Genomic DNA, 72,089 nt, shown 5'->3' with positions numbered 1-72,089 from the left:
CACTTTGATTGCATTTTGTCTTTGAAATGGAATGGATTCTCTGCTTAAAGTTTCTCTTTACAGATTGTCATCATAGCACTTTTATTCATTAGAGCAGAGCGGTGATTGACAGGAAGCTGGGAGACCGAGGTTCCAACATATGCACTTAGCATTCTGAATAATATGCGTCTGGCCTCGCTGCACCATCCAGTGCATTTATTTCCATGCATTTTGTTTTGGGAGTTAGAAAGACCAGCAGCTGCAATTAAGATTCATCTCTCGTCTCATCATTGACCCGGCTGTCCACAAATTACACAAGTGTGTCCCTGCGGCCACTGGATTTATTACCCGTTTGCTATCACAACCAAGGTCACATTCTCAGCAGTGCCTGGGTCAGCTATATGGGCTTCTTGAGAAGCACCATGAAAGGTTTTCTCTGATGAGGTCTCTCGCTACACACCGTCTTTATTAACCTTACTGCGCCATTGGCGTTTTCCTGCCTTGTCAGCATGATGGGTCTTTGCAGAATATTATTTGAGAATTGCTTTAATGATAAAATACGTGATTGTTTGTGATCCATTGCATATGCAGGTAAATAATACTTTGTACAGCATCAGTGAAATGTTTTTCCCATTGATTAACATTCCAAATGCATATATTTATAGCATGTCCCCTGAAGACTGGCCAATGACCTTCAGGTCTCTGCCCATTAAGAGCGCCGTCAGAACTCATTCGCTGGGGAGCCCTGAACGCTTTGTCATTTAATTATCAGTCGGCATTGAACCCCATGAATTAGCTGACAAGTAATGACTGCCTCTTTCATTGTGGGACATTCTTTCCCAATAGTCGCACTAAATCGAGGGCTTTTAAACACATTATCGAGCAAATGTTGCGCTGAGATTTATAATTTGGAGGTTATTATCTGCCACTTGTCATCATTCACAACTGAGTTATGATTCTATGTGGGCATATGCGAGCGTCCAGGTGTTTGTGTGCAGTTCTGGGTGCATTAGCAAAAGTGTGCACGTGCGTAAGTTTCATTATATGTCCCCCATTAGCAGCAACTTGACTATTCAGGTTGGCTAGTGATTAAACCTTTGCATGGCAGGAACTTTCACACTACCCTGAACTGTGCAAGGTGATTAAAGTCTCGTCAATTTGTAGTCCTGTCCCACGGCTACTCTTCCTCATTGATCTAATCCAGGCCTTGAAGGGAGAGCTGCATGCAGCAGGCGTCCCTCTTTGAAACGGCCCAGTTCTTCCTCTTCTCGCTCTTGTTAGGGACTGTTTCACTGACATGGATCAAATGTAATCACTGGTACATTAAATTGTGGAACCCTGTACTATTTAGAGAATTGAATCACTCCACATAATATACTCTATTTTGGCAAAGGAAATATTTCACATTTTTTCAATAAACAACAACAAACCCGAGATGTGCTTTTTATCAACATGAATGAAACTCATCTGCCACTGGAAAACAATGCAGTGAGACAAGGAAGGGCCAGGAGAGGGTTTATTACTTCATGAACACTGGAAGTCAAAACACTTCCCAGAACGATTTTCTAGAATAATAAAAAACTTTCATCACAAATAGAGAAATCCCATCATAGTAATATTATAATATCAGATTTGATCAATCAGCAGATGTTACCTTCATTGCAAGTCATTTCTGCTGTCATACTTATTAGCATGGAAATGGATCTCTGCTCTGTGACGGAGATACTCCGACAACCATTGCCGTGCTGTTGAGCTTGCTCAAATCAATGAACAAACAGAGACTCCAGAGTGAAAAAACAAAAATCAGGGGTTTAACCTTTTTACACAATTCCAAATAATTGGCATTTTGAAGACTTGTGGTAGAATTCACACATTCACAAATGATTTGCATTTTGAATTTGCACACAATAAATATTTTCTGTATGTGTGTATGTGTGTGTGTCTGTGGCCTTTACAAGCCTCCTTTGAAAACTAGATGAACAAGATGTTTTTCAGGTAATCTCTTTCTGTCATCGCAGAGGGTTAGGGTGTGTGATCCACATTGACAAAAGAGACAATGACATAAAGACAAACGTCATCAGACAGAAGAGGAGTGTGATCTATTTGCGTGTATACACACCCAGCCAGCGCAGATACCAATGAGTCATTAGAACTGTACAGGGAGTGTTGGCTCAGCAGCCACCAATCAGCACTGAATCATGCTAGCAGATTCTGGTTTGATGGACCAGATTGTCCGGCTCGTCCAACAATCAGGAATGCCGATCCACAACAGCAACCGAGGCTCACCAAGCAGGCCCAGAGAACCGGAAGCACCTGAACAGCGGCAACCGCCATGCGCAGGACAGGAGGGTTCCCAAGCTAACCATGCCGCCCCACCTCCCCAAAACACACGCACACACACACACAGGGCAAAAAGACAAGGACACAAGGCAACAAGTAAATCAATGGCACCTCCCGAAACTGACTCCTGCACTGCCACGAGTCAATACTCCAATGGACTCACCTGGTGGGCGGAATTTGGCGATAATCGTCTACTTAATTACGATATCGACATTATTCTGCCTGTCGTTCAGTTCACTGCTTTGGTATCGTTGCTGCCTTGAAATGGAACTTAAGAGCATGTGTTTAGACATTTGACCTTGTGACCTCTGCTTGTCGTTCAAGCGGTTAAGTTTGCAAGTTTGTCACGCACACACATTTCATTTACACACCCACAAATAACTTTGCAAGCATCTGTGGCCAGACATGCACATCCTACGGGATATTTGAATGAGGATGTCCAAATAGAAGCAGAATTTAAAAAAACATGGCGTATAGACATTTTATGTCATCAGAGGAAAAATACGCTCTTCTGATGACATTATGAATCTTACGATGAGAAAGATTCAGAGCAGGTTTTACTGGACCTTTTGAGATATTGTCCACTGTCATGCAGTAATTATAGTCATCCATCATGAAAACTTTAAGTAGCAATATGTAGGGGATGGGTGACAGCCTTTCTGTCATTCCCGTTTCCTCTGGAACAATTCAAAGACTGTTGAATACATTTTCACCAAATGTGGTAGACACAAGAACCAAATACTGAAGTGGTGAATTTTGCCCCTTAAGGATTTATTTATTTATTAATATTATTATTAGTATGGTCGTAGTAGTAATAGTATTAGTATAGTACTAGTAGTATTGCTATTTCTGTTTTCATTGTGAGAACTTTCTGTTGGTTGATTTCCTTGGTGATTCGCAAATACTATTCAGCATTTCTTCGTAAACATTTATATATGCAACAGGACACATTTGTTTGGCTACAAATACACAGTAATTATGGACCATTTCGTGGGTGGGATTTGACTTAGAGGAGGGATTCAAGAGAAAATGTGTGGAATTTTAAGAATTTGCTTTGATGTAATTCTGAATATACAATATTAAACATCTTATAACAATGAAAATGTTGCTAGCATGGATGACAAAGGCATGGTTGTGGTTATCACCAGTTCTGCACAGCAATGGACTCTGATACCTGGAGCCTTTTTGTAATATAAATGTTGTGTTTTTTTTTATTGGACTATTGTGTCTGCAATAAATATTTGATTGATTGATTGATTGATTAATCTCCCTGTGTCTGTCTGGGTTCATTCTAGCTACAGACCAAAAACAATCGGTGAAACAGTAACTCCACATTTCCTGTCGCGGGTTCCTTTTACTACACGGTATTACGCGGCCTCTCGGGTGGCCAGCCCTTTAAACATTTAGCAGCTGGACCGGATACGCGTTGCAGATATCTGAAATACTCTTTTTACTCGGCAAAACTAGTCAAAGAAATCCCAACCAATGGGATCGCGCCGTCAGCCGTCAGTGGAATGACGTCACGTCGTCGTCATCATCAACATCAGCAGCAGCCCTTTACTGCCGGGATGCTGTGCTCGTCTTCGGTCTCCTGCACCTCGCATTCCTGTGCGTGCGCGTGCGTGCGCGTGCGTGCAAACCACTACTCGAACGCGTCACGCGAATGGAGAAACTTCACCGTGCGTTTCGTTGAAGGATTATTTTCCAGCGGTAGGAGAAATGCTAGCCGGCCGGCTGTCTTCACTTCTAACCGGATTTAAAGCTACTTTGATTCGGACTACTTTAGCTAGCGGGCTAACCGGGGATGCGTTCAGACACTAACATCAGCCAGAAATCAGAGTAATCGATTATGGAGGCGTGGTATTTCCGCCCACGTCTTTGAGTATCGTTACGTTCAATGAAACATTTGATAGCGATAGTGGCATTTCTAATATTTAGGGCTCGCTGCAGTAGTTGCTAACAGAAGGAATAAACGTGAGCGCACAAACTTCGCAGCCCGGGGGCGGGGGCGGGGTGGGGGGGGTGATGAAGATGATGATGGCGTTGCGTTCCCGCAGGAGGTGGTGACAATCAAAACTCAAGGACGTCTCGGATTTGCTGCCAGACGTCTTATTCCAGCTCCGAGGACACATGAAGACCAACAGAAGGTACTTTACCCTCTTCTCCGCCAGCCTCTTTATTTTCCTCTGCTATTACTTCGGGCCGGCAGATAACCGACCGTCGGGCCGGGCTGCCGGGGCGCGCTGGCGTCCCGTGCCCGTGCCCACGCAGCCTTACACCTCCGGGGAGGAGGACGGCAGCGAGGACCACAACAAACGCGTGTCTCGGAGCGTGACGAGTCAAGATGAGTCTGCGGTTTCTGCAGGAAAACACTGCAGGATGGACTCCTGCTTCGATTTGTCCCCGTGTGAGAGGAATGGCTTCAAAGTTTATATCTACCCCCCATCCAAAGAGGAGAAGATCTCAGAGACTTATCAGAACATCTTGTCAGCGATTGAAGAATCCAGGTTCTATACACCTGACCCAAGAAAGGCGTGCGTATTTGTCTTGGGGTTGGACACTCTGGACCGGGACCGTCTTTCACGTCAATATGTCGTTGACATGAAAACAAAAGTCTGGAGTCATCCTCTGTGGAACGGGGGCAAGAACCACTTGATCTTCAATTTTTTCTCCGGTACCTGGCCAGATTACTCCGAAGTTCTTGACTTTGACATCGGCTTCGCCATGTTGGCCAAAGCCAGCATGGGCACAGAGAAGTTCAGGCCCAAGTTCGATATCTCGCTCCCTCTTATCTCGAAGGACCACCCCAAGGCAGGGGGTGAAAGGGGCCACATGAAACATAACAGCTTTCCTCCTTTGAGAAAGTACCTGCTGGTTTTTAAAGGGAAAAGATACCTAACTGGAATAGGATCAGACACGAGGAACTCTTTATATCACATAAATAATTCAGAGGACATCGTGCTCCTGACCACTTGTAAGCACGGGAAGGACTGGCAGAAGTACAAGGACGCACGCTGCGACGAAGACAACGCAGAGTATGAAAAGTAAGTGCCACACCTAAATGCTGCATCATCGTCTCTCCAGTCGAACCCTTGTCTTTTTTTTTTTTGTCAGTGTGGTGGTTTATGTTTTCCCGTTCATGCTGTTAGACGCCATCGGGCTTGAATTATGATAAGTGTTCCATTTTTACCCTCGCCGAAGCGGAAGCGAGGGTATTGCAATTGTCTGTCTGTTTGTCTGTTTGTCTGTTTGTCTGTCCGAGCGCATAACTCAAAAACTAGTAACCCAATCGACTTGAACATTTTACACAAGCAAGGTTCTGTCCGTGGCTCGGTCCTCCCAGAGAATGGTGTTGATCCGGATCTGGATCCAGATTCTAGAATTATTTTTACATCTGGAATTGTGCCTGTGCTGTAAACTGCCACTTTAAGAGGGAGGGACACGAATGGCATGATGGGAAAAAGAGTCCAGAAGGAGTCTTGTAGTACGTTCCGGAGCAGCAAGCTAGAGCAGGTTTGGCCCCTCTGATCCGGAAGCCCCGTTTACTGTCTCACAAGATCCAATAGTCTTTTGGAGGCGAGGGTCTGCAATCTCTGATTGTCGTTTTCTAGTTGTTTTTTTTGTCAGTGTGGTGGTTTATGTTTTCCCGTTCATGCTGTTAGATGCCATTATGGTAAGTGTTCCATTTTTAGATAAAGATTTTGACAGAGTGCAGTTCCCTCACTGGACTGAATCCGGACTTTTCAGAATGTGCTCTGTCACCATGGCAAACTGTCGTACACTTGCCTAATCATCTAAAAAAAAAACCTGTCGGGTCTGATTATGTCCACTCATTACACCATTTTATAGTTTTGCAGTCATTTGTTTTGCTTCCCCGTTTTTAGTTGAGTGACTAAGTCTGTTATGTCTAGTAATCCATCCTTATATTTCCCAGAACTGATGCAGTGATAACGGTACCGTATATCTGAATGCAACATGGGAGCTGTCAAGAGTAGAGCATAATTAGTACAAATGTTGCTCTCCTGAGTTACTCGATAACAACAGAAACACTTGATGCTTTCTAATGGTTCTTCATTTACAAAGTTACACATCATGAGGCACAGATGAGTAGATCAGCTCTGATGTCAGATACAAGAGTGTACTTTTTTTTGATACCCCCATCTGTCCATACGGTCGTTTTTTTACAGCCAGACATGAATGCACCTTTCTTGCCCTTAACGGGTGTATCTTTCTGCCCGTGTATTATGATTCCTGATCATCCTGATCCTACAATACAAGAGTGCACACATTCACCCGCCAGCTGTCACTTGCTCTTAAGAGAACAGTTCCATGCACAAATACCTGTGGACAGTTTTAGCATCTCTAATCTACTGAAAATATATATTAAAAAAAACATAAATAAAATAATATGGTACTCAGTAATGCAGTCTTTAGCCTCTGACACAGCCTTCCGTGATCAAAGGAAGCACTGCGTTTAAACCAGCAGCTTTGGGGTCTCGTGTGCTTTTCTGATGGGTACATTGAGCAGAGCTTCATAAAAGACAGATTATCATGACTAAAAAACAAATTTGGATGATATTTCATCTTGTCTCTTAAGGCCTTCGCTCATGGTTTGATTTTCCTCTTTTCCTTCTTTACTTTCATTATGTCCGAGGTATGCATTTATTTAGCACTTTAGCTCTATAGCGCTAAAACACTATTACAACTTCATTATGTTCACATATAAGTTAGGGTTAAATAAAAAAAGCCCTCTACTGAAAATCCTGTGCCAGTCGGGGCTTTTGGAATACATTCTTGTGCCAGTTGAAGACAATATTGCACCTCTGAAAGTTTCTCTGTGGTCATCACACAATCCTGCAGTTATGAGCAAACTGGCGTCTTTCTCCCGTCTTGAACTTTGGCCCATTGCAGTCACTCTGACCCCCCCCCCCCCCCCCCATGCCGTGTTGTTTCTGGTGACTACGTGGTGGTGGATGTTTGACTGTGGCTCTTTGGAGTGGATTAGTGTGGACAAAGTCCTGGTTCCAGTGAGGGGAAGCCACTCCGGTCCCTGTTTGCTCAGGCAAACCCAACTGCACCAGTCTGGAATGCCCTGGCCCCAACCCTTGTCCTCGGTGGCCCCTGCTTTCTGTGGGACCTGCTGTGATTGACCCCCCCCCCCCAAACTTCTTATCTTGTTGTTATTTGTTCATTTTGGATATCATGGGATTTCATAGGCCATTTACACACATAGCCGGGTTTTCTAAAAACCGAACATCCTTCCTTTTCTGCCTAGAACTTTTTTTTAATCCACACGACCTCGTAAAAAAAAAACGTACGTAACTGCATAAGTACCAAACCAATCGGCGGCGTAGTTCCCCAAACCCTATCCAATTAGAAGCAGCTGGACAGTTGTTAACGACAACACAGTTTGGAAGGCATCCATGCTGTTTCTGATTGTAAACACAGGTAGCACTCATATGAGTGCATGGAGAGGAGACGCATACATACATATTGTACATTTTTCCAAGCATTTTGATCGTCATTACTTCTTTGGTGTATCGTGTGGCAGTCTTTGGACAAAACTGTGCTTCTTAAAGTCTATCAGTGATGCTTGGCAACTTCCTGTTCTGACTGGATTTCTTAAGAGTAGAGAATATTCCAGGTTTGCGTTTCACAAGTAAGCTATAGTATGTCTCCATGAGGTTAAATCAAATGAAGCTAGATGTTTTTTTTATGTAGCACTGTTGATTGCAGATGGTACGTACAGTCAACTACTTCTCGAACTCTGTCCTTAAACTGTCTGCACTTGGTCACAGACTCACAGCATACGTGTTTGTAATACAGCTGAAGAAGAGAAGAAAAGATACAGCAGGAGGCAGGTCAGATGCAGTTTGAACCTCAAACTGAAATCCCTCTCACGGCTTGTTTCCAATTAAGAGGTCCTGCCAAGTGGGAGAGTATGAGGCAGAGGAGCGGGAGACAAACTGAGAAAAGGGTTTGGTGGAACACAAAGACAGCAGTGGGGGTCTGAGGTACTGAAGGAGAAAGTGAGAGCAAGAGAAACTTTGGAGGGGAAAAAGAAAATACTTTCCAGCCATCCAGTAGCACGAGGTGAGTTAAATAACTGGTCAGATGCTGGCGTTTGTCTACTAAGTGTATTTATAGACTAGCGGGGTTTTAATCCTTAGTTTTGGCCAAAGCCCCTGGCAGAGATCTGCTCGCCAAATTGATGTAGGCTTTATAGAGCTTTGGGAAAACGATAATCGTTCGGGAGGATGGTTGGTCTTTGAGTTCCTGTGCATTAACTTTATATGCCTTTTTCACTGCTATGTCAGAACATTTGATCAGCATTTCCCACCATTAATATGGTTGTAGTGGTCTTCTTCAGGCCTTATTCTCTCTCTCTACTCTTTAAAAAAGCAAAAACAAGTCAAGTAAGCACTTTATTTAAGTTCTCCATTGTTTCTATTTTGTCTGTTAATAATCTGTAACAAGATAAGAAACATCCTTCAGTTACATGGATGAGAAACACGGGGAGACACTGGAGAACAAAAGAGAGGCGAGACTGCAACCGCGGAGGTACAACGCATAATCTGGCAAGGAGCGGGCAGAAGAGCAGGAAATAAAAAGGAACCAGGATAATCACGGGTAATCTGTCCAGGTGTGTCTCGTTCACGCCCCAGTCAGCTCATTCTCAGCTATTCCCATGCTGTGATAAAAAAAAAAACAGAAGTCAGGGAGGAGACACACGGAACAAAAGAAGATTTAAACAACAGGATTGTGACAAAAGTTACTGTTGAAGCTCTTTGTTGCATTTGAGTATCACACTCATTGTTCTTTGTTTCATAAGGAAAGACAGGAAGGTCAATGGAGAGCATAAAATAGAATCCCATGTCCAATTCAGTGGGAGTAGTCACGCTTTCAAAATGTTTCTCTGGCCTCCTGAGAACGAATAAGTCATTTGAGCATCATTTAGAAGTAGTTTGTTTAGGTTTACTGGGAAAATAAATGTCTTGATGTATGCTGTAGTGTAAATCATGACTTTGTACTTTTATATATTTCTGGTCGACAACTCTCAGACAGAGGCAGAGAGAATTCTTAACAGAATCATTGAGGGAGATTCAGACATAGATATTTCCGAAGATGAGAGTCCAGTGGAACAGACAGGAGAGGGTGAGCATATAGGTGAGGAACAAAGGATGACTTATAGGCTACGGTCACACTACAAGGCTTAATGCTCAATTCGGATTGTTCACATTTCCAATTAAATGCGACTTTCACACGATCTCCTGTGTCCCATACGCGCAGAAGAGGACACAACGACATCACGCAGTGTGTGACACTCAGTGCGTGCGGAAGTAAACATGGATGGTAACAGTGACGCGTATGTGGCGATTTTAAAACTGTTGTCCAACCGGAGCCAGAACATTTACTAATTAATATTTTTAAGAGGATAAAAAAGGAAGTGAGCCAGGTTTTTAAGTCATGACGTTTTGTGGGGCAGTGGCAGAAACGTCTCTACAAAGAAACGCGTGGGGGCGGAGTCGTGAATCAGTGGCGTGTAGGTCGCATCGGGGCAAAAAAATCTGATTTGGGTCACTCCAGCCTGTAGTGTGAACGTAGCCTTGAAGATGCAGGACCAAGTGTAGTGGATAAAGACACAGACGGCTGAAAGTCAATTATTATTATTGCCAATTATTGCAATAAAGTGACGTGTCTGTACTACTAGAAGGTTCCTCCAGTTCCACATCTTTACGACAAAGCTGTGGCAACGCGCCATGGATGGCTGACCCCGCTGGAAAGAGAAGAGCGATACAGCAGGGCAGGAAAGAAGGCTGGTAGACCACAAAACCACTTTGCACAGATTATATGTTTACTTTTCATCAATACAAGCCTAGAAATGACACATCTAGACGACCACACAATATTTCTGAAAGGTCAGTGCTGTTAAACAGGCGTTTTACTGAGTTTGTGCATGAAATGATTTGTTAGGCTGATTCAAGTGAGATGTTATATTTTATACATCAGCTGAACAATTTAGTTCACATAACTATAGCAAACGGCGACATTCAGAGAGACGGTCTGACTGCATAGCATGTCAGCGGTTAGGGCTCCAATCCAAGGTGAGGCTCAGATGGCTGCTGCCTCAACACACGTCTCTTCTCAGTGTTTGAAAGATAAATGTGAAAAATCAGCAATTTTAAAAGAAAAACAATTTTGTTAAATGGAAAACAACGTTTTTGTACAAATCACCGGATAAATATAACACATTCCTTTGTTTATTTTGCATGATAGCTGCCTCCCCTCTCCGCACGTCACTGCCCTCAGAAGTGATGTACTCAGTCGTAGTAGTTGGAATGTTGTGTCACAGAAAACAAATTCCAACAGCATTGTCATGATGAACAGTCAGACAGGTTTTTGTGATGTTGTTTTTGGAGCTGTTTCAGTTTCATGATGAAGAGCGTTACAAACATTTAGTTCATTCCATTCTCTACAGCAATCTTAATGTGTACATGCATGGAGATTTAAGCAGTGTAAAACAAGCGAGTACTTGCTAGATCTCTTTTACTCACGAATTACTACTAGAAAGTAATAAATACTTCCTTTATTTGATTACTTTATCTGAATTCAATTCAAAGATTTTAATTCTCCCCGAAGGGCAATTGAAGCCTTGGGGCAATTGTTTTTATTCACTCTCAGTACAAGTGCCATTTGTTCTGCCACCCTCCCTCTCCTCCCCTCATCTGTTTGTTGGCAGCCGTGCGCTGGTTGATTGTACTAGTTGGAATGCCAGAAGAGATGAACAGATCAACTTGTCAGGCACGCAATGCATTGTGTTCTGTGTGTCACGAGGAGACATATCATCTCCTTGATCCTTGACGCATGAGATTATTTGGGCTGGATGAAACTGTAAGGAAAACGTAACACCCAAAGTGAAACACTTATTGTAATGAAATATGAACTACACCTTATGGTGATTGAAGTGGCCTTCATAAAGGGTGGAACACATTTTTAAGATGTTTTTGACTCTTGGCCTGATTGGAGAAGGTTTCTGGACCTGGAAATACTGTTATTTCTGTAACACTGTAATAGCTACCTCAAGTCTTTAGTCCGTTTTCTATGAATTAAAAATGTTTTTACCAAATCTGAACATGCCTACAGTATCACTGATAGGATGAAATAACACCAAATTACAAGCACAGAAAGGATTCGGTCCCGGTACCTTCTTGCTGTGAGGCGACAGCGCTAACCGCTCCGCCACTCAATTTTCCGTGGACAAATTAATATGACCTTTAATAATTCTGATGAACTCACAAATAAAGACTAGTGGGAAAATACTGCAAAATAAGACAATTTCGGCAGGTACAAACTGTAACAATGTCAGTTTGCTTTAAAGAAAATGTATAAATAATATAACATTTGTTCAATACAAATCTGTATAAAACCAAACTTAATAACATGTATTTCTTTTCTTCTTATTTTGTCTAAATCTCTGCTTCTGTCCAATTTATTTTGTCCCAGCCCAATGTTCCTTTCGTAAAATAACTTTAACCGGTTTCATTGTTTAATGTGGTTGCTCATCTGTTTTGACTGCAAGTAAAAACAGTCGGGATGATGATGCCAGTGGCAGTGATCACACGTCAATCGCCTTCCTGATATTGTTGGCCAACAGTCAGTACTACACCTATAGTTAATCCTCTGGAGTAGTTGCTAGTGTAATTAATGTCACACAAGTATTTTGCACAATAAATTCAATATCTCACTCACACAGAAATCCATCAGTCTGTGTTTGTTGCCCCCTTGTAATTCATCCATGTTTAGGGATCGAGGGAAGTCTTATCAATTCCCTCTCTCAAGAGAAGTGCTTCATTTTTCTTTGTGGCTAAGTGACCTCATGTAACAGGGCAATGAGAGCTGTCCATTGAACCCAAATTACAGGCAGCGCTTTCTAATGCAAGTCCTCCAGAAAGTGTGCAGTAAATTATCACAGTTTCCTAGTTTTCAGAGGGGTCTGGTAGTGTCTTGAAGTATTGTAGTTACATTTTGTGTTGATCAAAATGAGGCTTTATGTGCGTATGTGATTCGTGAGACATTCTTGCCGCTTGCAGCTCTGGCTCTACAGGTCTGTCAACTGGTTCCTTTTTTTTGTTCTGCTGTTCCCTTTTTCGTCCAATGACACTCCTTTTCAATCGTTCCCTTCAGGCTGGCATTCCTTTAGCTTGACCAACAGTCCTGGCAACACCGAAATGAACTCAACCGGTGCGAAGCATAAGATGATAAGAAGTCAGTACACGATAGGAGTGGGGTGAGAGAGCGTGCTTGGACTTGAGCTGCTTTCATTTCCTCAAGTTTGTCTTGGGAGAATTTGCTGTTCTTCACGCATACCAGGGGCGTCACTAGGTTTTAAGGACAGGGGGGGCTTACCCCCCCAGGAGATGTACAGGATGTGAGCAAATGTAGCACAAAACCTCACAAACGGCTAACAAGGACTGAGAAATTAAACATTATTATTATTTCAGTCTGTTTTTTTAATACAGTGCAAAAACAAACAGGTTAAAACAGTAACAGGACGTTTACAGCATTGTTTACAGCTATTTTAAGGGGGCTGAAGCCCCCCTGAAATAGCTCCTAACGACGCCACTGGTTCATACACCGTATAGTTGGCCCCTAACCCAATCCACACACACAGACGCATATATATGTAGGGGCCCCATAACATGCGTGGTGAAGGGGCCGCCGTGGTTAGTGCGCTCTAGCCACCAGTCCACTCTGTTTTGTTTTTTTGTCTAGGCTGGGATTTGAACCATTGACCCTCTGCTTCCCAACTCAAATCCCAACCTACTTGAGCCACTGCGTCCCAATGACGATGAAGTGCATGGGGGTGATTCAATTGTTCCTGTCCCTGTTCATTAGTTCAATGTACGGTTTAAATTACATCAACTATCAAAATTACGTAGTGAAATTGTGTTTTGTGAATGTGTGTTCTCCTACACAGATTATTGGATGCAAACACTTTGGCTTTCCCCCCCACCCTCAGTCTCCTCAGGCACTTGACAGAGTCAGCCATGCATTTCTTTTTCACAGCATCCATTATTGTTGCTAGGAGACTGGTTGATTTTTTTTTCTCCCTTTTTTTGGCCCAACTCACTTCCTGTTATTTGTTTCTCTTACTCGGAATCGCGCTGTCCCACTTTCCTACTGTATTAATAAATTCCATTTACATAATGATAACGTAACAGCACTGCACTGCATAAACAAGAACGGTTATGGTTTATCTGTTCACTGCTGAAGCCCTTCTCACATGCTCACTGAGAGACTTTTAAAAATGGACACACGTAACAGAATAGTCTTCTTTATTATTAATCATTGCTGTGGTCTGTGATGACGCTACATTAGTGCACTTCGGACCTTACGCACTCATCTATTCTCCTTATAATGGAGGGAAGAGTTATACAGAGACAGTCACTATTTACAGCTCTAGGTTTACTGGAAAACAATTTTTACTATAGGATCTAAGTGCTTCCAATTTTATGAGAAACGCATTTAACCTTCTAATAAATGTTCCTTATAAAAGTGTATTTTGTGTATCTTTAATAAACAGTATCTTCCAACTAGCTGTCACCTCATGTAAAGTCTTTGAGAACGCGGATGGAAAAAGTTTATAGTTAACACCGATAACGATAATTACTCCCTTACAGTACACATCCATCCATTTCCTTGTAGACGAGACTACCTCAATCGTCTGGTCTACAGCTGCTTATGCGCCTTGTGGTTCTGCTGGAGCCTATCCCAGCCGGCTACGGGCAAAAAGTGGGATAAGACAGATCATAACGCAGCTCATCACGGGGCCAATTGCTGCTGGGTCTAAACTCTAAATGGTTAAAATGCTGTTTCCCATTACAACTGAAATGTTAAAATAGATATGTGGGACAGCACAAAGGGGTTTCCGGGGGGAGCATACATACCAGCTGTCAAACAAGAATCCGACTGCAGAACCAAACCAAATAATAAGCCAATTAGACGCAATGCGTGGGTTTCTTTGAATAACTGCATTCCAACTACTTCTAAAATATTTGATTGCCATTGTTCACAACTGTAACACACACAAAGTGTCCCATTGACCCATGTCCCCCCCAAACACGAGCGTACAATGAATGCTTCCTCAGAATGACTCACCATGAAGCCAAATAGACTGACATTAATCCCTGTCTCATGAATCCATTGTAGTGTGTGACAACTGGCACGGATAATGAACACTCTTTTTTTGCATTCTCACAGCACACCTACAGCACCTGGAGGAATTCCAAGCAGTTCCTTAATCAAAGCAAGCGCTGATTGAGGCTTAGATTAGGTGGGGGCAGTGGAAAAAGAAGGTGAAGATGTTGAGATGTGCGGGTGAGAGGGCAAAGGTTTTCCAGATGGGTAGGGAGATTGATAGGGAATGGGATTTTCCTTGAAAGTACCTGTGATTTTCAGCCGTTGGAAAGGAGGCGATTGTTTTGTGGTCTGCTCTGCACTCAGACTGTGTGAGGAAAGCTTGGCCTGGTATCATTGTTGTAGCTCTGGGCTTTGAAAGATGAAGCAATATATACTGATGCTCCTGAACATCACTTTCCTGCTGGAATAACTCGTGTTATTTCCCTGTGTATGAGTCCAAATTAAGTTATTCTAAATGTTAAATGGATCAGAACCTGCTGGATTCCTTCTTTCCTATCATTCTACAGGTATGACTTTCGAGATCTTCTATTTAACTCCACATTCTGTTTGGTACCACGAGGGCGACGGCTGGGCTCCTTTCGCTTCCTGGAGGCTTTACAGGTCAGTGAGACACATGCAGATGTTTCTCCTCATAGCCAAACATTACAGTACAGTAAATTGGAATTAGGTACAGTTGTGTCATTATAGCGACTCAAAGGAATTGCATCCACCCCTCCCGCTTTCCTGCTGCTCAGTTTTAATGCAAACGTTTTTCGTATATCACTCTTTCAGGCTGCTTGCGTGCCCGTGATGATGAGCAACGGCTGGGAGCTTCCCTTCTCAGAGATCATTGACTGGAATACAGCGGTTGTGTCTACAGACGAAAGGCTTCTATTACAGGTTGAAATTTAATACCAAAGTAAAGTTACTGATTGACAGATTATTTTTGTGTGTATATATATATATATAGTCATATTTAAGGACATGTTTCGTTCACCTTTCTCGTCTAGTTCAGCCCTGATGTGTGATTTCAGACCAGTGTCTTCTATACTGATATACTGAATAACAAACTACGATCAATTACTTTATTAGGACAGGTCCTTAAGTTTACAGGGAATGTACTTTGTAGCCTTTGAAATAAAAGTGTTGGGCTGTCTGTGTAGGTTCTCAGTCATCCAGGTTGAGGTAAATGACCAACAGCAAAAACGAGGAATCTACTGCTTAAAAAAAAAGACTGCAGACTGTAGATGGCATTTGTGGGCAAATGTAATCCTGCTAACATGTCCTTATTTGAATCTCAGGTCCCGTCCATTGTGCGGTCCATCCAACTGGATCAGATTATGTCTCTCAAACAGCAGACCCAGTTCCTGTGGGAGGCATACTTCAGCTCTTTGAATAAGATTGTAATGACCACACTGGAGGTATGCAGTCATTTCTCTTTATGCATTAGATGCAGTTGAACAGTCCACACTTATAATATTTATGTTGTATTCATTTGTATGTAAAAACTGTAATTGCGGTTTTTTTGTTTCAATGTTTTTCTTTTAAAAGCCAAAGTTGCCGTTTTACTTGCACTTGTGTGAAATGTCACATTTCATTTTTTCTTTTCTTTTTTTTTGTAGTTTTAAAAGTACTACCTCAGTTTTTATCTGTTGGTCAGATGCAGTTAGTGTGAGATTTCACATATTCTGTTGTAAATCTTTATTGTTTCACCTCCAGAATCTGTTTATTGCCAAATTATTCCACACAAAGTAAACTGCTCTGAAACTCCCACCAATTCCCGTGAATACTTAATGTTTTATGAAGAGATTCTCTCACTGTGTAAAATTTCTTCAAATTTTAGCCAGTTAGCTGTATTTTAAAAAAAACCTAAATATTACACATCTTTATAAAAAAGAAAAACTTTAATGAGGGCTATGCTTAGAAATTTCTCCTCAATTAAAGAGAGCCGCAAAGTTACAAGCTGGAGGAGCTTCATTGTTTCTTTAGTTTGCCCAAATCCTCACAGATAGCAGACCAAAGGTGTTTTAATGTAAGAGTATTTGAATTAAAAAATATCATATCATATCATTACCAAAGCTTACAAGGTCTTGTTTTCAGATCAGAGGTGGACACAGCTCAGGCGTTATTTATTTTACGTTACTTCAGTGGTGAGGTGTTTTCCTTACGGTTGTTAGTACTTTTCTAAATTTGCGGCTCTGTGTTGCCCTGCGATGAACTGGCGACTTTTCCAGGGTGTACCCTGCCTCTCGCCCTTTGACTGCTGAGATTGGCTTCAGCTTGACCCGATAACGGACAAAGCGGTTGGAAAATGAATGATAAAATAATTCAATTGTTGTATCTGATCGAGTTTGTAGTTTTTATGAAGATATAACGGCGGAATGAAAACCTCATTTATAGTCTGTAGGGTTTCATGTATTTGACGTGATTCATTGTTTCAGATGTTAATTTGAGAAGTGCCAGAGATTTGGCTTCGGCACACAGTTTGCAAGCAAGCATGTAAGACAGGCATGATTATATTTCGATATATATTTTTCTCCAAGTCACATTTGAACAAAGAGTATTGTGGATCTTTGATATTTATCAGCTGCAACAGACCACCAACAAAACACGAAGGACAGTTCATGTAGTGGTTTTCTGCCCCCTTTGTTACACAGATCATCCAGGACCGGGTGCTGTATCACACCTCAAGGAGTTACCACATGTGGAATAGTCTGCCAGGAGGGCTTTTCGCCTTGCCCCAGTATTCTCCACACCTGTCAGAATTCCCTTTCTACTACGATAGGCTGGGTCAGTAAATTATCCACGCACATGCTGCTACATGCTAAGAACCTCGATCCTTCAAAGGATACTCGACAGATTCCTTTTTTTTTCTGACCTTTAAATGTTTGCAAATGTTTTCAGGTGCTCAGCCCTTCCATAAGTTTACAGCAATCATCCTTGTGGTGTCCCCACTGGTGACCCAGTCCCAGCCAGTCATGAAACTGATTGTGGCTGTAGCCAGATCTCAGTACTGTGCTCAGGTAATGAAAAAATCCAACACAGAACACTTGTCATCTCAGACCAGACCGATCGTATCTGCAATGTTTACTACACAGCTAATTTCTCCAACAAACTAAAGCATGGAGTGTTCCACACAGAGTGTTTTATGATAGACAACGAGGTCGACATGTTTCTCTGTCACTATTATTTCAACATTCCAGCCCTTCCTTCATCCCGACACTTCTTTCTGTTCCACATGTAACTAATACACACTGAAGGAAATCCAGGAAGCCCTAGCTCCAGAGTTCGTTAAATTAATATTACCACACTTTGTTCATCACGGTCTCAGTCTGCAAACTAGACAAATATATGAAGTTTTACTGTATTTGTAATTGCATGGCTAAGCATGTACACGTGTAGTCGAAACATTTAGCTTTATGCACTGTGTAATTGTTGCATCATGTACTGTAGGTGGCGTGGCAGCTGTGAAAATAGATCTGCAATTACTGTTGCAAAGATTGTTGGATTTCTTTTCACATACTTAGGATGTAAAGACACAAAAAAGGAATTGTTGGCTTTGAGCTACACATACTGTGTTGCCATTTGTAATGCGTGTTTGCCAAGCATCAGTAGTTTTCTATTTTTGCCATCATTATGTACTACTTATGCACTGAAGTAGGCATGCGGATGAAGATGTTTCAGATTGACATTTATGCTTCACTTATTTTCCTTGTGTGCAGGTGATCATTCTGTGGAACTGTGAAAAGCGTCTACCTGCCAAGCACCAATGGCCTGCCACTCCTGTCCCTTTCACTGTTATAGAAGGCAAAAGCAAGGTTGAAAACAAATAAATAACCCTAACCATCTACTAACTAACCTAACCGTACATCGTGTATTTATTTACCTGACATGCAGTATGCAGTACAATACAGGGGTTCACTAGTGACTGCAATCCTGACTTAGTTACATGAAGTTTTATTTATGAAAAGCTTTATCAGTTTAACATTAATGACAAAGTCGCTGCTATCAGGAATAGAAACCTTTGCATTAGTATATTAAAATAAATAATATTTATAAAGCTCAAATAGATTTTTGTTTTAATTACTAGCATTTAGATTACAGCACATATATCCTAATATCAAAATCCACTTTGCATGCACCTGCAATGCAAGATATTTGCTTAGATTGATGCCAAAAGCACAGAATGCAGGTCTCGCCAGGGACGGAAATAAACGTCACCGCTTGTAGGTTTCTATCTGTAATTTTAGCTCATCAGTGGAAAGCTGTATTTCTGCTGTCATTGGCGTCTTGTCAGCTTGTAAATGTGGCTGACTCTGCGGTTGTCATCCAGATAGAAAAGTAAAACAAGAACTTGCAATGCCAGTAGACAGACAGATTTACTTCATGTACACAATTTGGGCCTCTTTATATACAGTGATTGGTGTTGCTGAGCTGTAAAAAAATACTCCTTAATAGCACCCCTTCATACTTGTGTGTGTTTTTTCCACGTATACTAGGTGATAAGCGGTCGCTTTCTGCCGTATTACATCATACCCACTGATGCTGTACTCAGTCTGGACGAGGACATCGTACTCTCCACTGCAGAGGTCAGACTACCACAACACAACATTTTCAGTCGTCTTACTTAAGAGCACACATGTACATTTACAATCCATCAGCCTTGGGTTATGTGCCAACTATTCATTGGCCTCATTTCTCTGATCTCGGTCCAGGTGGACTTTGCGTTCTCAGTGTGGCAGTTTTTCCCAGACCGTATTGTTGGCTACCCGGCCCGGAACCACTTCTGGGACGGCAACAAGGAGCGGTGGGGCTACACTTCCAAATGGACCAACGACTACTCCATGGTGTTGACTGGGGCTGCCATCTATCATAAGTATTGATACACGACTGACTTTTCATACCGTCTGCCTCTCTGTTTTATTTAACTCTTTAGCATTAACACAATCAACTCTCCCTTAGGTACTACCACTACTTGTACAACAGCTACCTTCCAACCAGTCTAAAGGACATGGTTGACAAGATGTCAAACTGTGAGGACATTCTGATGAATTTCTTAGTGTCTTCAGTCTCCAAGTTACCACCCATCAAGGTCACCCAGAAGAAACAATACAAGGAGAATATGATGGGAGAGGTGAGGCAGAATACGAGGAATTTTTTTGTTTTAATGTAAGCCTGACCTAAGAAAGATAAAGGAAGTTGTTTTATCCTATCTCACAAATTCTAGTAATTTTCTTTTTAAACATACTGGCAGTTACATCCAGGTAATAATAATAACATTCACTTATTTTACTCGTGGCTGATGACCTTTGCACACATTATGCCATCTTACACCTTAAGTATTTGCTGCTTAAAATAAACATCAGTCATTTGGAAATCTGAATTTGTTTTCTTGCAATATGACCTTTAATAAAAATAAAAAACCCTCATGAATAATTACATCAGGCTCTAAAAGGTTAGGGTAATTTATGATGCATTATTCATTTTGTCGGTTTCTCTCATGCTTCATGCCTGTGCCTTTCCGTCTCCTTTCTCACTCAGAACTCCAACTCCAAATCTCGTTGGGCTGACCCGGACCATTTTTCCCAGCGTCAGACCTGTATGAAGACGTTTGCCAACTGGTTTGGCACCATGCCCCTTATCCATTCTCGGGTGAGACTAGATCCAGTCCTGTTCAAAGACCAGGTTTCCATACTTCGGAAGAAATACAGGGACATCGAGAAACAATAATCCTCCAGAGCTCCCTGCTCCGTGGACACACGAAGACGGAGCGAGGGGTGAAATAATAAAGAAACTCTCAGCCTTTCTGTGAGTGTGTTTACAGATCTATTTGGATCAAGCAGGACGGTGTTCTAGGGACATATATTACAGTTTTTTTCTCAATTGCTTTGACTCATTTCTTGAAAGATAAATTACATTCTCATTCTAACCCTAACCCATGCATCAGAGTAAGAAGAAAATATATACAGCATAACATACCGTACTAAAAACACATAAACAAAACATTTTCAATTTGATAAAATAAAGGAGGAATTAAATTCTGTTGTGAACAGTTGCCAAGCGTCGTGGAGATTTGTCCCATGTTGTTTTTTGAGAATGTTGTTTCATTCTCATCACAGAAATGAGCCAAACCAATTGAGTAAACGCTGTAAAACAGATGTCTAGGACACCACAGCCATTGGTCTCCCTTGATTGTATTCTGCATAGTTTCTACTTCCCACCCTTTATCTTGGTGCATTTGAAGATACGTGAGCACACAGGTCACGCTATATGCACTTTGACGACCAACATTTGAAGGACGCCTGAGGGACTGCTTGATTGTGACCTGAAGTGGTTAAAGTCACAGAGTTGGAAATCATACCTCGCTGCATCACAACAGTGGCAAACCGCTTAGGATTCCAAACCTCTGTCTTGATTTTTTACCCGTCACTTATTCCTGGATGTTTCTGGTGACAAAATACAATTGATCCATAATGAGTATGAATACGGTGACCTTTTGGATTGTGTTAGCTTTTGGGCGCTAAAATTCACAGTGCCTCAAGTTTACCAAATGGCGTTGGGATCTGGTGTCAAAGAAAAAGATTTGTTGCGAGATGAGCACCTTAAACTTGCTGCTTTCATTTTCTTTTGTACGCTTCTTTGTAAATGATTGAATAGTGGGTTTTGGAATATATATATTTTTCAGGTCAGCATTCACAGTTTTTCCTTGGTGATGTGTAATGAAAATGTATTTTTGTTTTTTGTATGTGCCATTCTGAACATTGCTTTCTGAAAAGACACAAAACTTTATTTATTTGAATTTGCTTTGGGTAATGGATGTTTGCAAAAAATGATTGAAAGGAATAAGATAATTTATACGGTGCGTAGAAAAATACGTATCTAAAAAGCTCTGGTACTTGAATGTGCGCTTCACTGAGGAACACTTAGGATCTTAAGGATGCCAACCAATGGTCTGTTTTAAATGAGCCCACTGTAAAAACGAGAGAAGGGATCTTTTTGTTCTTTGTTTGCACAGATCTTTTTTATGGCCGTTGTTTTTACACCACAGACGTTATTTATTTTGTCAAAGTGACATGTTTGACAGTAACCCAGGTTGACAACTACATAATATAGGCCGACACTGCTTTCATCTGGGACCGTCAAACAACAGACATTGTGAGATGCTGTCAGAGATGGTGTCACGTTAGACTACTGTGTTTTTCTCTTCGACCAGATAGATAGGAATTTGTCATGTCATGCTGGCAGAGGCATGAGATTTGCACCTTTGAGAATATATGCTCTGTTAATGTAATTATTGTCATTCTATGTATTTTTTTATATGTATAAAATACAATCAATTAGAAGTATATCAAATTCCAGCATACCTGTTGAAGGTAGAAGAAGTCTTCTGAATCGACATATCTTATTTATTGCAAATTTGCTCTGTTTTTTTGCAGATGGATCAGTGAGCAAATTAAACAATTTTATCTTTGGTTCCACTAACAGTCACACTTCATTTTAGTCCCGCCTTGGCATGTTATATCAAATTATGTAAAAATCACAACATAATTTGTCAAATAGCTAGAATTATGACTGTCCATCATAAAGGCATATTTTCCTTGTCCCTGTACAGCTAGCAGCTTTTCTTTTCAAATCTGGACTTACCTGAAGCTTCTGGGAAGCTTGACCAGTCTGTGACTTCACTCCAATATGTGCCAATAGAGCATGTATGAATTTGCCTGCGGTGCATTCTCATTTATTGAGGTCATTTAAAGTATGTTCTGTCTGCAAAAGAAAGTAACAATTAAAGGGAGGTGTGTGTGTGTGTGTGTGTGTGTGTAAGAAGTTTACATAGAAGTGGGCTGAGTGGCATTTTGCACTCCTGAGAATATGCTATCAGTCTGACAGTAAATAAACAATTCTAGTGTTTTTAACACTGCACCATCAAGACAATAAGATCTGGTTGTAAACAGAATCTAATTGTATATATGTACTTTGTGCAATATTTGAAAAGACACTTTTTGAAAATCTTTTATTTTGTCTTTTCAGGTTACAGGGGGGGTTATATTGTATATTGATGTGCCTTCAGAAGAAATTGTTTTCCACATCTGCGTATAAATACGGGCTCCAGTTTATTTTTCATAATCGGTAATGGATTCCATTATCAGTACCTGAATCAGATTGTTCAACACTGTAATCTAATTTATAGCTTCATATTTTATCGTGACATCCTTCAGCCTTTTCTGCACAATATGTAGAACACCTAATGCTCCCAGTATTTATATCCTTGAAGCTCAACCTGCTTCAAGGAGATAATCAATCTGCAGACCTAATTTTGTAGTGATTAAAGTGGGAAGATCATCATTTTGTAAAATGATTTTTATTTTATTAAAAAATAAGTGGAGAAATAAAATGTTTGGTATAAAGTGACTGTCTTCTTCATCTGATTATTTACATGTCCTGTCCCCCTTTTAAATGGTCATGGTATGTTTTCTTGTCATCAAACTTCAACGCTTCTACCTAATATATATATATATATATAATGCAGCTGTGATACAAGGTATGCTGTGGTTGTATAAATCTGTGTTGGGATGATTGGGTTTGACAAAGTGTGCTCTATAACATGCCCCTGTCTGACATGCTGCATAAATAATAGCATCTCCCCAGGATGATCCGATGGTGAATGGGAGCTGAGCAACAGCTACAGGAGGGATGTCTGCACCCAAATACTCACAAATTGGGTTAAAGTCTGAAACCCAAAAGCATGTAAGAAGTGAATCGGTGTTTAGATCATTAGTTCTAGAGCAGATTCTCTCTGAAAGGTCAATAGACTATAACCGGAAACCTCAGGGGGATGAGGCGCAGTGGATGGAGAGCCCAGCATGCTTGCATTCAAATGTCTCCCCTGCTTTTGGACTATAGTCGCAAGAACTGGAGACCACGTTTTACGAATGCCCTTCCTTTTCATCAATTTTACAAACCTATAATCCTGCTACCTTTATATCTGGGATGTGATAGGATGTCATTGACATCTGTGTGATGTTGCTTTTGGAACATTCTTCTGTAACTACATTATCAGCATCTGAAACAAGTGTTGGCAATCAAGCATAGCGCAAACCCGGTGAGGCAGCATGCAAAACACGGAGTTCGCTCCCTGTGCTTGAATACTGATTGTTTTTGGACTGTTTACTGCAAGCGTATATTCATCCTTGGGTTTATGGTGCTAAGATGATGATGATGAATCAAAAGAAACCAACCATGTCACCACTAATCATATCTGCTGACATATAAATTAGATTTTTAATGACAATAATTTGGAAATGTAAACATTACTGTAATTGAATTTAAAGAGATTTGCAGTGACATTACAACTGAATGTCATACAATGCCTCGTAGAAAAGCAGTTTCATTAGAGAAGAGTGGGTCGGGCTGCCTATGGGGACATAATTATATACATCCAGATTGTGCACATTGTGCTACTTTTAGCCCCGAAAAAATTCACTCCACAGGATTTAAGAAATCAAAATTTCTAATCAGTATTTGCCTGGATAAAAAAAAAAAATATGCCAGCGCTCTTAGTTCACAGCGCCTCTGGATGTGTTTACATATGTGTGAGAATGATTCAAGAAAAGATGCTTTGTTTCATGAAGCAGTGTAGATAATGACATTACCATTATGGGATGCAGAGATAAACAGATGTTTGGGTTTTGTCACTCACACCTGAACATCAGCAAAGCAGCTCCATGTAAAGCTGAATGGATTTGTATGGAAGATGCTCTTTCCTTTGACGATGTTAAGATGCATCCGCCACGGCGTAGCAGCAGAAATAACTATCTGGACTGAATTGTCAGATCTAACAGATAGCGAGACAAAAATGTGTCACCATCAAAGCCGAGCTTTGCAGCACAGCGTTACAATGAGGCACATTTCTGTGCGTGCTGAACAAGTAGCTATGTGAAATTAAACTGATATATGCTCATAGTTTTATTATTGTCTCAGTTACATGTACCTATATTAACTTTCAATTAAGGAATAATGCTTTCCAATTTTCCCTCCATCAATAATTATTACTTATAATGTGACGAGAATGATGGTCTTATTGATTTTGAATTATATTCAAATTTATAAACCCTTGTTGCCAGTGTTTTTAATCATTTATTTTTCCCGTGTTGTCACACAACCCATTGCATCTTCTTTTTCATCTCTGTTGTTACATTGATTTTTCCAGGTACGTATGGAAATCTATCGAACGTGACTGAGAAGGATTTGCTGTAATAATTATCAAAATGTGCAGATCGTAAGAACTAAATTTCACATTATCCTGGTTACATAATGCCCATTCCTATAAAGTAACATGGAGCCCGGCTGCTTGCAAATCCTTAACATGAACAACTGGCAGCAGCTCTTCTGTAACAGATTCTGAGGCGAATCTGATTTACTACATACCGATTTTGCAATTCGATTTGAGATGAATCAGGCTCAACATCAGGCATTTCTCCTCTGAATAATCAAGTGTAGAATAATTTTTGTGATCTTTTTATATAGAGCACAGACCTCCACCAAGCAGCTCATTGCTCTCGTAATTAGATTTACACCGTCCACATGGTGATCTGGATCATCATCAAAAGGTTCTAAATTGTTCTTGGTATCTTTATACACCAACCATAAAAAGTAAAATTGATTCTGAGTTGATGTGTATTTTTAACAGATTTCTGAAGCTATAAATTGGGGTTTTCATTTTTACATTTTATATTTATTCCTGACCTCATTCTGGATCATACCCAGAAGATATTTTTGCATGATAGTGCATATCGGACCCCTTTATGACTCTGATTTTTGGTGAGTGAATTTAATGCATATTTTTACAATATATGATTTTTTGGGAAAAAACCCTTCATTATAAGAAAATGGGAAAAATCTGGATGGAGACAGTATCCGATCTGGATTAAATTCGGTGGTGAGATAGAGATCCCCACCCGACATGATTCCGGTGGAGGGAATCCAAATAATTTACGTCAGTTTGTTCTTATCGTGTTTGTGGTCGGCATTGCGCCACAGCGCCCCCCCATCTCCCTTGGGGCTGCGCGGGGCTCAGCAGACTCCGCCTCCGCCATTTTTGACTGTAAACATCCTGCCGATTTTAAAAGGCCAGCGGTGAGCGGGAGGAAGGCGACTGGCGCCATCTTGGCTGTTTTAATGAGTACAACAAGGGGAAATTCTCTGGGAGAAATTACTTGATATTCAGGGTTTCGCACTGACGGAGCTCCAGCCGGTAGGTGCGTCTGCAGCGGGAATGTCTGCGTGTTGATTTGAGCTGTTTAAGAACCGCAATAATCATGCACGGTCGTATTATTTTGTTGGGGCCTTGATAGCACAAGGAGCTGTTAGCCATTAGCTAACGAAGCATTGCCCGTAGAGAGAAAAAGTACGAACGGATCTTTGATGTGTGCATCTTTCTTTCATTTCAAAGGTAAAGTCTATGGAGGTGTACTGTTTTAGAAAAGCTATACTTCCACGCTATTAATTTAAATTGGCGTAAACATGTCTGCCAGTCTCGCATTTCATCGCTCTTTTTTGCAAATGTTAGCTGGCGGCTAATTCTTTCCCATTTGATGGTGCCGACTATTTACTGGCGTTGACAGCCCCCTCGGCGCTTTTACCGAAATGTTGTATCAGTTTAAAGAACGCGTGTTGCTGCTTCCACGTTACGGTGACGCGTTTATGCGTGCAGCTTAAGAATTAGTATCTCATTGAAGCTAAACGTTACGGTAACGGGAAAAGGCAAGCGTGGATCTCAAACGTTCGCTTCCTCGTCTGGGAAGTAGGCGGGACTCCGGTAGAAGCCGCGCTCGATTTAAAACCAGTTTCATTTCTCTGAATTAAGTTGTAAACGATGCGGATTGATCCGAACAAATGAAGCAAACGAGGGTTGTTTTTGCTAGGCTAGGCTTAAGGCGAGGTTGGTGAAGCGTTGCCTCCGCGTTGCTTTAAAACTTTCCCGTTCTTGCTTTAGCTGGTCCGGATGTGCGTTAGACGAACATCTCTGCATGTCGATCCACGTTCGGAAGCAAAGTTATCTTCACGTCTTTTCTGTGTTGTCGCTGAGCAGGAGAGCAAACCGCCCTCCTTTCACACACTTGGTATCCACATTGTCTCAGGAATGTATTGATTTGATTATTCTGATTAGCATCTTGGTAATTGTTTATAATTGACCCCTGGCTTTCATGTTATCGGTTTGCTTTTCCACAGCTGTAGCTGAAATGTCCAGATTTAATTTATATCCAGCTCACGCTGTTTTCTTTGTTAATAAATTTGGCCCCTGATATTAATTGTAAGACTTGAAAGACTTTGAATATATGTTTGATCTATTAACTGTGTTCTCCAGGTAAACAATACCGCAGTGTGTGTGTGAGCCAGGAGAACCGGGGCAATGTTCTACGCCCACTTTGTCCTCAGCAAACGTGGGCCGCTGGCCAAGATCTGGCTAGCGGCCCACTGGGACAAGAAGCTGACCAAGGCTCACGTGTTCGAATGCAACCTGGAGAGCAGTGTAGAAAGCATCATCTCACCCAAGGTGACGGGAACGCGTGTGATCTCTTCGTCCTGTTCGTTCCGCCGCACGAGGGATCGGTTCCATCCTTTCTGGCCTTTGTTCTCGCAGGTGAAGATGGCGTTACGGACATCGGGCCACTTGCTTCTCGGCGTGGTGAGAATCTACCACAGGAAGGCCAAATACCTTCTTGCTGACTGTAACGAAGCCTTCATCAAGATCAAAATGGCGTTTAGACCGGGTAGGGAGCTCCATCGTGGACCAGAGAGATTACGGGAGATGATCCTGTTCCTCCGTCTTTGTAGGGGTGCTTCTTGCGAGGCTCGTGATCATGGGGTTGTGACGTCTTTACTGTTTGAATTTGTAAACAGGTGTGGTCGATCTCCCGGAGGAGAACCGGGAAGCGGCCTACAATGCGATCACCTTACCCGAGGAATTTCATGACTTTGATCAGCCACTTCCCGACCTGGAGTAAGCTAACTGCGTTTCACGATTCTTGGTGCGGCGTAGGCTGCGTGAACTGGTTTATCCAGCCCTGATTCTGTCCTCACAGTGACATCGACGTGGCCCAACAGTTCACTCTGAACCAGAGCCGAGTGGAAGAGATCACCATGAGGGAGGACGTCGGCAACCTCAACCTCCTGCAGGACAACGACTTCGGTAAGACGCTTCACTTCACAGATATGATAAATAACTTCAGTGGCTTATTTGGAGCCGCATAATAGGATGGTTGTGTTAAAGCTTAAGGTTTGATTTTCAGCTGATTTTGGGATGGATGAGCGGGAGATGATGCGTGACGCCAGCACGTTTGAGGAAGACATCATGCACGGCGCCACGGCCTCTAACCTTTTGTTAGAGACTGAGCCTGGTCCAGCTAATCTGCCTGACAAGTCCAACCACATGGAATACGACGACTTTGGGGACGGCTCTATGGGCAACGCCGACGGGGGAATGCTGGGTAAGTCGGGTTCATTGAACGTTGTTTGTTTCAGCGTCGGCTGTAGTCAGCAATTGTTATTGATCTGAGATATTCTGGTATTTTGATTAAGTCGTAAAGAATAAATATCAAACGAGTGCTCTTCGTTCTCTGCAGTGGACAAGCTACTGAGCTCTGAAGATGGAGGTGGCATTTTTGACGATCCTCCAGCCATCACAGAGAGCGTCATGATGCCTCCGGATCACGGGGACGATGAGGACGACTTCGACAATCTGCAGTCACGTAAGGATCTTAAATATGTGGCTTATGGAGCGAGAAATTCAGACGTCTCAGTCTTTGTCTGTGGCGGCGGGGGGCTGTTGTAGGGTGCAAAAGTCACGTCATTGTGTGTGTACCACACGTGCTACATGCATATACCGTACGGCAATAACGATTTCTTCTTCTCAAATACAATTCTGAGTGAAGGATTAACCACTTGAGGATCCGAGGACGCTTTGCAGAGTTTGGTGTGAACGTGTCGCACTCTAACGGGCACCTTGTATCACTCTTTACCTTCTCATGGGATCCACTCTGCTTGTGATCGTAGCGGGTCCAGACAGTCCTAACTCGGGCCCAGCAGAACCTCTACCTGCAATGGCCGATCAGACGGAACAGACTACTCTGGTTCACAATGAAGAAGAGGCCTTCGCTCTGGAGCCCATTGACATCACAGGTAAGGCCCTCCCTCACTTTCTGTTGGACTAGAGCAAAGCGTTTGATGTGTCTGCTCCCTAAATGTATTCAAGAGAACAAAGACCGTATCTCATGGGAGAAATGCCTTTTAATGATGCGCAGCGCAAACCGGACGGATTGGATCCGCCTGCAGGAAGATTCAATGTTTCGGTGGTGCGGATCGATGCGAGACAAAGCCGTGGTTAGAGTAACTTTAATGAGTAATGAGTAACTCATTAGTAACTTCCAGAGTGGCTTAAGCAAAACAGCGTGCAATAGAGAACCAGCGATCCTCCTCCACTGTGGGTCTCAGACGGAACTTGTCATTTTTTGAAAGGCAATGAGAGAGAGAGAGGAAGTTCATATTTTATATCTTGAATTCTTACTCACTGTTCCATAGCGAAGACGACATTGTTTGTTTATTTAGCCTCGATCTTCCCACTTTCGTGGGTTGGCTAACGGGAGTCTTTTTAAGGTTGCCAGACTTTTCAGTCCTGACAATTGTATCAATATAATGAAATGAATGGACTGTCTGGTGGGGTGGGAGGTGGTGCACATTAATACACTGATCATCGGCCAGATGATACTCGGGCCTAAAATGAAATGTTTAAGACCAGAGTTCAGCGACTGAGAGTACGGGATTGGGTCCTCATTCAGGTTACTCTAACACAAACTGTCCCGTGGTTTCATTCAAGTGTTCAAGGCGATGCTAGGAATTAAATATTTTAAGTGCTGGTATACAGTTGACCTATTTGTGGCCTTATGTTGAGTATTTTTGGCTAAAATGTTCCCCATGCAGAACTGTTCCCTTCAATTCATGAATAAATTACCCCCCCCCCCCCCCCCCCTTTATGCCTCCAGTGAAAGAGACCAAAGCGAAGCGTAAGAGGAAGCTGATTGTGGACAGCGTAAAGGAGCTGGACAGTAAGACCATCAGGGCCCAACTCTCCGATTACTCGGACATCGTCACCACCCTGGACCTGGCCCCCCCGACCAAGAAGCTTATGATGTGGAAGGAGACCGGAGGTGTTGAGAAGCTTTTCTCTCTGCCTGCTCAGCCCCTCTGGAATGCCAGGCTGCTCAAGGTAACGCGTCGTTGCCGCGCCGCACCACGTGCTTTAGATGAATACGTCCGCTCGTAGCTAACATGAGAACTGTCAGCTGTCTGTTAAAAATTGCCTCCGACAGTAGAACCGCTTGGGAAATGGGGCGATCCGCACTAGAAAACAAATTCTCCAAGTAGGTCAGACGCAGTCTCTGCGTAATAGAGGAAGAAGACAGTAGATTTATCTCCATTGTGTCTTTCACTGACATTTTGTTCAGCTTGGGAGATATAAAATGAGGACATGCAGGAAGTGATTGGTTTTATGTCTCTGTCTATCCTTTTACGGCACTGCTCACAAATACTGAATGGGAACGTGCTACTGCATATTTTGGCAGGCTTTTCTTTTTGTCTGGGGTCGGTCCTTCCAAACGTTGCTTGGATTTGTTTTATTGTAATACTTATTTAATAACGCTTAGTTAAAAAAAAAAAAGAGAGAATGCGTATTTCCTCAAAGCTAAACTGCTGATCTTGGTCAGATGTTCACTCGCTGCCTGACGCCTCTGGTGCCGGATGAGCTGAGGAAGAGGAGAAAGGGCGGCGAAGCAGACAGTCTCGATGAGTTCCTCAAAGAGCTGGAGAACCCAGAGGTGCCGCGAGAGGAAGTTTTGGGTCAGCACAGAGATGTTATCGGTAAGTCGCTTCAGAGGGGGTGAGAGGGGGGGCTTATCCCGATGCAGACATGCGCCGGGTTTTATGAATAAAGTTGTGATAACTTTTCCATTTCGTAGTTTTTCCATTCTATTAATAATGTCCCTGATTCGGCCATCAGACCAGACTATCATGGAAGAGCCCAGTATGCTGGCAGCGTCCGCAATGGAGGGCAGCAGGACGACCCTGGATGAGACGGTCATGCCCCCTCCATCCACCCCCCGTGGTGTCAAGAGGAAGACCCTCGAAAAAGAGGGGCCTCTATCGGTGAGTCCGTTGTGTCTAATTCTAGTTTTCATTCAGAATCTCATGTGGTGGCAAAGCGCAGAAAATGGGAACAAATAAACTAATTGATTCTGATGACTGAATTTGGCCCCAACTCGGTTCTCTTGCTTCCCTCGCTCTTTCAGATGCCTCCCTTGGAGCAGCAGCAGGTGGCTGACCACTCGGTCTTGTCTCAGAGGTTAGACATTCCTCAGGTGGATCTACCTCCAGAGGAAACCAGCATCAACCTCACCCAGCTTGTCCCGGAGCTCGACCTGCTTGGTGACAAGGGCAAAGAAAAGAAGGGCGAAAGTGACGAAGAGGCGAGTGGTGGGAGGGGGGGGGGGGGGGGGGGGCATTTCTAGTTGGCAGCACTCGATAGCGACTCTAGTTAAATTAAATTAAAAATTAAAACATTAAAGAATAACCACTGAAGTCATCTCAGGCTTTTTAAAGGCTTAGTTTGAAATGCTTTTGTAGAGGTAGGCTTGCGTTTAATTTTTACATGTCGTACACGGTGTTGCTTCATATGATCCCCAGGAAGAGGAAGGACAGGCTGGAGACCAAGATCAAGAGGAGAAGAGATGGAACAAGAGGACCCAGCAGATGCTCCATGGTCTCCAGGTACAAATCGAGTTGTGAAATGCACCATCAAAGTTCCTCCTTCCTCGCTTGGTGTTTTCTCTTGAGAAGAGTGGAACGATTGAATAGAATGTCCGTGCTATATTTAATTGATTATCCCATAATATAACTCCTCACCCTGTGCTTCTGTTCCTGCAGCGCGTCATGGCTAAGACCGGCGCAGACTCGATCAGCCTTCTTGAATTGTGCCGAAACAACAACAAGAAGCAGGCGGCTGCCAAGTTTTACAGTTTCCTGGTCCTAAAGAAGCAGCAAGCCATTGATATTACGCAGACTGATCCTTACAACGACATCGTCGCCACAGCAGGACCAAGATTTCACCTTATTTAGACATTGGAATAAACGCTCTGCTTGCAACAAATGTACTTTTTTATTAGGTAACTTTTTTGCCCTTTTACATTTTGTTTTACTGTCAGCCTTTCATCTGGGGGAATGGGGAGGAAATAGTAGGGATTTGGTTGAAGACTTCTAATAACAGGGTTTTACTGTACTATAGATGGAAACATGCAGTATTCATTTGGTTCAGATGGAGTGAGGTATGTCTAATGATTATATTTATAAAAACAACCTCTTTTCAGTCACCAATATGTAAACTTTGCTTCAGTGTGATTTGTAAGTACAGTTTCCATTGTCTGCTCATTCCGTATGTTTAACCATTGCCCTTCTCACACTAGAAAGCAGACTGATTTGAGATAAAGAGCCCTGTATTCACGTTGATTCCTATATTTGGCTGCGTGTTCTGGAAAGGTACAGTCTCATTGATCAGAAGTGTAAACGCTCACTCCTCCTTGTTGCACTTGTCCGTTCAAAAACGACCTTGATCTGGCAGTATCATGTCACAGATGTATAATTCAAGCTGGTTTTCAGTTAAGTTGAATGTAATGTTTTTTTGTACTGTTTGCTTCCCCAGCTTTTCGCATCATGTATCTAGGAAATGTACTTGTTACAGTTAAGCTCAGTATCCCACCTTTTTAGTCTTCGGGTAACTTCTAGTTGTGATACATCTGTAAAGATTTGAAATAAAGTGTTTTAAGTACTTGTTCACTGAGTTTTTTTTTTTATGGCTGACTGAATAATTTGATCGCAGCTGGTTATGCGCGCGACTCTAAAAGAAGCGGAAGTTCATTCATTCACACGTAACTGGGCCGGAACAAGAACTTTCTTTCGCGGAAACGTCCGTCCCTGAAAACCTTCCTCTCTTTCCGCGTGCTAGCTGAAAATGGCTACTCGTAAAGAACCGGGCTCAGGAACCAGCACCGTGGTTGCGTCTACTGGCGGTACTTTGGACTCTCCGGTCAAACAGATCCAGATTGAGGGGCTGGTAAGCGTCATTGCGGTTGTGTTTCGATGATTGTTGAATTTCGGTGGCGGAGATGAGAGAAACTTCCATTTCTGCCGGCGCGGAAGCTAGCTGCTACCGTCATGGTGGAGGAAAATGTCAAGCTGTGTTTTGTAACATTTCTTTTAGTTTTCAAACTGGTTTTATTGCTAGCTGCGTGAATCCATTAAAAACAATAACATAGAAAACATCAGGTGGCCTTGATGCTAACAATGATAATAGGCTAACAGAGGCTATCTGGTATGTAGCGCCCATGAAGCCACTAGCTAGAGGGGTGTTTAGTTTTCAGACCGGGACCTCCCTGTTTGTCTTTGTTGACGGAGACCAGGTCATGGTGTCATTCGTAACTCTCCCAAAAATGTTATTTATAACAGTATATGGTTTTTACACCAGGGGGATCTAACTAAAAAAGCTAGAGGTCCGACAGACAAGTCTGTAACAAAATGCGGTTATTTTTGACGCGTTCTTTCTTTCTTCCAGGCTTCCATACAAAATTACAAGTTCAAACAAACATGATTTTCCTGGGGGCACTTGGGCTAACTCCAGATCTGGACTGCAGGCTCTTAACCCAATCAATAAGGTCTCTTAATGCATTACATATTGATTTGAAATAATCAGTGTTACTCTATTTTTAATTATACCGATTCATCCTTTAACATAGCAACGGTAGCCTGGCAGACAGTTTGTGTCTCTTTTGCGTGATTGGTTTCCTGAAGAGTCATCCGTGGCCGTTTGGTGGTTGTTCATATATTTGCTTTGGAAGGCACCTTTTTATTCGATTTTTCACTGTGTAAGAAAGTTGCTTGTCATGTTCTTCATCAGTTGCTTTTTATTTCTACAAAAAAATTAGATATCATCAATAAAACAGGCAGGCGTTGATTAAAACTTCTGATCTAGGTTATTGTTGCTGTGTTCAGACTTCAATCAATTTCCACTTTTGGGAACGAGGACCTCATAAAATGAGAAACACAATCGCTCTACAAGGGACTGCATTGTAAAGCCTTTCTTTGCTGGTTGTCATCAAACAAATGGGTGAAGTGTTTCAGGTGTTGTGATTCATGGACGCAGATATAATGCTGTCATGCACGTCTCGCTGCTGCAGGAGTTCTATTCTGTAGTACCTGTGAATGAGCAGCAGAGGACAAACTTGCTTCACTGCTTTGCACTGGTATGCTGCCGCCTCCAGTCCCAAGCCACGCTGGACAGGAAGCATCTCCTGCGCTCGGAGTGCCTGAATTCAGTCGCACTGCTTGCGTTGGCCAGCTGCTGCCTTCCTTTTGTCTTGCTCATTAAATTTACTCTAAAGTCATAGCCATACTTTTGCATCTGAATATTTCACCTTGCTGTGAACAGTAGTTTATTCCTTTTCGTTGTAACATTGTTATTGCAGTTCTTTAATCAAATGGTAAATGGACTATATATATATATATATATATTAGTGATTTTCTACACCTTTATGGTGTCCAACACACTTTACAATTGGGCCTCACATTCACCCATTCACACACCAGTGGGCGCCCGCTGCCAGGCCTACTGGCAGCTCAGTGCCTTGCCCAAGGCATATGGGCAGTTGGAGCCGAGATTCGAACCGCTGACCTGTCACTGGACGCCCTGCTCTACCAGCTGAGCCATGGCACACATTTGCGTAGCGCGTGGCCTAATTTGTATTCCGGCTGTGAGTTGTCTGTTTCGGATAGTTCGCAAATCGTTTCCCGTGAACTCGCTGCTACGAGCTTCTTGTTGGTGCGCTGCGTTACGACCGGCGTGTCTGATGTTCAGCCGGAGGCTTCCCACCGACGTCAACGCCGCTGTGTCATTCTATAATTGGATTGTCTCCTTGCTTTTGAAGGAGGCATCAGTGGCTGATGTTTCCACAGGTGTGGAGTGCTTGCGAAGCAACGGGCCCCATTAAACACCCACAGAGATCATACAGTGTGTGAGGCTTTATTCGTTTACCGACAGACGATGCAAAAGGACTTGGGTCTTATTCACGTACCGCGAGTTAGCTAACGGTCAGAACACATTTGGCAGGCCATGGCAGTTTCATTTTTAAGCTCGAGGGGATGGAAATGGCAAAAAGTGTAAGTGACTGTTTGATTTTTACATTTCTTTGCTTTCTGTGAATCCCTTCCTCTTGCCTTCGGTCTTTGACCCTCTTCATGACAGGATTCACACTCCTGATTCGACTCAGGTCTGCCGACAAACACGGGCACAAGATATAACTTGTTAACCAGTCTGGAGGCACGTCATAGCATTTATTCAGTATGGGTGCAAACAGCTTTACTGCTCTTCAGTGTATCACTTTTTACAGAACCTGCTCTTTATTTTGTATTTTGTTAGGCGCAATATATTGTTTATTTGTTTCAGTCCTGTTTGATTGTATGACGGTTCGTTTTACTTGAAGTATTGGCCAATCTGATTAGTGACGGACCTTCTAGCAGAAGACCTGGTTGAATGTCTTACTGCAAAGTAGCAGGAAGTAAAACCCGCAGGCCTTATCCTGGGTTTGTATACTCGCCTGTTTTAGCCGCTGTATATCTGGAATTTATTTGTGTGCTTTTGTTTTCAAATTGGATTATTATTATAACCAGTCAGCAGATGAATGTGAGACGCTTCTTCATCCCCGGGCTAACGGATGAAACATCGTTCACATCCACACATTTTCTCCTTTCAACATAGTCCAGCCAGCGTTGGGTGTCGAGTTCAACGCTGTGGCAAAACAAAACAAAAGAGAGAAAAGCCATTAGCAGATCGTCTCTCTCTCTCTCTCGCTGTACGTTCTCATAACGTGACACCATTGTGGTGGAAATACGAGGTGCTTTACGTGAATGAGAAGATTTATGATGAGAATTACAGGCAGCCAACAAGGGATTTGAACTGCAATTGATTTTGCACAATTCAATTTTAAGCTCGTTGATTTATAATATGTTGGCCACATCAATCGTGGGCTAGATCAGTGAGATTGGAAGAACAATACTGGAAGGCACTCGTGTGTGTGTGTGTGTGTGTGTGTGTGTGTGTGTGTGTGCGCGCGCCTGTACAGACCTGATGGTATTTGCTCATCCAGTGAAATGGTTGTCTTTCTTTTATTAGCGGTGGCTTCTCATTCTCTGCAAAGTGTTTCTGTAGATTCTTACAGTCCTGCTAGAATTTGCCTTCGTTTGTTTGCCCTTCCTCACGTTGTTTGTGGCCAGTTATCCGTCTTTTGCCTCCTCCTTTTCTCAAGTGATGAAGAGGACTTGGATGGCTGGAAGCGTTGTGCACCTGCTGTCTGCTCTCTCTGATGCAGGGAGACCGTAAAGCTATCTGCTGGCAGAAAAGCTCACGGGGGCTGGGGGGGCAGCCGACACAACCACCACGAGGTCTTCCTCTGCAGCCCCCACTCGTCACCTGTCTGCTCTCCATCCACCTGCTCGTTTTGCCATAATTTCCTTTCACAATCTGGTTTCTTTCACTCGTATTTTATTGCATGTCCTCATTTCCACTCTGCTGTCTTTCATCTTTCCCCTCGCCGCTCACGCACCCCTCCCTGACTTCTGTTAAGACTGTCTTCCCTTCAGAAGCCCGAAAAGCCAAGGCGTGCAGGCACAGAACGAGATGAGTTTTTCTTCGACCCCCCCCATATCATCTCTCTTTTCTCGCACCCACAGCTCTTTTACTTGTTGCGTGACAGGTTGAGCACTCTATTGAAATAAATCATCTCCCAGGATTATTGCGTTCGTGTGACTGCTTGAGCCAGTGAGAGGAAGAAGGGCTGTCTCGTGGTAGCGGTGGGGCTTTGCTGTGCGCATGGCCCCCAGGACAAACCACCCATGTGTGTGTGAGTATTATGAATGTGCGCGACTGTGACCTGCATGCTGTTTTCAGCGTGATTTATGCTCTCCCCCCTCCACACTCTTCTCAGCTTCTTGCCGAATTGCTGTTTATTTAGATGTTTGGCCTTATGCTATATTCTTTGCCGCTGCCGCTTTCCATCTTTGCTGGTCAGCATGTCTCATGATGGGTGTGTGTGTGTGTGTGTGTCTGTCTGTGAGTAAAGGCAAAGACTTTCCCTGCTGTCCTTGGTGTGGGTAAAGCAGCATTAGAGTTTAAACCAGCTCCTCAATCATGTGGAAGCTTGTCCCATTGCCCCATTTTTTATCTGGCATTAAAAATTCAATGCGCATGATGATGCATGGATGGTGTGTCCAGATGAGGCATGGCGGTGTGGGATATCAGACAAGTCCAAATATACCCTCCCACTGTACAAGGGTAGCATTTATCTTAAAATTCATCCCAATTCAGGATTTATTCTTCAGGTGAGCTGCCTCTCCTCTCTCCGGTGTAAAATGCCAAGCGGTGCAGAATACTACCCGGCCTTTTTGTACGCACTCTAGATCAGTAGCGCACCAGCGCTGAATCCTGCAGGTGCTGCTTAGAACTCTATCAACATGTGATTGCCTGGGTAACTGTACAGATAATTTCCTCATGACAATGGGCTTTGACATGAAAGAGGCCTAGTGGCCCTGAACGCAGCATAATGTCTGAGGAGTTGTGATGCAACGCAGTGTTCATGTACAGGGTGCTTCAGAAAGGTAACCACAAAAAAAAGCATGATGGATAATGTATGCCGGTATTGGCTGTTGACGAGCATCAAATAACGATGTCCTGCTTTGGCAGCTTCCTCAAGCAACCGGAGAAAACAAGCCTCGTCCCTGTCCAGACACAATCTCCAGGGACAGACTCGTAGTCCAATAAATGGGAGCAGCACTGAATAAGGACATCCCGAATGAACACTTGACTGGTTGCAGGTTAATGGTGATGTTTTCCATAAACCAAGAAGCGCTGTTCTTCCTGTCTCGCTGAATATACGGTACTTTTATACAGCGTTTCGTCTGACAATAAGACGATCTGTTAGGAAATGAAGAAGCTAGATGCATCAAGAAAACGTTTCTATTGTCTTCATAAGCATCACATTCTGTGTGCCAGGGTTCCCACACCTAAAATTTAGAGTGAAAATGTCGACTGGTCGCTTAAACTTCTGCAAAATGATGCACACAAACGCATTTTGATTCTCTAACTTTTGACAAGGCCTTCGAGTTAAGCTGTGAAATGTGATAAATGCTAACATAATCCTATCAGGAGCTGTTAGTAGATGTGGGGTGAAGCGGCCTCCCTCTATTCGGCCTCCAATTTGCCGCGGGGCTGTGATACTTCAACGATATTGTTCTGTCTGTTCACAGGTGGTGCTGAAGATTATAAAGCACTATCAGGAAGAGGGCCAGGGCAGCGAGGTGGTTCAGGGCGTCCTGCTGGGGCTGGTCGTCGACGATCGGCTGGAGATCACCAACTGTTTTCCCTTCCCCCAGCACACAGAAGATGATGCGGACTTTGACGAAGGTAATGAATGGTGGTGTCTTTATCATCCATCATGTTTCAGCATCCGGAGCCTGACTCAAAAACTCATACGTGTTTTTGATTAAATGCTTTTCTCACAACAGCCAAGTTGAAAGCAAAAAAAAAAAAAAAGAAAGAAAATCATTTCCATGGTTACCTGGTGAACTCATTCCGTTAGTCCTGACTTATGACAGATGAGGCTTCACAGGACATCACTCAAAAGCGGCTCAATATGTAAACCCCCCCCCCCCCCCGCACACACACAAAGTAATATGAACAGTCTGACATTCATACCTGAACAGAATTGATGCTTTGGTCTCTGCTTGTCCTCAAATGTTGGAAATTCCACCAAACAGGCTTTTTTTTGTGTGTAATTTAAATTTCACCAAATGAAGGATTGCAAATGTGGATGTAAATTAAAACGTATCTGCACTTTGCCTGGCACTCAAATAGGCTCTGATTTTCTCAGAATGTTTCTGAGGAAACTGTGTATTCTGATTTGTGAAGCGTTTTAATAGTTGATTCCTTTTTTTGCATAAATCTAATTAGAAAAAGCTATATAAAAAAAAACCCCCGCCAACTTCATTTAATAAAGGAGAGCTTTGACTCGAAACAAAAAAATCCCCTTCGGTGTAAAGGTTTTGGTAGGAAGCAGTCCACTAAGTTTTGTGTGGCTTCACACTGTTTTTGGGAGTGAGGCTCTGGAGCAGCGTTCTTCGGGCACCGTTATGCTAGATTGGGGGGGGGGGGGATATAACCGGCGGTTGAGGCTTGAAGCCTGGACAATCATTCCAAGAGCTCGCTGAGTGTCGGTGTTCCTTTTCTTGGAGGCGTGTGCATAAGATGTTCTCAGGCACGCTGTTCAGGGCAATGCTGCCTTTAAACTAAGCTAACTAGGCACTGTGCGTCCTCTGCTGTCAGCGCCAGGGTTGATGCACGAGGGCAGTGGTGCAGAATGCAGCGGCTCCATTGCTGGGCGTACAGGTGTGTGTGTGTGTGTGTGTGTGGTGCACAGGATTTAGTGTCGCCTTTATTTCTCTTGCCCCCCCCCCGCCGTCTCTGTCACCTTTCATAGCCAAGGATGCCATATTTTCTGACCTCAGCCCTTACCCCATCAAGCTGTGCTGTTTCCAGCTCCTTGTTAGCACAGAAAAAAAAAAAAGAACTTCTACGAGCCAGACTGCAGGATGGGAAGTGGAGAAAATCCTGCTCTCGCAGGCCTCTGCTCCTAACAAGCAGCTGTCGAATTCTGCCAAGATTCCCGGGCGTCAGTGGCGGTTAAAGGTCGTTAGTGGCAGGAACGGCGCGCGCTTCGGATGTCGTGGCTTGTTGACTTTTGACGTGTTGGATTTTTGACCCGTCCCAGTAAGTTAATAAGGTCTTCGGTGAGAAGCTTCTTGCTTGTGAATCTATTGAAACGTGTACAAAGAGAATTATCCTCGAGGGGGGCTTTTGATTCAGCACCAAAACGTGAAACGAGTTTTGGTTACCTTTCTCAGCAGCACCGAACTCAGAATGCGAACGTGTAGGGAAGTCACCCATGTTGTGTTTGTGTGCTTTTTGATGAAACGATTTCAACTGGAGAACTGTTAACCCGGTGCGTCAGTGCCTGCATGAAAATTGTGTTTGAAGTAAAGAGTTTATGCGACACTCAATTTTTGAGCTCCGGAAAGAGGATTACTGGGATGTAAAATTATCACACACAAACATGTAAAATGGTTTTTGTGTCTGCATCTTCTCATTTTGGTTCTCTGTTTTGCGCTAATTGCCCACCCACGACCACAGCTGACCATTTTCTCCCTCCTCTTGCTGTTATTCCTTTCCTGTTCCAACTAGCTGTAGCTGCTCACGTTCCCTCGTTTCAGGACCGGATAATAAGACCAATCTGCTTAAATCAACTGATCAACTGGTTGATCAGTTCAAAACTATTGCTAGGAAAAACCACATGCCACTGAAATAATGCTAAAATAATGGTTATTACAATATTATCAATGATTAACAGTTAGCAAATGTTTTCTGGATGATGTTTTTAAATCTACAACGAAGATGGAGTTCTCAGTTAAACTGTCGGGGTAATTTTTGGACTGCGTTTGTAAATAAAGCTGCCTTTAATAATTGACCATGATGATTTTCAGTTTGTATTGTATTATGTTTGCCACCCTGTGTTGTGTTGGGAAACCATCTCCATTATTTTAAGGGAAATGCTCCTCTGTTTCAGTCCAGCTGATGCCCTCTTCACCTCCAATTACGTAGTCATTCGAGACGTGTTTAATCTTCCAGGTCTCTGTCTTTCTCTCTGTGCTTTCACTTGCCTTTGTGTGTGTGCGTGTGTGTGTGCATTATCAACTTGCATCGACTTGTTGCCTGCCCTCAGTCCGATCCAACTCTAAATGAAAGACGGAGCATAATTGGCGGCTCCGTGGGATTGTGTGTTTCGGAGGAAGTGTTCGTGCATGTGGCTGCTATGCTGCTTTTTCATCGACAGGTGCCAGTGTGGAACTAGATTTTGCAGGATGGTCACAAACCAATGTGAGTGAGAAAGAAGAGAGAAAGAGAGTAATTGAGCGCAGAGCAGAGACGACCTCCGATAAAACCTTGGCTGAACCCCAACCCTTCTATTTCTCTTGCCCTTGTAACAGTGACACAATGCGTAGTGAGAGACGTGTACAACCACAGGCAGCTCATTCTCCAGGCATGTCGTTCATGCAAGTAGCGCGCTAATATCAGCAATAATGCAAAAGTATGCACATTCCTGAGCATGACCTTCACTGTGACAGAACGCACGCACCTTTGACTGATTCCGGAGATGCCGCACGGTTAATTTATTTAATGTCGTCTGAATCTACGTTGGCTCTGAATGTTTCTGGATTTTGCTGGAGTCCCTCGAGAGTCGACGCCTTCCGCTGCAGCGTTCGGCTCATTGCTCCAGTGTGCTGGTCCCTAAGGTTGTCTCCCACTGGCCCGTTCCAATCCGGCACCCTGTCAGCACAGGGAATGTTGATACAAGATGTCCCCGCACTTCCAGGTTTTGACACTGTGTGGGTCTTATGTCTTCCGTCTGTCTGTTCTTGTACAGGTTTGCAAAGATGTTCATACATTTTTTATACCTTAACCCGCTGTGTGCAGCCATTTCTATTGTGCGATCTCATGCAAGTGGATTGCGTGCCGCACAACATTCACTGCCTGAGTCCTCATTTAGAAATTACAGTGTCGAGAAGTGTAAAGCCCAGCATGTAGCTGCACACAGATCCACATGAATGTATTGAAGATTAGAAGCTGAGCCATTTTATCGACTGTGCTATATATATATTAATATTTTGTTTCCCCAGAGAGTATACATTTTGCAGCCACGACTATCGATGCATTAAGCTCCATTCACCCGTGTCACCGTGTCTCACTCTTTGCAGGCAGAACAATTAGGTCTGCCAGCCGCTAGTGTCGCTATAAAGCATCTCTAGAAATGTACCCAGAGCCGACGTCTTTCTCTTCCGGTTAACTCTCCATTTTTCACTTTACTTTTCAAAAGCTTGTAAGATACACTGTGCTCCCATTTTTAAAAATAAATTGACCTAATTTTCTTATTTTTTTCATTTTGTCCAGCATTTGCAAGCTACCAGCCAGAGCCATATATTGTGTGTGTTCAGTTCAATTAATGCAATCCACTGGAACGCTCAGAATCAGAATGAGTTTATTGCCACTGTCAATGAGGGTTCACAGACTAGGAATTGTTGTCGGTGAAGTCGTGCAACATGTAACAGTAATGACAATAATAAATGGTAGCTATAGCGCTACGCTCTAGCGTACGCCCTAGGATAGACTAAAAGTTACAAAAAACACGAGTACAGAAGACATCACAGAAACGGCAGCATCAGGAGTGAATACACGGATGTGTATTAGCAGCAGTAAAACTAATACAATCACGCAGTGTGAACAGGACGGTGCAAGTTACCGTTTGTAAAATGTTCATGAGTCTGAGACAGAATTATTAAGTGTTCATGAGTCTTACAGCCATATTTCAATACTTGATTACAGCACGACGCAGGAATCGCTGGGCGGTTTAACTGCGGTTTTTGGGTTGGTAATGTTGGTGTAGAAACATGGGAAAAGTGTTTTTGTGTGTCCCCTTTAAGAATGCATAAAACTTGAGGTCTGAAATAAATGCATGTGTTTTAATGACCTTAAGCATGGTCCATTCAATCTCATTAAGACCCTAATTCCCATTTTTTAATTGACAAATCCCAGAGTCGTCAAAGCTGGGAGGCTGCACTGAGGATGTAAGATTGCAGCAGCAGTTTGCTTTACTAAAACTGTCAAACCCGCTGTTTCAGATGTAGAGAGCGGCACCCACGGTAAACACACTTGCCTGACGTTGACAGGTTTGTTGGCATCTTTAGGAATTAGAAATACAGTATCGACCAGAGCAGCGCTTTCTGTTCATAAGCTGGTCCTCAAAATCATCAGTCATCTTCTCACACTTTGTATGCGTAAGTTCAATAATTGTATTCCTATCAATGTGGTGCTTGAAGAGACTGCATTTATGATTGGAAGAATTGAAATACAAAATCCTCTAGCGTGGAATTTCTTGTCGCTAAACACATACTTTTACATTTCGGAACGCGCGTCGTAGCTCCGAGTTGTCTTCAAATGAGTGTGTCTCTCAGTGACGTGAAGCTGCTGCCTCTCTGCCCAGCAATGTGCCACCAGGCACCCTGTCTGGGTCCCTTTCTTTCTACACATTTGGCTTAGGTGGGAACAGTTTTGGCCCGTTTATAGGAAGTGTCCTGATTTCTGCAGAGATTTAGTTTGAGGGGAGCTCCTTTGACAGGTGCTTGAGAGGGACTGGAGGCACGGATGCATCCTTCTGACATCCCAGAGACTCTTCTGTTTTTAGGGATATTCTTGAATAGCTTTCAGAATCATATGAATGTCTGATTATGGGCACATGTTATGTAAATGTCAGTATTTGATATCTCAAAATATATTAGTGACACCACAAGTGATTATAACTTTTTTTAAATATCAAATAAGCGCATGTAAGAACAGTTAAGGTCTTGCTAAGAACAGCATTAAAACATCTTTCTCGAAGCAGCCAATTAGATTTTTCAAACACTGGTGAAGCGTGAGGCCGTTAATCACGGCTGCGTTCTGTTTGCAAGCATTCCAGAGCCCATTTGTGGTTTGCTGGTATGTCGTACCGCAACCTGAATGGAATCGTTGCCGTGCACACCTGTGCTTATGTAGCTTAAGCCGAGCTGTGTGCTGTGAGGAGCGGTCTGCGCCTTAAGAGCTTCTAGCCATCGCATAACTCTAAAGCGGGTTCTTTCTCGCTTTTTGTCATCTTTACAATTTGTGATTTTTGCCAGGGGAATCAATTGTAGTTCGATCAGTCGGTAACACTTTGCACCAGAAGCGTTTCCTTGATCCATGGGTTGCGTTGCATACTGACGGCAAGGGGCCTCCTGGTGACGCCACGGCGTAGATCATCTCTGTGCCACTGGGTGTGTGTGCAGTCTGCCTGAGAAGGATTCAATTCACTTTGGAGTTTAGGAAATGATATCCCCCGTAATCATGCGCAGGGCCAAGAAGGGATGGGAGGATGGATGGTGGATGCTATTTTTTTTTTTATGTAAGACGACCATTTTCAACCCCTGAGCAGATCAGGATTTTATTCACGGAGTATTTCATTAGGACACCTGTCAACGTCATAAATGTGAGACAGCCAAGTGTTCTTGAACCAAATAGAATATACTAGTAGCAAACGCACGCAGGACACTTTGCTGATGAGGATAGCAAACACCTCTTTGGCTGTCTGAACAGACTGTGAACAGCCAATGGTCTGAATTGCTGCTGCCGTGTCTCCGCTCTACTTAAAAAAAAAAAAAGAAAATATGTAACCTTTGTTTTCACGGGCTGAAGATTCAGTTCACACTTATGTACCAACATTTACAGGCATTTTGATCTGACTATTCTCTTTCTTTGAATATATGCTCAGTCAAAATATATTAGTGGCTCAAATCCAATCTGAGTTTTGTGTTCAAACAGTCCTGTAAAAAAAATCTGATTAAACCGGTTCAGCCTGTTAAATGTGAGCGTAACCAGAGATGGCATAAAAATGTTAGCAGGGTCAATTGCAGTCATGATGCCACAAATGCTAACATTTGTGACTGGTCAATCACTTGGGGAAAGAAACCATGACTCTTCTCAGTCTTGAGGGGCTGCAGCTTTTATTAAACGACGCACTCTGACTTATTCTCTTCTTCTGTTGTTAGATTGGCAACTTACTGCTAACCTGCCTTGATTTAACATTCATGACGGCTTCTCTGCTGCTCGCTCTTCCTCACCGACTCAACTAAATGCTCCCCGTGCCCACATGAAGGATGACTTTTATTGTTTTGTGTTTTCCTTGTTGTTCTTTTGTATAATTGCAAGGAGGCGAGGTTGGTGGCTGAGGAACAGACTGGGAAATGCATCTGGAGGCAATGGGATGAATCTGGCTGCTTCATTTCTCTCTGACCAATCAGTGGCCTGCTGTGCTGTAGATCCGCCTTTTAGCATCAGCCTAGCTCTTGAATGAATGACTGGCAAGGGGAGGGGATGTTTGTCAGTGGGAAAATAAGGAATGTTCAAACACGAGCGCAGCTCATCAAGCCCAATTAAGCTAGCTTTTACCTCCAGTAGGGGCAGCAGGGGTGGTCCGTGTTTTTTGAAACTTTAATTGTTAGCCGTGGCAGACGTCGTTACCGTGGGTTAATTGAAGTCAGAGCGATTATAAATGCCTCTGCCATGATTTCGGTGTTCCTTGCTGTAAATACACAGGTGTGTGTGTGTGTGTGTGTGTGTGTGTGTGTGTGTGTTTAGTAAAACGTTAGTCCTCTCTTGTTCTGATAGTGTCGTCGAGGGGTTAGCTATTCAATAGATCACTTTACCGGCCCCAAATGGGAAATAGATTCCTTCGATTTTCTCTGCTCTTCCTCAATGAGGTGAACTAGAACTCACTTGGCAGCCCACATTTAGCAGAAATGTTATAAGCGTGTATAAGATGCCATGTACACTTATGTAATAGATTTTATTTTCAATTTGTGCTAACAGTCCTCAGCGATCATCTGTGGCTTCCTGTCGGGTCTGTCAGCTTTTCTGTCTTTATCTGATCTCACCGTCTCTCTCTGTGTGTCGTGTTGACCGGAGACTTGCTGTTAGGGTGTTAAGGCTGTGTCTGCTTTTGAATACTTGCCCAGCATCATAAATCAAGAGTGTGGGCCCCCTGGGTGCCGTCACCATCGCCATCAGTTCCACTGTTTTATTCATCTGCACCTTTGTCTCATCACAATTCTGCCCCACATTAAGTTTAGTGTGCGCGTGGGGTGGGGGGGGGGGGGGGGGTTGAAGTGCAAGGATAGGTAGATCGAAGGTTTTAGAGAAATGAGAACAACCAGGAAAAAAGCCGAGTTACGGCAGTTATGCAGCTCTGTAGAAACTAGGGTTGGGCCGTTAATAATAATAATCTATAGTTAATTAAATACATTCTTTTCCATTGTGTGGGCACCTGATCTGCCCTTAAAACTACTTCATGTTCAGTAACATGCCTACAAACAGCGATCGCTGGTGCTCGTTCAGTCCAAACCAAAGTGCATGCGAAGCTGCGTGGATGAGAGGAACACAAACGCTGAGCCAACAACCAGAGGCACGGCATTTAATGAAATGCCATTAAGTGGAGACACCTGATATCCCACCTGGAATTTTCTTTTTGCAAGGTGGCGGAATGAGGCTCATCAATAGTCATGAGAAAAGCGCTAAAGGAACAACGGTGAACATTTCGCAAGCCCTGTTTGACATTCTGTCACATTTAGGATGAGATCAACTTTATGTTCCATGTGCGCCGGAGGCGGAAAAAATAATCTAAAGAAGTTAAACTAGTAGTTTATCTAGTTCGGCGTTACTTTCACTTGTTTACTGAAAATGTGTTGTGTAGAAAGAGACTGTTATTTATGAGAGGAGGGAATGGCTGCTGTCACTTGATGTCCCTCCTGAGAGTGACTAATTCTATATATATTTTTACGTTGCCCCTCCCTGACTGACTGAGATAAAACGAACAGCCCTGCCACCACTACCATGACCGCCACTGTAAGTCTCCACGTCTGTTATCTGACGGGGTAAAAAGCTCACTCGCCAATGCAACAAGCACACAACATAGGAGAGAGCGCCCCAAACGCAAAAATCCTTGTTATAAATCCAAGCTGTGCACTTGAATAGGTTATTATGGGCACTAAATATGTATTTCTGCATGTGCTGCTTTATTATGAAAAATCCCACCATCTAAACCTGGAATTCATAACAGCTGACCTGTGTATCAGAACCCACAAGAGGGTCAGTTTAACTCTATTTTGACCGGTTTATGCCAGTTGTTCTTGAAGTGCTCGTGACAGTCTGCGAACACAATGCAGAATTATTACTCCTGGAGGCCTGCATACCTGGAACATCTATTCCTGCAACTGGAATGGTTTGTGTTAATCCCTGCCGGTCCTCTGTTTACTCATGCTTGTCTGTTGGTTGTACAGGTTAATATTACACAGGTGGCTCCATGAATGAGACAAATGATGTGGGTGGGGCTGATTGATTGCACTGCAAAAAATTAGGGTCTGAGAAGAATGATTGCTGCTGATTTAATTTTGGATTTGTATATATATATTCTTATTTCAAGGTCTTTAAATCAATCCACTTAGATGCATCTTCTGCCTCTTACATGCTTTTTTTAAACAAGCTTAAATTGCACAATGATGAGGTGATCAAATGGAACGCTGTTCCTTTGTTTTCTATTTAAAAATATAAACCAGCATACTAAGCAGTCTCAGCTTCACCTTCTACATCATCACCCCATGCCCTCTATCAAACCGAAGCCCCGTGACAAGCAGCGCTGTCAGACGTGCATATGTTTAACTCGTCGGCGTTTTATGCACACAAAGCAGCTGCTTCACTTTCCTCTCACTCCGGCTGCAGCCGTCCATCACCGAGTCTGTTTGTGGCCAGTGTCTGTGCTTATATGTGCATGTAAGACAGGCGTACTCTCTGCAGGGCTTGCTTAACTAAGATTAATTGCACCTAATCCAGTGTGCCAGGTGGAACATGGACCACGGCGGGTATGCTCAGTCAAACACACAAACACATTCACAAATAGGCAGACACATCCCATTATAGCCACACTGCTGAAAATTAGCCTCTTACCTCTCCTGACACCCCGTGCCAGACCACAATTCGATTCCACCATTTACTTCCCAACAACTGGCACATTAATCACTGTTCCCTCCTTCTGACAGATGAACACATGGATGGACGAAGTGCCACGACACGAGGATGATCTATCTGCTCCCTCGCATCAATCGAATGCTTATCTGGACTTTAAATTCCGATCATTTCAGCAACTTTAACCTTTAGTTTCTTTAGAAACTCAAGCAGTTGAGTCACTGTTTTGCACTATGGTAGAGAAATATATTTTTTTCCCTGATGATTATTTTATTTTCCCCATTTTCTTTTAAACAGAAGTTTTTAATACTTTACGTATGCATTATGCATTCTTTTTCATCTTTGAGCGTTTTTATTGGTGCTCATTATGAGCTGCAGTGAGTAGGAAGGAGCCACCTTGCTTTTCAGATGTGCCCTGGGGACAGAGAGTGCAACCGTTTGAAAACGTGCTGCAAAGTGGAAACATTTGAAAAAATACTCCCATACAGTTGTCAACACAGCCCTGCTTTATGCGTACCTGTTATTGTTCCTGCAGTCTTATTTGCATGCACAGACGCAGTTCCTACGGTACAACACCAAAAATACAACGTTGGGCCCCGTTGTGCTGCAGACTTTATTTAGTTTATTAGCAGTTCTCCAAAGCTGGTGCGCAGAACCATCACTGTCGTCACATTCTATAATGTTGAGTTTGGGCATATTGTGCATATTAAAAATGGCAAAACATTTTTTTTTTTTTTTACACATCTCACCCGTAGAGTGTCAGCAGACGTCAGATTAAAGTGTTTTATGAAAATACTTTTGCACGTTCTTGTCTGTCTAGCTTTATTGTATTTCAGATCAAAAGTTGAATTGCTCAATCAACGATGGAGGCTAAACAAAATCTTGTCATCAGCCTGTAAAATCAGTGTGTGTTGATGACTACAGCATAGGCAGGACCCATCAGCTCACACACCTGGCCTCCTGCCCTTAGATGCATACGAGTTCACCTTTTGTGTCGAGGATTAGAGCATGGGCTACTTGTCTGGTTCGTTGCAGACACAATCACGCGCGCGCACACACACATGCACTTCTAGTGCCTTTCTGATTTCTACGGCTACCAAAGGTGTTAAAAGTCCCAAGTTCCAAGCTGATAAATGCCCCCACTGCATAAATACACGCACCCACTTGACATGTACCGTACAGCATGTAGTACACAGCATCCTTAATCTTCACACATCTCACACTTTGTTGTATCTCTCTCTCTTGTGCACGCACACATCCTGATCTTGTACATTATTTCCTTCTAAATTTTCTCTGCCCCCGCACTAAATCTCATGGTTTCACAAATGCTCTTTTAAATACACACTCATTTTGCCTAGGCACACACACACACCACCCCCTTTCCTCTGTCTTGCACACACAATCAAGCAGCGCTAAGGGAATGGGCAGACTTATTCCATGTCTGGCCCCGTGAACCAGATTGATTGGTAGGAGAGCCGACGGGGCAGCAGGGATGAGTGAGGAATAGCAAACAGTTGGTGTGGTTCTTCTGCACCGTGATGAAATTGTTAAATTAGCTATTCCCAGGTTAAAACTGCTGCTATTGGGCAATAGGTCTTTCAACAGTGAATTTAGAGCACCTCTAAAATAGCTTAATATGATTTAGCTTTTTTATTTTTAAATGTCCTTGATATGACCGAGACGGCCTTTATTTATTAAAAGTCATGCTATTACTTTTGGCGCCTTCTCTTACACACTTACACTTCCCAAAAATAATCTTGAACAGACACCAATAGGGTTGGCAGAAATGAGCAAATATACATATTAAACATGTTTCTGTACATTTTATGTGTCTGCATGTGTAGTTAGCTTTTGCAACTTTGCTGCTTAGCTTCCAGACCAGAGTTTTCTGAGTCTGGAGAAACCGCAGGATTTATAAATTGAAACACCGCTGGCTGAATTGTACTTTTACTGTCTGAACGAATACTTAATGCAACCTTTCCTGCGCTAATTTTTATTTTGTTGATGCTGGTACTAGTTGTATCCGGTACCAGCATCAGTTCGGTTCATCCTTAAAGAGTTTGAGTCTCGGTTTCGGTTTTATTGAATAATACATTTGAAAATGACTCACAACCTGTGAGAAAGATGTAACCTAACAAATTGTTACTTAAAAACAGCAAAATATATTACTTCAACGAAACATTATAAAGACAAAAGTGATTTAGCCTTAGTTAGGCAGCAACAAAAAATATGATAAACATAATACCCGTTTCTGTACTTTGTCTCTTGTGTGCTTGCAAAAGCACACTGATGCATTACCTTTTCACAACAGTAAGAAAATAATGGCACAGCTAGAGACAAGCCGTGTTAGACCAACCACAAAGGAACCCACTACCAAACCTTACTCAGTCCCTTGAGGTTTTAAAGAACTCTGTAAGGTGGTTGGATTGAACTTGAGGTCTTTCTTGCTTCTATCTCATTGTTGATGATCTTGTGTCGGGGCAGATGGATGCTTCTGAAGCACTTGAGAGGAAGCACGCATTGGCATAGAGAGGAAGAACAGATTCAATAGCAAAGTGGCATGCCGCCTCCCCTCTTCATCAAGCTGTGCGTGTGTCTTTGGGTTCGGCTTGCAGCCTGCTCCAGGACGGAGCTGTTGTCCAACACGCTCTCCTGCCCTGTTTTCACAAGAAATGCACTTTGTTGGTTTACTCTACAGTGGTAACATTGACATTTCAAAATACATTTTTGAGTTTTGAGTGTGGCTGGACCACAGCAAAGGATGACCATTTTCAGTCTGTCGCCAGACCTTTGCATAGAGATCCTGCAATATGGCCTAAAGATTCACTATTATGCAGGCACTGCCTTATTTTCTCCTAATTAAATGGTGCTGACTGACGTAATGCCAGATCAGAGTATGATTTCAAATTGGCCTGCCAGCCTTCTGTAAGCAACGGAGATATGACTTGAAATAAAATAATGCTTAACTATGTCCCTTTCTGCCACCTCACCCTTTTTACATTTGACACGGATGTTTATTTGCTTCTGTGAATCATTCTCTGCTGGCTTGTTTTCAGGACCACAATGCCCCTATTCTCTACTTGTGCCTTTTATGCAGGACAACCAGGTGAAATAAAGCCATGCTATTACCCCTTTGAACAGGCTGGGCGAAATGGGTCACAAACATTTCCCTCCTCAATCTCTCTCTCTTTTGATTTTTCCTTAAATTGTCTCACCACCCATCCATTCCACGTTTTTATTCACACCTTTTCATTTTTATGGTAGTCTCTGAATGGTGAAAACAACATGCCCCCCCCCCCCCCCCCCCCCCAAGCTATTCATGTACTAGACACACATCCCCCCAGCAGGCTTTCGACTACACTAAAGAATCACAACTAGGAAACGCACACACCATGCCAGACACAGCGTGCCAGAGAATTATGGTCTGCTATTCCTCTTTTCCTCTTAAATCACATTCCATCTTCCTCAGCCTCTCTCCTTTTCTCCCATTCTCCCCCTTTACTCTTGTCTATTTACTCTGCCTGCTTTATGTCTCTGTGACCATGTCAGTCACTAAACAAAAAAGACTACCGTAATTCTCGGTGTACAAGCCGCTACTTTTTTCCAATATTTTGAACCTTGCGGTTTATGCAACGACGCGGCAAATTTACGTATATTTTCCCACTTTCTTTACGAGCCGTGTTTCGTTAAAGACTATTTATTTTCGTTACAAAATTAACGCCCGCCCGCCCGGAGGGAAAGCCCCGCTTGCGCGTAGCTGGGGAGATCTGCGAGAAGGGCCCGGAGCTCGTCCAGAGTCGCCGCCGCTGGACCGCCGTACCCGGTCCCCGCCGCCTGTCCGCCATCCGCTACGCGGCGTCGGACGCGCCGCGTAGCGGGGAAGGAACCCACCCCCTCGACCTCCCGGGCGTCCCCACCCCTGCCGCACCGCGCTCCCGCGGACGGAGGATGAGGGGCACGGGGGCAAGGGGGACGGGGACACCCCGCCAGGCGGGCGCGCGCGCGCCGCGCAGCCTCCGACGGGCGGAGAGGGGAGGGCGACGGGGCGACTGCTCCCCCAGCCGCGGCTCGAGCCCAGCCCCGCTTCGCACCCCAGCCCGACCGACCCAGCCCTTAGAGCCAATCCTTATCCCGAAGTTACGGATCTGATTTGCCGACTTCCCTTATTCTAACATGCCAGAGGCTGTTCACCTTGGAGACCTGCTGCGGATATCGTTACGAGCCGTGTTCCGTTAAATATCATTTGTCTCAATGCACTTGCGGCTTACGAATATGTGCGGCTTATTTTAGTACAAAATATATATTTTTTTTAATTCAGTGGGTGCGGCTTTTTCACAGGTGCGCATAATAGTTCAGCAATTACGGTAGATTAAATGGCTCGATTGCTTCATCCAGCCCATCCCAGCAGGAACAGGTTGTAAATGGAGCTTCTGCCTGAATGTCCCCTTCCAGGTCTCTAAACCAGACGTTGGCATTCAACAAAACCTCATTGTATGTTGAAAGCAGCATCTCAGTGCTGCCATTCTAATGCTGCATTCTTGCAGGTGTTGAGTTTGTAATTGTGGTCAAAGCAGCACCATTTGTTTTCTGTGTGGCACCCAACCCAAGGCAGCAGAACAAATTAATGCGAGTGAGAAGGACAGCACCAGTCAGGACACAGCTTTCCATTCAATTGTATTTGTGGGACTAAATATTTCATTCGAAATGTAAGTCAGTGTTGTGTGCATAACTGCAAACTGGTGTAATGCTGCTCTGAGTTGTTTTGCCACGTTAACTGTGACGGGGCAAATGCTCATAAGTGATCAGCTGGAATATTATTTTACCTTGAATCACCCACTGCTTTACATAACGGCACCGGGAGCTGGGCTCAAGCCAATAGAAGGAACCCCAAACACAAGGTCACCTTTGTAATAAAGGGCCATTACACAACTTTTTAGCCCACCTCTCTGGTTTCTCTCTTTTCTTCCTCAATTTTAAAGTATGCTTTTCCTCTGCATTTTCACACAAAGTTTGTCTGCTTTCCGCTTCCCCACCTCTACAGTTTGTTCTCTTTTAACAACCCCAACAGGAGAAGGATGTGCTCTACAGGCTGGGGTCTGCGGGGCCACAGCTGCCCAATAACACAATGATTTATCAACCTCCTCCAGCTAGCCTGCATGGAGATGCTGCTTCACCCGCTTGCTTCGGTTTTTACTTACTGCCGGTGAGGCAGGTTGTTTGTATTTCCGGCTGCGCATCCTTAGGATGTGTCTTGGGTAATGAAACGACTCTCCTTGCATGTATCAAGCCCTTTCCCCCAGTAGCTGAAGCATGTTTGTTTATCTATCTTGCCCTTTCTTCTTTCGCCCTCTTCCGGGATGTGGTTACTGACATAATAAATGGAAGGGCAACTGGTGATGTTTATTTTAAATATACATCACGACCTCCTGATAATAGAGGACGAAGCCTTTTTAAAATCTGTTTCAGAGTGATTCTCCTCCATTATTGTTTTTTATTTTTCCTCCACTGTATTTCTCAAGCCCACACGCCCCCTTCTGTTCATTCAGCGTGTCCAATTCAAGATGGAGAAAAGATACTCAGATTATTAAAATACATGATTGAAGTTGATTCTGAATTTGAATGTTTGTCACCCCTCTTTCTCTCTCTCTCTCTCTCTCTCTTTCACCTCCCACCCCCTTCCCTCCCTGTCTCTCTCCGCCTCCAGTCCAGTACCAGGTGGAGATGATGCGTTCTCTGCGTCACGTCAACATCGACCATCTGCATGTGGGCTGGTACCAGTCCACCTACTATGGCTCCTTTGTCAGCCGGGCTCTACTTGACTCCCAGTTTAGCTACCAGCATGCCATTGAGGAGTCAGTTGTACTCATTTATGGTAAGAAGTGCAACACAATTTTCAGTTTTATATTTGCTGGTATTTGTTGCCCAATTCAATCAAAATCAGTTTCATTGCATGTCTCATTCCTTCAGTAGATGCAGACATGTATTAATGTTGATTAACATGACATATCAGATCAGCTATAATCCATTAGAATTGCTGTACCAGTGATGCAACAAAGAAAAGGAAATCACAGTGTACACCCTTTGATCCTTCTACTGTATCAAGCAAACGGAAACAAGTGGGATGCGTTACAACCGATGCAGTAGGCAGGATTGAGTTTTAACGTCACCAATTAGTGAAAAGAAATTGAAAGTGGGGTCGTTGTAAATGCAATACTTATTTAGTTTTGATATCACAAAAATACTACATTTATTTTCCAAGTCTATCACACTTTTGTAACATCATTATCACTTTGTCAGTTTTAAATGGACAAGTTTGGGATTGAATCGTTGATTTCTTTGGCGGCGCAGTGGGTAGTGCTGTTACCTCTCAGCAAGAAGGTCTCCAGTTGTCAAGTCCAAATCCTACTGAGGGCTTTAGGCTTTTCTGTGAGGAGTTTGCATGCCCCCCCCCCCTCCTGTCTGCATGAGTTACTCCCTCCCTAATTGGTAGGTCAGGGAATACAGGTGGAAAGGAGCATTCTTGCTGTAACCTGGTACAATGCACCTCTCCTTGGTTAATGCTAATTGTACACTGTCCCTGTATAAAAATAAGAGGTGCTATCAGTAAGTTTGTTATTCTTTCAATGTTCAGCTGTGTTTTAACAGTATATATATGCGATGATGACGTTTAGAATATTACAGATATTAAATTAGATTAATTTAGGTTAGCACAAAGGTTTTAATTAATGGTGACTGTTCAAAATGAAACTTGCAAGTATCCACAATGACAAGCAGAGTTCTAATAATAAAGATGTGGAAAATCACATGTGGCCAAATATTTTCCACATGCAACATCAGCATAAATAACATTTTGTGCCTGCTGCTGGCAACCAGGTGTGTACTGGTGGTGCAAGTTTCCGTCTGATTGCCAGTCAATCATCAGTAGAGGCCATGTCTAATGGAGGTGGCACATTGCTGCGGCCCATGAATGAGCAACAGAGGAGCAATGGAAGCAGTGACAAGCAGGAAACAGGGAGACATAGAGGTGACTGGTAGCCGCTAACATGATGCTTATGGATGACATTAGCCTCGCAGTAAAAAGCTTTAAGCGCTGCCTGTTATTGCTGATCCACAAATCTCATGCAAAACGGTGCAAGCATTCCTTTAAATGACAGCAATATTAAAAGCTGTCACTAGAAACGACTGTACATTTAAATCCACACTGTCAAAATAAATTGCCGTTCAAACATAAACACTCCAGACAGTCATTGGTGTGATGGAAATCAAGAGAGCTGAGGTAAGGCATTCTCAGGAGAGGGCTGATGTTTCAAGCAGAAGTATTTATTGCGACCCGATGCACATCAAGGAGAATTAAAGATGAGTGCCGTGCATGTGTCACCGATGAACGGCAGCAGTGCCATTCCCAAACCTGAACCGTGTTTCTGTACAGGCCGCGTAAGGCCCGAGTTCTTGTGTTATGAATATGATCTTATGCTTATCCAAAATTGTAAATTAAACTAAAACATGGAACACATACGGTACTCGACAAGTCAAATTGTGTCATTTTGGCTAACATGTATTGTAAAAGAAGCCGCATTTGTACAACCTATATTCAGCCTTGCTATCTGTGCCAGAGAAACTATGCAAGCAGAGTAAATGCAATGGATAGGCAGGCAGGGAAGTCAATCAGTTGGTCAAATGGAGGCTAAATAATTTATCTGATTGGCAGCACAGTATGAGATTAAGTGTGTGGATGACTCGAGTGAATAGGCAAGACGTGGTTTCAAGTAGAAGAAACACAAAATAAAATACAGACATCAAACAGTCTAATGATATCAAGAAAAAAAATGTCTGTTTCATTCTGTGTGCCGCGTTTTCCTCCCTTATATATTTTTTTATTAAATGTTTAATAAGTAACAAGCAGTAATTCAAAGCCTCACTGATATGAAATTACGATATTTGTTAATTAAAACGTCTCAGTGTTTACATGCACAGAAAGGCTGCAACCTGAATCACTGTAAGGACCGATAAACGGCTGCACTTTCAGCAATGTTTTCCTGCTGGCTAGGGCAAAGGATTCCTCCTGGCTCTGCTCATCCCTCCATAGACACGCCGGAGCCGTCTTGTTCTCTGACGGTACAAATCCATGATAAGCAGTGAGCCATTTCGTCCAGCGAGCACATGGACCCCTGTGATCCAGGCCTGCCAAGCAGGTGGCCGCTCAGGCATTATTCCCTTCTCAGTCTAAACGAGGGCGCCTGTTAATGTCAGTCAATAATGTGGTGCTTAATGGATCAAAGCTCCTCAAAGGAAATTGACATGATCTCTGTTTAAAGTCAAAGCGAGAGAAAATTGATTTTCTTTTTTCCAGTCCCTTTGTCATTAGCCCACCGGTCGATTTGTGGCGATGGATGAATCAATCCCAATACTGACTGGTGAGCTAATGGGCATTCATTTAATGGCAGGTTGGAGATATAGAGGGTTGTTAAACCAATTCGTTAAATATGCTCTCCATGATAAGCTCATGTTAGAAACCTGTTAGCACAGGTTCTGGCCTCTGTTTATGTCGTTTGGAGAAATCAACAATTTTGACTTCAGAAAACTGGGTGAAAGAAACACAGAAACTTCAAGAATCATTAAAAGAGCTACATAATTCATTCAAGGACATGCAGTTGGTGCTACTTTGAGAAGTTGGAAGCAGCTTGCCCACAAACTAGCAATGGAGAATTGTTGATTAGGAAAGTATGGAAGGCAGGAACTGAAGACTTTTCTCAGTTTATCAAATCTCCTTTAAGGTGTAATTGACCCCTGACTTAATTATTCCCTGCTAATTTAATTGATTAACTCTGGCTCAAACATAACATGGAATTATGGTTTGCCAGACTAATTCATTAAACCTTAACATATATCTAAAATTGCATAATGCAGACTTTGTTAGCAAAGGACTTGATGATCAATCACTAGAGAAGCCAAAAAATACAAAAGTAGTAGTCATCAAAGCAATAATTAAAAGTATTTGCACAAAAATGCCTAAAGTGGAAGGTAATGGTAATTGTTACATTCATTATTCACCATATTATTTTATGCTATTAAAAAAACATTTAGCTTTAAATGGTTTCAATATTCCTGAAACCAACAACAGAATGTATGCCAGGAATGCACTCTAAGTATGGCCACCCTTCTGGGCTCTGATTGGTAGCTAAGATTCAGGCTGGGTTGTTTCCTGCAGATGGCACCAGAAGCACTCCCACACGTTAGCTGCCTCATGGATAACTAACTTACTGACAGATGTACAAACTGTAGCAAGTCTGTTTTCACATGTTCTGTTCTGCAGCTTTAGAGTGTAGCTTTATACACCGTACTTGTTTTCAACTCGCCTCTCTCACTCTCATCATTCTAGACCCGATAAAGACAGCCCAAGGCTCCCTGTCCCTCAAGGCTTACAGGCTTACTCCAAAACTCATGGAGATCTGCAAAGAGAAAGATTTCACTCCTGAGGGGTAAGTAGTTCATAGCGGAACATGAAATCAAAAATATAAATACTGTACTTATGTCACTGTTTACATGAAGTAGAAACGCACAAAGAAATGTGCAATGCGTTTTCATTTTCACATGAAGAAACACAATGGACGAGCATGGCTTACTACATTGAAATTCTTTGTATATTCTCTTCTGCTGCTTCTGTGGATCCAAATATGTGGTTGTGTCCACAAGGAAAGCCTTTAGTAGCAGTTCGAGATTGATTCTGATGATTGATCAGTTTGTCAATGCCTTACAAATGAATGTATACCATGTTTTCGGTTTTTCTGACCCCAAGGCTTATCATAATTGCCTTTTTTTAATTGCAGCTAAAAATGAATGTAATGAGAGTACTCTTTCCCTGGCGGTTTTGGGCATTCCACATGCATGGACACACACACACACACACACACACACACACACACGCACTCTTAAGAATCCAAGTAATTGGTGAAGAAGTCTGGGATATTTTAAATTCCTGCCCATTCGACCTTTTCAGATATACATTTTTAAATCCACAAAGTGCATTTATTTCAAGGAAGAAGGGATCATTTCACTGCCCCCCCCCCCCCCCCCCCCCGTTTCCTCTGTACTTCTCTACCTGTGTGTCTCTATTTCCAGCCACTCTGTTATTGACCCTGTGTGTTTGGCCCAGAGTCAGGATCCTTCCCATTTTCTGCAGCTTTTCATTAGTTCCCATGATTTATTACAGCTCCAATCTGTAGCTATCAGTGTTCCCAATAAAACCTGTGATTGAAAGAGGCCCGCTCCGAGCAGGAAAGGACAATATCACCACAAAGCAACAATCTTGTCTCTGTCATCTTATTTTCAGAGGAGACTGGAAATCTCAATCTGAATAATGCTTCCTTGACTCATTAATTCATTTATTTTGAAGATGCTAAACCATTCACCACAATGAGTGTAGAAAGTATCTTTCATATTCACATATTTGATGTTACACAAGCTTTGAATATAAGGTGCACTGTTTTGAAATGAAAGGCAATCGGAGACGAGTGCTAAATAGACCCATCCCTTTGAATTGCCCTCCAAGTCTGCCAGGCTATAGAGGTAGTCGTCAATAGCCGCCACTTGAGCACACAATGCAATGCATCAAATTAGTCGGTCTGTGGAGTCAACCTTCGGCTCCGTCCAGTGGGGCCAAACTTGGAACGAGCATGGCATTAAGACGAGCATCAGCGTCCACTAGGGTCGAGCAATTTGTCTCTGTGTGCTGTCCTTCGGTTTTCCTCATAGATGCCTTTTCAGATTGCTTTGCAGGCATTTGGAAAGGTCATTATATGCAAGACATATTTTAGCTCGGCAGATAGATAATTTAGCCAATATTTATTAAACAAGAAAAACATTTATATATATTCTCATTGCAGATTACTATTATCCATACTGCTTTTTGTGAATTCACTCAGACTCTGGGGCAAGATGACCCTTTTCCTTTGCCTCAGTCTACGTTTGCTGCCATACTTGGAAGATGGATGGACAAAGAAATAAAAAAAAAAAAGGAAGATGGATGGACATTTTCAAAGTTACATTATCAAAATAAGACGATTGTTTACACTTACATAGGGAAGCATGACAAACGACTCTGTTTCTGCTAAGGCGCAAATGGCGAGATAATGTAGCAAGGCCATTGATCCCATAACAAGCTGAATGCATCTAACAAGCCGCTATTATACACCCAGACATTAATTTGTAGCTCATGGGCCGTGCACAAGTGACAGCTTGAACCGAGGCAGTCAGTCAGGGCTATTGAATTTATGTGCGACATTAAGCAAAGTTTGAACTTCTATTTTGTGTTAACAGGTCCGTGTAAGAGAGAGACAACGATGTAGCTTGACGAGGTGGTTAAAGATCAGTCAGCGTTTGGCACACTTCTCAGTAGAACCCATAAAAAAGTCATTCAGGCGACCAAGTCTAACTTTGCTTGAGTTGGAGGATACGGGCACGTTGTATCAAACGGTTTTCAGATATCTAAATGCAACATGCTCAACACTATTCATTTTGCTTTTATGTGGTTGAGGTGCAATTTACTGAGAAGTACAAACCAATTTCTAATGGTGCAATGCTCCACAGGCAGCTTTTATTGTAAGAATCTCAAAAGCAGACCTGATGGGATCTCTGCCCTCGAACAAATGTGAAATTACACGGAATTGCATTAGAACTAGCGATAGACAGACTATTAACCCCATGCACCTCTCTATTAATTTAAACATTTTTAAATTTGCAATGGTTCTACCTAGTTTCCACCAAAGATTAATTTTTATGTGGAGTGTTCTGCGTCAATATTTTGTGCAGTGCGGTTTTGGTCCCATTAAAACCAATTGTTGTTCCAGACAGACAACAATAAAAGATAATGTTCCCTCCAGTTTTAATGTAACATAGATGGCTATGTGCAGAAGAACAATAAAAACACAGTGGTGCTAATTAATTCTGTCAAATGCATAAAATGCATAATTAATATCCCCAACCCTTTCCTTTGCCTGGGCTGGTTTATATGATGCTTTGTTTGGAGATGTTAAATGCTGTTGGGCAGTCATGAAAACTCGTATTTAATCTTTCAGTATCATGTTTATACTCTCATTGCCAAAAAAAACCCAAATGCAACTTACTATCTTTTCCTTTGGCTCTCTCCACTTTTCTCCAGCTTAAAGAAGGCTAGCATTGGATTTGAAAATATGTTTGAAGAGGTGCCAATTGTCATCAAAAACTCCCACCTCATCAACGCGCTGATGTGGGACCTGGAGGACAAGTCAACGGTCGCCGACAAGCACGAACTGCTCAACCTCTCAAGCAGGTCAGACGTGAGCTCATGCAGCGAATTTGCCAAAAGAGCGCAAGGCCAAACATCTTGGTTAGAAGGCGGAGAACACAAGTACAGCACATCTTGATAAACGGCTTCCAACAGGTCTCTCAGGGGAGAATAACACTGCCAAGATATTGGTGCATGGTCTTCTGGTGTGTTGTATGAGGTTATCACAATAGTCCACAGAGCTAAACTTCATCATAGAGTAATACCTTGACATATGACTATAATTAGTTCCAGGACCGATCGCGTAACTCGAATCGCTCGTATGTCAAATCACATTTTCCCATATAAATTAAGAGGGGAGGAAGAGAGAATTGGATGGTTGTAGACACTTTATTCTGTAATTGTACCTTATACGTAGACTTACATAATCTTAGAGATAATAGTTATGCATTTGGAAGGCTTTGTGTTCTTGATAGCATCCTTCTGTTGAGGATTGTACATATCGTCGATGCACTCCACTCGTACTGGCGTGCCAAATCACTTGCGTGGACACCACGGTCGTGTTGATCGATAATTTCATGCTGCATCTCCATCGTCATCACGCGTCTTTTACATCGCCGCATCGTCTGCCTTCAGGATGACGTCTGTGTGTGTGTTTCATAAGCTCTTGAATAAGATCCAGCATCCCATAATGCTTTCACCGTCAGACCTCAGCATGTCTGAAAATTACTCAAAGCCAGCAAATGAAATGTTATTGGTAGAAATTACATCATCTCAGACTAACCGATGTTTAATAAAGTGTCACCTTAATTTGATTCATTTGCACATAATTAACATAACACAGTGCATACTTGTCTTTCAAGGAATAGTGTCTCCAAGCGTCTAACAGGCTTTAAAACCGTGCCTTGGTATCTCTTTAAACCTGGAGGCAGCTTTCAATGGTATGAATTAGAGCTGCTTCCAAATTAAATTGATTTGACATTAGGGAACACCTCTGCATTAATCTGTGTCTTTCAAACTTCTAGTGTACCAGATTTGTGCAAAAGAATACGAGCCTATTGACGTATTTTGTCTTAGATTTACTCACAAAGCAATATTAATGTGTTTTCTTTAGAAACACTTCTAGGCTTTTGTGCCTTTTCTTTTTAACTGAACGTCCAATTAAAAATGCACAAAAGTGTCACAATATTGCCACGGGTCACACACACATTCACTACATCAAACAGAGCAATTTTAATTTAGTCTGAAACGACACCATACGCTAATCTGACATCAGCTGCAGGTTGAAGCACACGGTTATGTTTTTATATACACTTTTACATCTGTTATTGATTGCAGAAATCACAAGTGAAAAATATCATCTTTTTCACAAGGGCTAACCGTTCAAGAGGCACAAAAGACTGTTTGCAGTTCCGTGGAATCCAATGATTGTAATGAAAATATAAATAACATCCTAATCCTTTAAAACAAATATCAATCCGCCAGATGAGTGAGGACACGTTAGCCCTTTTATTTCCCATAGAGATTGTGCCACAATTACACAGAACTTTTGGAAGGAATAAAGATGCACCAGCCCCCTTGAACCGGCTGTATAAAAGAGGCCCACACAGTATCCCACACAGCTTTCATTAAAATACACAAAGCCATGCACCCTTCCACAGCTGTTGTGACCTCATGCGGAAAAAGTGCCCTTGTCTTAGAATTAGATATTTATTCAGTACATCTCATCCAGACCTAGCCACAATAAATAATGCATAAAAATTTAAATGCAAATTTAGTCAGAAAGAGAGCCTGCTAATAAACATTGTATTCCATCCCTAGTGAACACAATATGAACAAGTATCAGCTCACTGACTCTTTGAGTCTAGCATTTAGATCTCAGAGGCACTCGGCATCAGTCTCAGGAGAATTTATCAGCAATCATTTATGGAGATAAACCGGTGCAAGTGGAACAACAGCTGGCAAGCTTCCCATGGGCAGGTGTGAGAAATTAGCACAATAACAAGTCAATGTGCTGATTTACACACTTATGCACACACTGCTCTTACTTGTACATGGCAGTATAGCACATCAGGAGTCACTGCCTTTTTTCTCCTTTAAGACAAGTCATGAATAAAAAAAGAAGCGTCCTATAAACGGCTCAAAAGCATGCACCTGGCCAACCGAGCGGCGCAGCAGCACAGTCATTATTTAGAGATTGTCAGATGCACAGAAGTGGGATTCCTGGCTTTCCTTGCATATTGATCTGTTTTCCAAATGTCTACTCTAAAGTTGAAACATCGCGCTTGATATGACCTGAAATGAAGAAAGCAGCAGCCTGGGCCGTCGGCCGTAAGTTTGCCGTCACGACTATCGATGGCATGTCGGCCATAATGAAATAGTTTCCTGTTGTGTGAGTTGTTGCTTGATTTCTATGCAGCTTCTGTTATTGTATTGGACTGTGACAGCCCCACCCTTTTGTCATTTCCACCCCTTCAAGAAAAAGATAATGGTAATGAGTTTTATTTAATGTTTTCCCTTTTTGTCTCATTTTCCAATCGGCGGCACAATTTGTCAATGTCGTCTACGGCGGAGTGAATGCATTTTCTCAGCAAACAGAGTTGTTCCTACTACGGATGATGTTGTTGATCGTGGTGACGGATAGCATGAATATTAATTTATGTTGCTTGCCCATTTTCCTCCCAAACAGCAGTGAAATGCCACGCAGCAAATGAAGTGTTACAAACTCGCCTTTATTTATGGCAGGCCACGAAGCCTTCTGTGTGTGGTGGCCATCTTACATGGTCTTCGCCAGCCTCAAAATATATCCACAGCAGATCGGCTTATAAGCCAGCTCATATTTTCTGTGTGCTCTATTAGAATAAGCAAGTCACCAGTCCATTACCGGCCGTCTGATTAATGTAATTGCCTTTCTGCATAGAAATGCTGGGCAAGGAATGGCCATGTAAACGGAGCTTTCTGTTCGACCCTGATGATGCGTACTCAGTAAGGGCAACTAGTGTGGGGAGAGGGTGGCTGTTTAATGAGCACATTAGCTTTGAGGGGAATGAGGCAAGTGAGAAAGGTGAGAAGAGACACAAATGGAAGCAGGGTCACCGAAGATTTTGACAAATGTTGTCGAGACTCAAAATAAAATGAATTGTTCCAAAAGGACCTTTGACAGACCGACAGCCAATGGGATGGGCTTTGAAAATACTTTCTTCCCTGGATCTGGTAGTAAACACAAAGTTAATTTGCTATATTGTTCTAAGTCACATAATAAATCCGTCTAAAACTATTGATTTCAGCATATATTTTTGTTTTATGTCCCGTCCCCCAGGTAATACTCTAAACTTAAGTTCGGACAATGTTAGGTCGAGGCCATTTCCTGTCCTATTTAACACACATTACTCTGCCACAGAAGCAAGGCACGGATCCATATTATGTCCCTGCCCATCAGTTAAAAAAGGCTTCATCAACTTAAAGCACTCATTACAAGAATGGAAGTCACTTCCTTGGCAGCTTTATTAAACAACTCCCCTCTGAACTTTCAATTTACTGAATGTCATTTCATGTTTGCTCCTAAGTGAATACAGTTTTAGTGTTTGTCTCTTTTGTCCTGTGTAAAGCTGACCACAACACACATTCATACTGAATGGGACGTTTTTGAACCTGACGGGAAAGAAGAATCTATGATGACAGGAAAGCCCCCCCCCAGTAGATTTTGATTTCTAATGCATGATTGATTGTACGGCTCTCTGACCTGTATGAATAATTAAACGCCTTTGGAGTGTGCGGCCAGACGCTGTGTAAAGTATCGGTAGGTTGTTTTATTGAACGTGCAATTTTTGCAGTGCTGCCAGTTGTTGCAGAAGTCTGAAAGATCACCGAAGTCGGTTCAAATAGGTTGACTATTTTTAACTGTCATTGCTGTACCTCCGTCAGTAACGGCAACTACAAAAGAAATTAAGAATACGCAATAATATTATTGCACTGAATATCTCTCGCTCTCGCTCACTCTCTCTTTCACACACACTTCTTGACACGTACAAAAACGACAGATGTTTTCAAGGATCCCACTCTGAGTAAACGATTTCCTTTGCATATATTATGAATGCTCCCCACACAAAACAGCTACAATAATGCTTGATGAAATAGTTTAAAATGGGCTTTTGTCGGCGAGAATCAATTTTGACACAGTTGGAGGGACACAGTGGGGGAAGTGTTATGGCGAGATTTGGTCCTGGGCCATCAGTTTTCATGTTTACAGCTCTGACACCACAATGGAGGCCTGACACACTGATAAACTCCTCATGGGCAAAAAGGATGGTCGTGCAAATCTAAACTGTGGAGAGACAATGGGTAGCAGATTGGCACTTAGGTCGAGGATTTGATTTCATTCACAGGCAATAATAAAGGCATGTGAAAACAATATAATAAATCAGCAGTGTTATCAGCACGTACATGGTTGCATCATTATTTTTTTTCGACATGTAATCACGTGTATTTGTGTCTCTGTAAATCGGTTCATTCAAACATAGTTTCTAAGATTAGCTTTCTAAATTTGCATGTTTGAAACAAAATATTGTGCATGCAATTGTGTTTTTTTTAAGGCACATTTGAACACAGGTGCATTTTGTTTTATTTTGCTTACATTCAGAGCATTTTTTTCTGGCTGTGAAGGGCATCTGTGTACATGGACACACATTTCTTTTGACTTTGAGTGGAGGAAGTTGAGGATGGGCAACGTATCTTTAGACGGGATTGTTTTTAGCTTGCTACCAAAGTCAGCTGATTGATTTATAAAATGACTAAATTAAAAATCTCACAGCAGAGTGTGTCAAAATTATCCAAATGACTCTTCCGCCACACAATCATGCTAACAAAGCAACACACACACAAACCAATGCAAGTGCGCTCACAGCCAGAACAGTGTTGGCAGTGTTTGCGGTCACAATTGTCATTGAAATAAACGGCATGTATTTTCTCACACTTTATGGTGTATTATGCAGCACCCAGACATTCACATATGAAACAACATAACTCCAGAGAGGAAAGTTGAGATGGAACATGCTTGTAGTTATCAAGGTAGAACTTAAGGCAGCTGCGAGACATCCTGTTAACCACTGAGCTCACGGGAGAGAGAAGAGGAATGTTGGTTGAGTTTCAACATAGCAGTGCAGGGGAAAAAACACTGGGGATGTTATTCCAGAGCAGAGCTGTAGCACAGGGAGAGGAAGAAGTGCCCTGAGGTCTGAATGCCGTCAGATCCCTGGAGGAACATGTTTCATTTCATATGTCTCGGGATACACAGTGCGATATTTCTCGAAGGAGGCGAACTCACAGATGAGGTCAGACTGGATGGCAAACATGGATTGTCAAAAAAATTGGATGTAGCATTCTATTGGCTGCCACAATAGTTATCCGAAGGGACGTCTTACAGCTGCTTTGCATTAATAGTTGTTGCTTGAAAGGGAACGGGCCTTTCTGCAGTGATGTGTTGCAGGAAGGAGGGTCTATCTAAAAATTGACTCCACGAAAACGGCAAAGGTTTGGGAATGACATGTTGACGTTTTTCTTCCAGCAACCACTTGGAGAAGAGCCTTCAGCTTCTGATGGACAGAGTGGATGACATGAGCCAAGACATTGTCAAATATAACACCTACAGCCGCAACGTGAGCAAGGTTCAGCAGCAGAAGCACCAGGTAACTTGCATCCACACAGCTTTCACTAACTAAAGTGCAAACCACATCTAGACTTGGCGGGGGAGAGAGCAAGTAGCAACGGCTCAAACACCATCTTGCGTATAAAGAGTCACAATCGGCACATACAGACACAGGGTCAATCACACGCAGCCAGGAACTCTGCAGGGAGGCAGCAGTTGGACTTGTTTCAGCTGTGGAGACCGTCGGTATGTGCTATAATCACAGCAAGCCAGTTAACTCACCCACAGAACAAAAGTAATCCGGGCTCGCACCTTAATATATAACATCTATGGCATATCCATCTAACAGCTACGCTCACATTGATGCATATGGATATTGCTTTGCTGCTCAGTGCTCTGTTCACACATACAGACACACAAACATTTACAATGTCTAGCTTCTCAAAGCCTCAGCTCTGTGGGTGTGATGTGGTGAGCATGTAATTACATACTCTCGGAAGGATTCTGATGCAAGTCCTGCACTATGGATGATATTGTCCCTTTCCTGGAGCACATTTTGTATCCTGAAGAGTTTTGCTTGCTTCACCTGTTTGCCACTTATATTGCATCAAAGGATATCTGCACAACGCTGAGGTTTTCCTGGCTGGCTACCTTTTCAAGGCTGTATCCGTTTGCAACACAAGGTCCTTGAATGGCACTGTCCCAGCTTTCGAGTTTGTGTGTAAAGGCAAGAACTTCACTTGAATGAGGTCACTTCGTTGCCTCAGTGGGGTGGGGGGGTGCCATGTGGTCACATGTCCAAAACATCCTGGATCATCCCGCTTAAATGAAAAGTTAAAACTGTCACTAAAATACATGCCAGCTCAGAAGTCTCGTCGACAACTTTGTATCTTATGTTTGTGTTGTTTTCGGCACACTTGTCAGGAGAGAACATGCGACCATGATCACTTTCCAGCATTATACATTTCTGCATCGTATATTTTGATCTGATGACCCTTCGATCTGTCACTCAAACAGGACTTAGTGAATCACTGTCAGCATCGCCAAGAGCAATACATCAACAAGACGGCCATTTATATCGCTGTGACAAAGGACGTTTTAGTCTGAACTCCTGCTTATCTCTTTTGTGATGTGGATTGATGCATCATAACCATCACGGGAACTGTAAAGAGCAGGAGAGGAAAGACATGAATGATTATTCGTTTTGTTGTCTGTCTGTTGGGAAGACAACTGGTCCTGGTGCACAAATACACACTTAACAAATACACACACCGCCTACAAGCGCATACATTTCCAGAAGCACCCCCGCAAAAAAAGAGCAGAACAGAATGCACAGATGAATAGTCAGCCACAAACATTCTGCATCTTCAACACCGGCCAGATCCTGTAGCGCATGCAAACAGAAAGCGCTGCACACCCCCATCGATAAAATGATTGTGTTGACATCCAAGATGAATCACTGATGAGCGGCAACTGCACACCCACAAACCTACCGTACTCTTGCATTCACACAACTGCATAATTCCGATATTTTTCAGAAAGTGTGAACGCTGAACTGTCTGAACAAGAATACGGGTTGAGTCACCGTTCCTCCGGTGAAACCACAAGCATTACACAGGCTTAACACAAACATGCATCTGTGGCCACAGGTAGGTCCACCATGTGCATAACAGGCATCCGCAACTTGGACCACAAAGAAACAAACGCCCACGTCACCACACAACCCCGGGACAATCACCCACACTACAGCCGTTATGATCCATCATCCCTCATCACAGCCCCAAGCTTCAAACCTCACATGCATGCCCTCTAATACACAATATCATGCCGACAACTCGTTAAACGGTCTTTACCTTTTTCACGTTTTCTACAGTAAACAAACAACACATGCAGAGACACAGAATCTGAGTCGCCTCTACACTGTTCAGATATCTCCAGTGCTTGCTGCATGCAATCTTGTGATATTGACCCGGCTCTTTCCCCGACAAATGGAACCCCATTAATCATTATAGAAAGTAGCAAAAAGATGCCAATCAGAGAGAACTCCATTTTTCATTTATAGTTCTCTGATTTCGACTAATAGCTCGTTGCCAGGCACAATCCGTCCAATAAAGTTTTCATAACAGGAAGTGTAGGTTTTGCTCCTCACAATTTAGAATTTATATGTTCTTTTTTCTTTCCAAGCCATAGGTGCATGCAACACTTTGCAGAGTAGATAGTGTTAATTTTATGAACAGAGAAAGGGGATTTTGGTTAATGAGACGATTCAGTTATCATTAGACGAGACAACACCGTTTCAAAGTCATTACTTCTGTGGCGCTTTTTTTTTTTTTAAATGCAAGCAGCAAATAAACACTTGAAAACCTTGGAAGGGTAGCTGCGGCTAATGAGTCCTGATCAGACTGCCCGAACAGACCCTGATAAATCGAGAAGACCAACAAAATCACCATGATATCAACACCAAGACTCATTACCAGAAAACAAACAAAACAAACGACAACCACCACGACACCCCATTGGACCCCATTCAACTTTGGCCCTGCTTCTAAAAACAGAGTTTGTTCTGTTGAGACTGATAAACCAGACACAAAATTCATTTTTACCCATCATACTGGAGCCAAGCACAAGGCACTTCCAGAAAAACATCATTCCCAGCATGAAGTATGGCCGTTCAAGCAGCATGCTGTGAATATGCTTCTTCTGCATCCGGCCCTGGGAAGACTGGTGAGAGGAGTAAAAAAAAAAAAAAAGAAGAAAACTACAGAAAAATGTTTAGAAATCACCGCCGTCTGTAAAACTAACGCATGCAGGCACCGAGGCAACAACAGCAAATGTAGAACACTACAGGATATTTTGCAGCCCATTTTTAAAGTTTCCCACAATCCTATCCGTGTCGGAAACATTTTAAAATTCAAGTATCTTCCTTTCTAAAAATTGTGCAACAGTTACACAGCAAAACTTAAAGAAATTAATTAACAATAATAACTAACACAAATAAAGAAAAACCACTGAATGACAGTGTGTCCAAACTTTAATCTTTATACGTCTAAGCCTGGAATAAACATAGAAAGTACAGCACAAGAGCAGACCATTCCATTTCTGTTTTCTTGTCTGTAATTTGTGCTCCGTATCATTTAGATTTGTGACTTATTGGAATAAAACCCTTAAGGAATAACGGCTCATTTAAACAAGTCGTTTTACTTTTCACGTTTCGCCTATCTCACTCATTTTTCCCAGCTTCAGTCAGACGAGGGATGTCTGGATGAAAGCGCTCGTTGTTCCAGTCCACCGGTCTTTTCCAGTCTGTCCTCCGTCTTTCTAAATTAAGGCTTTTAGGTTCTCCAGAGACCTCACTGATTTACTGACTGTCAGCCCTTCACAAATCACTCCATCCCTGTCAGCACTTATAACTATAACAATCTTTCTCCCCTATCGCTTCTTTCATCACCATATGTCTTTACATCTCACTTCCTCTCTGTTATTGTGCCCTTTGCTTATCATTCTTCCGTTTCCTCTCCCTACTGGCTGCTATCTTCACATCTCAAACTATATCTCTCTTTCTTATTACTTTTCCTTCTTTTCCGATACTCTCGTCTCCCACTCTTTTCCTTATTTCCTTTCATCCCATGTCCATTTTCTCCTTAACAATCTACTCCCTTTGCAATCTCTCCTTTCCTCCCTCCAGTACGTCCAGAGGCGGCAGCAGGAGAACGCCCAGCGGCAGAGCAGAGGGGAGCCGCCACTGCTGGAGGAGGACATCAGCAAAATGTTCAAGCCTCCTCAGCCCCCACCACGCATGGACACACTGCTTATTGCAGGCACGTGCGCACACACACACACACACACAAATTCCAGACTCGATCAGCCACCTCTGCTTCTCCCACAGGAGCTCAGGTTCTGTTTGGTAATTATCTCTGCCACTATCTTAAAAATGACATTATTTTGGCTCAATCCCCCATTTGACCTGCCCCTTTCTCTCAGCTCTCCTACACCTTTAGACAGCAGCAGATTTGATTTCTACATGTTCCCCACTAATTTGATGTTTTGCTCTGCCCCCCACCCCCACCCTGTGTCTGTATGTATGAACATTTCTGTGTGTGTGCGTTTGTGTTCTTGTGTGGGGGTGCTTGCATTCCGTTGGCAATCCTCCAACAGGGCAAGTTAACAACTACTGCCAGAACGTGAAGGAACTCACATCTCAGAACCTCGGGAAGCTGTTCATGGTGGAAGCTCTGCAAGGCAACAACTAGCGGAATCTGACAAGAAGGCGACGGAGATGCACGGCGATCTTGGCAACAACTGGAGGAATACATTGTTTTTATTCCCAGCCCCATCTTGGATATAAAATATATTTAATGTCTCTTGATTTTCATTTAAATAAATGTCTTGCATCTCTGTGTCCTCTCTGACTCTGCTAATGTTTTTGGAGTTGCTGCTATTGATTGTTATTGCAAAATATTTTACTGCAAAACCGTATTGCTACACAATTTTTGTCTTGCAGTTAAAACAAGTGAAGCCAATAATTAGTAGATTTTTTTAAGTGTGTTTTCATGGAGTGATATATACCCCTGTAAAAGTTAAAACACCAATTACGGGATTTGTCCTTCAGTGTCATGCTGCACTAATAGATGCTTGATTCAATCTTTTTTTTTTCACCTTCCCTGAGGTGAAATTACATGACAGAATCTGCCACACAGCTGTCAATTAGCACCTGCTTATTTTTAGGAAGCCAAAAGTTATTTTGTTGTTGAATTTTCAAGGCAACATTTGTAGGAGATGCAGATGCTGCAGCGACAAGACTACGTGAATATGCACTAAAGTGGATTTTCTCATTTGGCTTCGTGTCTGTAATTGACAAATACCCATACATTATTTGGTGACGGGGATAAATGTCCAACAAGGGACTTAAAATTACTTTAGTGCTAAATATAATACACCTTTTTATTTTTTTATGGGTTTATTGAAGCAGAAGTTTTGATTTGATATGAACTAAAGTAGTCTGCAACATACAAGCAACTCAGGTCTTTTTTTCTTCTGCAACATCCTAAGAAAAATTACCACGGCAATGCCAAGTTGTTATGCAGGTGTGTTGATAGGTTTACCACGATATGCAGTGTTTGCATGCTAATGTCTGCTAATTCACACTAAACAGTAGCTGCTAGTAGGATGTCAACGGTTTTGCTATTTACTTGTATAAAGTGAGAGGATCACCAGTGTGAATTATTATTGTAATCAATGAGTATCTGTGCCCGCATACCATTCCATGGTGATCCAAAATCACACAAAAAAACATAAAAAAGAAGTTGAATAATCACCAAGGATTTATTTTTGAAGGTGAAGAATTTCATTTAGGTGCTGACAGTTTTGGTGGTGGTGGTCGACCAACTTTCAGTTGCATCGGAATAATATTTGACCGGGAGTATTTGTACTTCATCCCCTACTGAAATTCAGGTATACTATAAATTGTTCAAGTTAATTTAAAAGTCCAATTATTGAAAACTAAATCTAAAACTTTAAAGTGAACCTGTTTTAAATTTCATGATGTAGTAATCTAAGTCCAGAGGGAAGATGCTAGTTATCTACCTTTTCAGAATAAAAGTGGCTCAATAAAAAAACTCACTTCTGCTGACGTCTAAGGAAACAACTTCAGGGCGGCAGCAACGTTGAGCGTGCCTGTCGTCTAAATCCTTATGCACGAGGGCATCGGCTAAACCTCTAATGTAACTAAGCCGTTGAGCTGATGCTCCTCTCTGAATTACTCCTAGTAATAAATGCGCCGCTCATTTGCAGAGGTTGTTGCCAGCATCCTCTGTACCCAACAACACAAAGCTGAATGATGACTCCTCTTGCTCCATTTAATAAAGAAGCTGCCAGCATGCAGTTCATCGTAGAATAATTACGCTGAGGCTCTATCTGGCCGTTTGCACAATTCTTTTTCTTTGACCTGTGGTTAAGCAGCAGCATCTAATTCAGAAGGTGACGTTATTCAACTTGTCATCAGCATCGCCTGGTGAAGTGATAGTAGTAGTGCTCCTTGTCTCAACACACTGTCATGAGCAATAATTAAGTCGACCAGCATGACGCACAGAGATACTTGAGCTGGAAATGATTCCTTCCCAGAATGATAACAGGATGGTAAATATTAATTCATCACAGAGGACTCAGGTGATATTTATGAATTGCAGTATTATCTTCGTTAACAATTTCACCTGTGCCTGTGATTGATGTGTCGACTGATGTGAAGCATTTTGTCAGACATTGATTGGTGCTTTATTAGTGGCTTCTGCTTAAGTTGAATCTTGCTTTTAATTGCGATGCAGCACCGCAGGGCGACGTTGCCCTTGAGGGCCGACTGGGTCACAGTCCTTAATCCTGAGATGTGTGAAGAATTACAAACTTCACTAAAGCCCAAACACAACTAAAGGCATTGCGTGAAGAGCTACCAGTTGCCCCTGCAGAGTGCAAACACAGTGACAGACACTCATCTTATATTTAAGGCGGGGCTCAAGGGCAATAGAGTGGAGCTGTATGATAATCAAAATGGCCTTTTGATTACCGGTACTTGTTATTCCACGGTCACATTAATTGTGACATTAAATATTGTCATGTTAATCAGGATGACAAATTATTTAACTGGTGCATGTTTAACCGAGACTTACAGGGTCGTTAAAAAGTTATTTTTTTTTTAATGCGCTTCAATTTGACATATCCATGCAAAAATAAAAGATGTAAGAAAAGTGTAAAACTTCTATTAAGCATGTGCCGTTACTTCTAAGTGCATTACCGTAAATGAAATCAGTTCAGATGAGAACAAAAAAGGTTTGCTACTAAGACTCATGCACAGCCTATGCAATTTTGAAATCCTTAAAACTACATCTACCTTTATTTAAAGCTTA

The 72,089-nt window shown here is 42.6% G+C and overlaps 3 protein-coding genes across 3 annotated transcripts; all 3 read left to right on the top strand.

Annotated features, from left to right (window-relative positions):
• Positions 1-4,449: 4,449 nt before the first annotated feature.
• On the top strand, positions 4,450-20,229 carry LOC137911610 (exostosin-1a-like). Its single transcript, XM_068755998.1, has 11 exons — positions 4,450-5,363; positions 15,027-15,120; positions 15,292-15,399; positions 15,801-15,920; positions 17,157-17,289; positions 17,404-17,522; positions 18,222-18,317; positions 18,999-19,088; positions 19,215-19,375; positions 19,462-19,633; positions 20,041-20,229. The coding sequence occupies exons 1-11, from the start codon at positions 4,450-4,452 to the stop codon at positions 20,227-20,229; spliced, it is 2,196 nt and encodes a 731-aa protein (XP_068612099.1).
• A 5,407-nt stretch (positions 20,230-25,636) lies between these two features.
• Positions 25,637-32,366, top strand: LOC137914245 (double-strand-break repair protein rad21 homolog A-like). The gene is made up of 14 exons (XM_068757850.1): positions 25,637-25,750; positions 26,864-27,052; positions 27,140-27,269; positions 27,400-27,499; positions 27,582-27,688; positions 27,789-27,986; positions 28,122-28,247; positions 28,552-28,677; positions 29,538-29,761; positions 30,258-30,411; positions 30,551-30,696; positions 30,840-31,016; positions 31,234-31,317; positions 31,474-32,366. Exons 2-14 carry the CDS (start codon positions 26,909-26,911, stop codon positions 31,663-31,665), a joined length of 1,908 nt encoding a protein of 635 aa, XP_068613951.1. The 5' UTR covers positions 25,637-25,750; positions 26,864-26,908; the 3' UTR covers positions 31,666-32,366.
• Positions 32,367-32,551: 185 nt separating this feature from the next.
• Positions 32,552-69,588, top strand: LOC137913654 (eukaryotic translation initiation factor 3 subunit H). Its single transcript, XM_068757294.1, has 8 exons — positions 32,552-32,656; positions 37,897-38,053; positions 52,992-53,159; positions 56,667-56,766; positions 59,445-59,594; positions 65,113-65,233; positions 68,879-69,011; positions 69,349-69,588. Exons 1-8 carry the CDS (start codon positions 32,555-32,557, stop codon positions 69,441-69,443), a joined length of 1,026 nt encoding a protein of 341 aa, XP_068613395.1. The 5' UTR covers positions 32,552-32,554; the 3' UTR covers positions 69,444-69,588.
• The last annotated feature ends 2,501 nt before the right edge of the window (positions 69,589-72,089 follow it).

This window comes from Brachionichthys hirsutus, chromosome 3 (genome assembly GCF_040956055.1).
Source record: "Brachionichthys hirsutus isolate HB-005 chromosome 3, CSIRO-AGI_Bhir_v1, whole genome shotgun sequence".
In the NCBI taxonomy this organism is placed as follows: Eukaryota; Metazoa; Chordata; class Actinopteri; order Lophiiformes; family Brachionichthyidae; genus Brachionichthys; species Brachionichthys hirsutus.
This window is presented reverse-complemented; position numbering and strand designations above follow the sequence as displayed.

Bases quoted from the DNA above. Each gene is read 5' to 3' on its own strand.
- LOC137911610 (XM_068755998.1), top strand. From the start codon at position 4,450: ATGAAGACCAACAGAAGGTACTTTACCCTCTTCTCCGCCAGCCTCTTT. The intron at 19,089-19,214 runs GTCAGACTACCA...ATCTCGGTCCAG, and splicing joins TCGTACTCTCCACTGCAGAG to GTGGACTTTGCGTTCTCAGT. The intron at 19,376-19,461 runs GTATTGATACAC...ACTCTCCCTTAG, and splicing joins GGGGCTGCCATCTATCATAA to GTACTACCACTACTTGTACA.
- LOC137914245 (XM_068757850.1), top strand. From the start codon at position 26,909: ATGTTCTACGCCCACTTTGTCCTCAGCAAACGTGGGCCGCTGGCCAAG. The intron at 27,270-27,399 runs GTAGGGAGCTCC...ATTTGTAAACAG, and splicing joins CAAAATGGCGTTTAGACCGG to GTGTGGTCGATCTCCCGGAG. The intron at 31,318-31,473 runs GTACAAATCGAG...CTGTTCCTGCAG, and splicing joins AGATGCTCCATGGTCTCCAG to CGCGTCATGGCTAAGACCGG.
- LOC137913654 (XM_068757294.1), top strand. From the start codon at position 32,555: ATGGCTACTCGTAAAGAACCGGGCTCAGGAACCAGCACCGTGGTTGCG. The intron at 38,054-52,991 runs GTAATGAATGGT...CTCCGCCTCCAG, and splicing joins TGATGCGGACTTTGACGAAG to TCCAGTACCAGGTGGAGATG. The intron at 56,767-59,444 runs GTAAGTAGTTCA...ACTTTTCTCCAG, and splicing joins AAAGATTTCACTCCTGAGGG to CTTAAAGAAGGCTAGCATTG.